Below are 55032 nucleotides of genomic sequence, written 5' to 3' on the forward strand. Positions count from 1 at the left end.
ACCAGTCGCACTATCTCGTAACACGACTCCTTTAAGTTACAAATACTCATCAAAAACACACATTTTGAATTATAAATCAACATTAAGCTTTGTCATTGCATCGTAAGTACACTGAGCCACATCAGTTTTTGTCAAAATAAAGCCAATGGAAGCTTTAGCTTACTTTACTTTTTTTTTTTTTTTTTTTTAAGTAAGCTGGTACATGCAGCTTACTTTACTTAAGCTGCATGTACCAGCCCTACAAGCCTGGGATAGAATTAATGTAAAGTTATTTGAAACTTTATTTTCAAAGTAGATTTTAACATTCTGAAAGATGCACTTACTTTCTATTTAGTATAGAAGATCAAGGGCATTCGCATATATGCATTAAATATAATTAAGCTACAGGTTATATGAGCATTAACAGTATAAACAAGGGGAATTAGGAATCCTGGGTCTGTCTGCTAACATCTCTAAAGGTTACTAATTAACATGTTTTATTTAATATGTGCAAAAATTAGAGCACAAAAATTGCATGTTGTGTATTCTTGGTTATTCTCTTGAGATTGAGAGGCATACACTGAGAACTAGAATTCACCGCAACAAACAATTTCAGCATGTATTCTCTCCATAGCAATGCAACTTGACATTTTCAAATGTCAGTTATTAAGCAGATTACTCAGACGTGACAGATCCAGGTAGCTGCTGTTCCCTTACAGTCTTTAAACTACACAAAACAAACCGGCGGCCTGCACAAAGTTTTCTATCAACACACTTGAGAGCAGAACTGATCTCATTCCTCATAAAAGAAAATGTTCTTTTAAAGAAATAGCTTGGAGGGAAAGAAGACTAGGATTTGTAATCCAGCATTTTCCTGAAGCTATTCACAACACCCATTAAACGTTTAGATGCGTGGGTGAAAAAGTGCAAAGCCACAAAACAGCAGTTCTTACACCATGTAACATATTGTTTCGTTTCTTGTCAAACTGCATGGAAAAACTTGGGCTAATATTCCTGGAGTTGCGTTTTGCCTGTTTTCTCAACAACAGAGGGAACCCCCGCTCTCCAGTGCTCCTACACACCCTCACCACACTACACACACCACAGCTTTCCTCCCTCCCCTCTTCTTGGAGCTTGCCCTTTTTTGGCTGTTCCTCTTTCTTTCTTTTTTTCATCTGAAAGAGGGATAGTGTGACAGCTTTTCCTGCTTGTAGATTGGAACCGGGAGAGAGAGAACTCTGTTACTCGCTCCGTCTCCAACTTTCAGAGGAAGTTACCACCTCTTCCCCAGACCCTGTACACATACTCAGGCAAACACACGCTCCCTTCAGGACTTGACCACAGCAGCAACAGAGCAACAGTCAAGGCTGCTTTTAATGCCGTGCTCTTTTTTTCCTTTTCTCTAATTCAAAATTTGGAGGGAAGGAAGATTAAGATTTGCAGTTTGCTTTCTGCGAGGACTGAACAGCTTCTCTCAAGAGTGACGGGTGAGTTTAACATTCATATCATAGAAACTCCTGTGAATCACGAACACTATTTTTTTTTAAAATGAACTCTTTCCTGTATTAGAGAGAGTCTGAGATTTAATTTGTTTTAGTTTAGAGAGATGCTTGGTCTTGGGAAAACCTTCCTGTGCTACAAAGTCTGATATCTGGTCTTCATCACAGCGAGTCTGGTAAGTTTTTACAAGAAAAAGCAGCTTATCTGCAGTTGTTTCTGTTTTGATTAACTGTGTTCAAAGGTTTAGAGAAGCTTGAGTGAAGTGACTGAGTTTTAGTAACAGCAGTGTGAATACATTCTTCAAACCTTTTAAGCACCTGGCATCTTTTTTACATAAAAACACGTTGTTCTACTACAATCTACTGTCTCGAACTAAGCTGGATCCTCATCTGCCGTGTCAGTGCATCAGAGCTGAGTTAAAGTGTTTTTAGCTTGTAACAGATCTAAGAAGAGCTGATGCAGCACCAGTTCAGACAGGACAGAAGAGCTGGATTTCCTGTGCCTCTGCACATCATTTCTAAACTTAAAGCCACTAGATAGTTGTCTAATAAAAGGTTCAATATAAGCAAACATCCTGTTGCTGTTTTGTTGTGTTTTTAAGGCCACAAAAGAGCAGATTCTTACAGTAAAATAAGAGAGGTGAGAGAATTTTAAAAGCAGGGCACACATGGTGCGTATGGCTCTATTCATCTGTCAGTTTTTCTTTTCCTTTTTTTTTTTTTTGCATAAGCACTAAGAGAAGATCATGGTCAACAGCAGCTGACCATATGCCTCATTTCCATTAGTTCTAGCTTTCTGCTGGATGATTGTGGTTAGCACCTCTTATCAGAGAGAAGAGCGCTGATGGGTGGAGGCTGGAGCTGCTCTCCAGTGTCTTTTTATTCACACTATCTGAGTGGACTGCTTGCACTGTAGCCTCCCACATTCAATCAGATAATCTCCCATAGGAAGAGCATGTAACAGGGTTAAATGACCCCTTGGAGCCTGATTATCAAGACTTGACTTCTGCATGACCTCTCCAAGCTATTCATACTAGCAGACTTTTCTTTTTCCAAAACCCAGTTGACTCACTTGTCAGTTGGCCTGTCTTATCTGTCCTGAGGATGGTTGGTAACTCTCTCCATTTACTCAGAGGTGAAAGGTCAGATTCTGACTTGATTTGCTTGTCTAAAGTCCCATGGTACCAATCTGTTTGCAGAAAGTTTCAATCCACACAAAGCCAGGATAAGTCAAAAGAACTTAGCCCAATGGATAGCATTCATAAACAAACCCAGTGCAAGAGAAGGGCTAATATAGGCAGCTAGATATATTATCGTTACTCTTTGTAATTTATGTTTACACATGAACAAATAGCCTGTAATGATGTAATGCTATTGAAGCCCTGCAGAGGTATAGTGTGTACATACATTTGGCTGATTTAGCAGGACTCAAAATTGGGCAACAGTGCTGTTTTATCAAATGTGAACAATGCATTGTTATCACAAAAGCATCCCAGTAAACATTCTCAAAGTCCCATGTGTAGACCACCGCATCAAACTTCATGTTTCCAGTTCTTGGCTTTGGGAGAGAACAATTATACTAAAAATTGAAGTAAGAGCAATGAGGTAATTTTCCATCAGTGCATGAATTAAGCGAATTAGATCTTAATGCATATGCATTTAGTGTGCCTCTTATGTCCCTTGGACATAACTTGGACAGATGGAAAAATGCTGAATCAGGAGTTCACTGTTGGTTGCTCAGTATTGCAAATTGTCCCAAACAAAAGTTACAAAAGATGGGAATGTCAAAGAAAGTAAATGAAAAAATGTCAGCCAACACCAATGAACCACTTTACCTACATTTATTCCTTGGAGTATTTTCAGCTTGTTCCAACTTTAACATTCCATGCAATGGAAATACGGTAGTTGTCTTGTGCATCACTTTTTAATTTCACATTGATTGTCGCTGACATCTTTTTAGGTGAGTTGGGTTTAAAGTTAAACTTGCAGTGGTTTGTTTCATATCTGGATGTACAGCATATGTTTGTCCTAAGGTCAGAGTGCCTTTGATAACCACTGCATGGGGAAAAAAATGCTTTGCCAAAAAATGGTTTATTTACAGTGAAGATGCTGTGATAATGGTTTCATGGGGCATATTTAAGCTAGGATATGAAGTCATGCAGGATCAGATGATCATCAGCAGATCTCTCTGAACAACACCCAGCCCCAAAACAAAGTGCTCCATTTAAACAGCAGGCCTTCTCCTTTTAACTGTTAGTGCTGGTGGTTTTATTATAGCCGCTAACTGTTGTTACCAGGGTTGAAAATGTGGGAAAAATGGTGAGTGTTTATCACTTGTCTAGTTTTTCATCAGGTAAAAACACAGCTCCAAAATCATGTCATTCATCAAGCAGCAGCTGGTTTCACCTTAACGCCCTTTTAACACACTCATATATGTATACAGATTTAATTACTGCACTTTTAACAGCGGTTTTGTTTAACAGTTATATGGCCTTGGTCAAAAGGTGATAGCTAACACATAAAAAATATATATATTTTAGGTCACTGACAAATATGAGTTTGATAAATGAGGTGTCTCCAAAACTATGTTTAGCAAAGCTTCAACTAGCCGGTGATGCCTTCCAGGACTCAGGGCTTATTGTCTTCTAGCGGGAGCCCCACTGGCCTAGACAGTCTGGTCTTTAGATTTCAGTGGATGGTTGACATGTTAAGTCCAGTGGGTTTACCTAAGCTTACACTCCTATCTTGGATACATGTATGCTGAGACATATTTGCAGCTGGACACACACATACTGGAAGAAGAGGGGCATGCAGGAAAAGACACACGTTGAAAAAATGTGCTTGAGCATGCATAAATGTGTGGTGGGCATATTTTTGCTTAGGCTGCAATATTTAGTACATTTGCTGTTTGAAACAATGACAAGAGCTGAATGAATGTTATTTAGGCCCAAACTCAAGGCATTATTCCGCAGATATAACAATCAACAATAACTTGGCTATTATGTTAAGTAATATTTGCACCCTACAAGAACACATAAAATTAGCTCAAGTGACAACAAAAGCACTGTCAGCAAAAGCCATGTCACATTTTTATTTTTGTCTTGCTGTAAATAAACCCAGAAAATTGAAAGGATTAGTTTTAGAGCACCATGCCATCTTATAAACTATCATTTTTAAGCTATGCTATGATCTGTGCTCTAAGCACCTCCTCACATCTCTATTGTAAAAATATGACACTATCATGATCTAAGAGTTAACCATAACAGATGACAGCGCTGTTTTTCTAATTGCTACTGGTTACTAAAAGAAGTCAGTAGGAGCCACTACCTCAACAGCCCCTAAAATAGTCATACAAGCAGCCTTCACTTTCACTACACAAACTCAGTCCTGCCAGAGCAACACTTCGAAACTCCCCAAATCTACTGGAACTGCAACATATTTGTGGATAGCCTACAGCGAGCTGTATGGGCCCAATCATGGAAAGGGCAAACACGTGTTTTGTGTCACAGAGTAATCCGTAGGGTCCATGTAATTGATACAGTATGTGGTGCTGGCTTGCTTGCTGGATGATGGCCAAGATCAATGAAAACAATGAGATCATGTCTCTATTTTTGGAGATTTCAATTTGTGCTGATCTAAAGCCCAAAGTAATTTAGGGAATTGTAGAGGAACGCTCAAATGAATCGATCTAAACATCCAGGAATTACTCAAACAACCTATAAGAAAAAACTGTACACACACGAATATATAAATAAACCTTTTCAGCACAACACACAATGGTTGTCATAAATTGGATTCCCTACTGCCATCAGCTATTTGACTTATACCTTGATGACGTCAGTATTAAGAAGGAGCATGGGAAATCTCTCCCTGATTTACATAGCAAAGCATTCTCTCTCTCCCTCATATCAGGAACACATCTGGGTGCTATTAACCACTTGCTCTAACCCCAAGCTCAGTCCTGCATCTCTATTACCCTCCCATTACCTGCCATAACCCACAAAACATATTCTCCACAGGGCGAGCAGTACACTGAGGTTCACTTCTTCATGACATGAAGATGGAAAGGAATTAATCAGGGCAAGAGATGCTTTGCCCTGAGTCTACCACTGCCATCACGTTGGACAGTGAATTCCTAACCTAACTGTTGTTGAAAGCTAAATATCTGTTGTAAAATAATTGGCTGACAATACTGCCGGGAGTTTGTGTTCACTCCTGGAAAAGGGTTTGTCCTTGAAAGAAAAGCTGTTGTTCATTAGGCTTATGTAAAATACAGTACCCAGTGCCCAGAGCCATCAACGCATAAAAACCAAAGGTCTTTTTCAGCATCATATCCAACACTAAAAGATATTCAAGACATTCAAGACTCTCTAAGAGTCTCAAGAGGAAACTTGATAAAAGCTGGGCATGTCCTGACTTTTAAATTTGCTATGCTGTTTGTCTTTGCAGCTGGCTGTAGCTAGGGTGAGTAGTTCAGAATGGGGTCAAATATGATTGAAATTCTGTTTGTTTTTACCAACCGTGAATGTTACATGGGTAATTTTTTTTTCTCGATGATTTAATCATGTTCTGTCAAACTACTGGGAGTGGTTGGGTTCTTGTAGTAGTTCTTGAAAACTGAAAGTCTTCATGTTCATATTGGCAAAACAATCTTCAGTCATCAGCAGACAAAGCTTTCACTGTGCTCATCAACCTTTTCTTGAGCTGAGGCTGGAAATAAATGCTGACCTTGGAAACTTGAGGTAATGAGACAACCTGCACTCGAGGACCTCTCATTCGCTTTGGACGATGCTCATACTCTTCACCTGCAAATGTGGTTTGAAGCCCCACAGGCACTTAAATTCATGGGAAGTTTGAAATCCTGCTGGTCTGTGATAACAGCGAAAACTTCATCTGCTTTTGTAATCAGTGTGATTCTAAATGGGCAAAAGAGCCAGGACAAGACAGCAGGTATACTTTATATTTTCAACTCTCATTTCCACTGTCAGCCCCAAAAAGCTTTTTTTTTTAATCTTATTTGCATGTTAAAGCTCTTCCTAAAACACATCTTTTTCTGAGAAGTTACGTTAACCACTCTCTGTTTAAATAAATGGTGGAAAGAAACATATCATTAATTTAAAAAAATACTTGATTTAGTTATTAACTGTTTGATCATTTTTCTAACCGTTTGGCTTTTAAGAAGCATTTTAAGAGCAGTGGTTCAGATCTGCTGGCCAGCTACACCCCTCTGTGTGGAGTGCACCTTCCCTCAGTATTCCAGCTTCCTTCTACAGTTCAAAGACAAGCTTGTTAAGTTAACTGGTTATACTAAATTGGTGTGACTGTGAGCATTACTGATTGTCCGTCTTTGGATGTTAGCCCCGTGATAGTTTGGCAGTTTGTACCTTGTCGCTTGCCCCATGACAGCTAGGCTAGGTTCCAGCCCTCCCACAACCCTCAGGTGGATTAATGGTTAAAGAATACCATATCTCTGTCCTTTCAATATTTTTCTAAAAGTTATCTAGCATAAAAATTTGGCTTTATTTGATTGTTTTTTGCTGATAAATACTACGCCTGATCAAACACTCTCAAACTCTCCAAGCTGTGTCTGCTCATGTTCAGCCTGGGTTTCTGCATCTTTCCTGATGTTACCCTTGTGAATTTTTTGTTTCCAAATGGAACAACCTTCCTGTCAAGCTTTCACAACGGGGTAGCAGAACTGACAGAAATCATAGCTTGAAATCCAAGATGTTGGTGTCAAGAGTAACTTGGAAGAAATGTACTTTTACTTTCTCCAGAAATGCAGCTCTGTGCAACCCTCCGCCGTCTGAAGAAAACTTACAGGCACTTCCAGAAGAAATTACCCTTCACCCTGTGGACATCCATGAATGCTTTCACAGACACAGTTGACAGAGATCTTGGTTTGGACAATGTTTCTATTTACCAAGTGGAAAGTAATCTACTGCACTTCTGCTGTTTTGCGGAGAACTTGAAATTCCATTATGTTTGAGTGCTTGGAGACGGTTCGCTGGCTTGATTACAGGTGTCTGATAAATGGTGTGCACATACATTCAGCAGATATTTTTGTGATACAGTTTCACATTCTTTGGCATGTGAGCCAAAACGAAGCTATGATTCAGTAAATCTTTTTTTTTCTTTTTACAGGAACTTGCACGGTTTCAGAATGAGATCTGAAAGCTGGAAATAATGCGTTTGTTTGATGTTGTGAATCATTTAGAGGTTTTTTTTTTCTATCGGCAGCTACAGAATAAGAGCATAATTAAGACCAAAAAAAGATGCTATAAATCCTACACAGCAAAATCTCCAGTGTTAAATTAACACTGGAGAGTGTCTATATGGGTCCACACCTCTGAGTGTTAAATACAACACTGTTGAGTGTTAAATTAACACTTTTGACAGTGTTATATGTTTAAACGTAACCTGGTCAGTTTTGAAGATTAACAAAGACTAACACTGAGCAGTGCTGATTTTCTAACACTGGAATATTTCTAACATTTTGAGTTATTTTCCAGTGTTAGAAAATCAGCACTGCTCAGTGCTAGTCTTTGTTAATCTTCAAAACTGACTAGGTTACTTTTAAACATATAACACTGTCAAAAGTGTTAATTTAACACTGGAGACTTTGCTGTGTAACAGCACCTTTTGTGATCTTGGCTACTAGAGAGAGTCTGTGTGTGCATGTAGATCTGGGCATTTTCATTTTGTGAAGTTTCATCCCAGGCAAACCACAGACACACTGTCTGTTGTGCTAGGAATCATTGCAGCTGCAAAGAAATTGGAGGTATTAAAAATATTTATTTTCTTCTGTGGTTCAGTGTGTGTGTCATTACAATGCGGAAATAACACAGACAGGCTTCCTTGTGTAATCTGACCTTTTCATGTTCTGTGTATAAATCAAATGTGGCTTGACTCCTCGCGTAAATTCCACTGAAGAGTTACAACTTTGACTTTTTCATTGTGGAAAAGGAGCAATATGGTTGGATGGTTTATGAAACTACTGTAACTGGTGAACTATCCAAGGGGAAAAGTGCGTCTATTCTGTGACAGACCTTTGCCTTGGAAAGCTGCCCATCTAAGGAGCCACCTGATAAACTGCTCAGCTGACATCTGTGTACAGTAAACAGCCCAGTCTATTCTGTCTCAACCTACTTATCTAAGACAATGAAGCAGAGGAAAGGCTTTGCCCTGGATGTTGCCTCTGTGGAAAGGGATAAACCTTGTGGGAAGGAAGAGCAGTTGTGGTTATCACCACAACAGCAAAAATATCACACTGCATAACATTTTGTAGCTGGTCCTCCACTCAGCTATTTCTTCTAAACCAAAGCAAACAATGCCGGGTCAAAAATAGCGCCTGACCTCTTCTCAGGCCACAACGTCATGATGTGTTTATCTTGGCTTCTGCAGTGATCTGACACAAACAGCTCATTGCTGAGTGACACACACACACATGCACAGAAATGAATGGTAATTTAGTTGATGCCCTTTCCATTTGTTACTGGAATAATAGCTGTTTTGATATAACAGGACATAAAATATAGACTGTGTGTTTCGCACAGAAAAAAAAGAAAATAATGTCAGGATGATGATGATTTGAGTGATTATTTAATATTCAGAGACATGAAGAAGACCTCAGACGGGGTGAGCCTAAGTCTCTGACCTGAGGGTATGAGACCCTCAGAAATTCTGCCTTTTTTGGACCTTAACAGGGCCAAAAAAGGTAGAATTTCAAAAGAAATGCCTCTTTCTGCACCTCGAACCAGATGAGTAGGGTCACAATATTTTCCAGGCTGTTAAAAATTTAACAACTGTTTAAGTAAAACATGATGGAAATAAATGATACATCAAGTCCCCAAAGCATGACTGTTTTCTTATAATGAAGGTCTCCTTTTTAAAGCTTTCGGGTTGTGCAAAACCTGCAAAAGAAAAACAGATTGGGTCACTTTGAGAACATGACTGAGAACTGAGTCATGATACAGTGCATGCTGCTGCAGAGGAACAGGTCTGTTAATAATTTCCTTGTTTGACTAAAACAAACACACAACAAAACAACAAGCCAGGATAATTAGTGTTTAAATAGGTTTTAAACAGCTCTCCAGTTATCATTAGCCACCAGTAACAGATGCCAAGATCCTAAAGCTCAGTTTTGCTGCATAGCGGTGTGAGTAGAGGTCAGTTAATGTTCTGTAGGTACCCAATCATTAGCTTTGACCTTGGCTTAAAAAGACTGTAGTCATCCGAGCCGTTTACTTTATTACCCCTGGGACAAAAACAAAATATTTCATTTAAAGTCTGTGCTTTTCTGCTCAGCTTGGATAATGATGATAGATTCCATTATGTGGATTCTATCATCGAGTGGGATTCGCCTCAGCAGGAGATCGGAAATGAATCTGTTCATTATTTGTTTATCTACTTTTTATAAAGACAGGAAGCTTGTTTGGAAGACAGTGCACGGGTCTATCACTGCATCGTGGAGCAGCTGCCTCCTGTACGGCTCAAGGTGGTCAGCCTGGAAAGCATGCTCCCACAGCGGCCGCTCTGTCACTTGCCCCCCCCCCCCCCCCCCCCCGAGTGCTGTTTCAGTTAGGCACTGTGTAAAGTGCATAGGATCTGCCAAGAGTCAGCAAGATCAAAATCTGCCCTGGAAAGCTCAGAGGCTCTGCTAAACCAACTGCTGCTGGCAGAGGATCTTTTTTCCTAAACAGGGGTGCAAGTCAAAAAACTCCACAGCTCAGCATTTTCACAGCGCTCAGCTCTGCACCTGGCATGTAAACCGCAAAACCCCCAGGATGTTATAGGGCTTTTAGTAAGTATAGAAAATTGATTGTTATTGTTCAAGGTGCTAGAAACAAAAAGAAAAATCTCAAGTTCGTGTCACTTGTTCAAAGTTCAAAATGTTCTGTTTTGTCATCCTTGCACAATGCTGCAATGAGAGAGCAGCATTACAGGTCCCTGAGGCTGGAGAGTGGAAACACCTCACTTGTATTTTACTATTGATGACAGCTTTACATCTAATAGGTGTTTTTTCCCTACAGAGCCAGAAGGGGACCCTATGTTTTTGGGGATTTTTTAGCTGTCAGTACTCATTTTGCTAGTATCTTTGTAATTGGATCTGATGTTGTTCCCAGCTTTCTATGCATAAAAGTCTAAATGTGGAGTATCTTCAAGTCATAGAACAAAGTCCCACTAAGTTCATATCACAAAATAATTTAGTTCCCAAGATCTAATCAAATGTATTTAAAGACATCAAAAAAAAATTTACTTTTTCTTTTAGCAAAAAAATAAAAATAAAGTTACTTTTCATGTTGCTTTTATGACACTAATATGCACAACTTGGCCATACCTGTGTTTTTTTTTCTGTGTTGGAACAACTTAAGCACTAAAAAATGCAAAAAGTCTGCCTCTGGTCTCCTGCTGGACCACGTAACCTGCAATAGGTCTGTCTTTGTTTGCATTGCAGACGCCTCACTGAGTTTGGCTCTAACATAGCTTGACGTGTCTGTGTGTGTATTTGCTCTTTTTTTCAGGGTGGCCAAATCAACTATTTAGCCTGAAGACCAAAGATCACAAGCCGTGATCCAACAGCAGAGAGAAAAGAGGAGCGTGATAATTTTGCATCTGTTCTCCAACTTCTCAGAACAATATGAACTGGAACTGAAGCTCCATAGTTTCATTTTTGTGGTAAGTTTTATACTTTATCTGCACTCCCCTTTCTGTTTACTTCTACTTTTACAAGAGAATGTTTGCTGTGTTTTAAAGTTCATTAGTGGGCCATATTACATATGGTTTACACATGTGTGGTTTCATGCTTGAATTTTACTAAAAGTTCCATCAACAAGTAAGCACACATGCTAAATAAATTATTGAGGTAGTCACATCATGATAGAGATCAGACATTGAGATTATCACTGGGTGCAATTTAGAGGTAAATGGAAACATAAACATGTGGTTTGTGCAATATGAACGAGTCCATATGATCTCTATAGGCACAGTGACATGTGGTTTAACTTAGAGAAGAGCGCACACAGGTTAGAGTGAGATGGTTGCAGCGCTCGTCATCATATCTCGTGAACAGAATGGTTTTTTTTTCCACAGTCAGCCACAACACAAAGCACATGCTAAAGAGGGATGGTGCTAACGTGTGTATGTGTGTTATTCTGAACTGGTCTTTTTTCTGTTGTCACCAGCACTCTTTTATGTAACTTGGTGCAGCTCTATGATGCCATCCTTGGGTAGTGACAGAAGTTATGGCTGCACATAGCAGCGGAAGAAGCACAACAAAGTTCATTTGACTGACAGGATATGGGAGGATAAGGCAGCTTAAATGTCAAGGAAACAATGGCTAAACATTAGAAAAATGTCAACCGTGCACTGGCTGCTTCCTCTGAGCTTTACAAATCGATCTGACAGTCCCATCTGACACGAAGGAGCCCGTTGCGGCTACTTGGGAAATTGACTCTTGACCTCATTTATATAGGGTTGTCATGGTTCAGAGAGAATGGCTGAGGCAAAGTGCCATGTGCCAAATGCATTATGATGATCCCACATCAAGCTAGTAGTTAATAGTGACACAAAGGAGCTTTTGTTGGGGACTCGAAGGCCTCATCCCACCCACCAGGCATATGAAGAATGTTGTGGTCAGTGGGTTTGACATCCCGGCGCTGCACAGAATATAAACCTGGAGGAAAAGAAGTCTGGCAGATATTTCAAAAGCGACTTTAAGCACCTGGAAGAGAACTGATTGATTAAGTGTCTTGTATCTTATAGCAGTCAGATTAAATATTGTGTGTCAAATGTCTGCTACAGGTGTAAAAGAAGAAAACCGAGTCACCATGGATGTGAAGAAAAAGGAAATGGACCTCCTAAGTAACAGCATTGCTGCCTATGCACACATCAAAGGTAAGCCACAGTGTGAATTTGCCTCTCATTTTTTAACAACATTTAACTGTATCTAATGCAGTTTGTTTTTGTCCCTTCTTTAGCAAATCCAGAGAGTTTTGGCCTTTACTTTGTGCTTGGAGTGTGTTTTGGCTTGATACTCACACTCTGCCTACTGGTGATTCGGATCTCCTGCAAGCCACGCACTACCATTACCCCCTCCACTCCTGAGAAAAAAAACTTAAAGGACATCAACGAGGAGGATGAGGACAGTGATGACGATGATGAAGATGAAGAAGTGGACGATGTAGAGGCGACTGTTCCGTTGCCCACCACAGAAATCTCTGTTGGCAATCACACCAGCCAGTCGGATGGGACACTGAGCGTGAATGTGTTTACTTCAGCCGAAGAGCTGGAGCGTGCACAGCGACTGGAGGAGAGGGAACGCATCATCCGAGAGATCTGGAGGAACGGCCAGCCAGATATCCTGGGGACAGGAACGGGAACTATTGGAAGAGTGCATTACTACTAAGAAACATGAGGCTAAGGAAAGTGAGCCCTGAGGAAATGAGACATAGACTTTTGGGTGGGCCTGGTGTCCCTCAAGCCCGAAAGCCTGCGTTAGATACAAAGTGACTGGATATTAGTCATATTTGACATACTTAGCTCTGACAGAGCAGACTGAGATATTGCACTTCTTATGTAGCATTGATAAATCTGACTGATTAACCAAACCAATGGAGGTCTCAAGGACTGAATAATTCATATGGAAGAGATGTGGAGTGAATGTGGGGAATGATGGGACACTTGAAGTAATCAGTCTATTAAACTTGGTGCTTAATTACAGAAATGAAAAGTAGATTTGTGTATGTAATAAATGAAAAATGAAAGTGTCAATAAGTAAAAAAGAACTGTTTGTTTAAACAAAGACTATTTCCACTAACAATTCTCACATTATAGGATAATGAATTTGCAGGATAAATCAAAGCACTTCATGAGCATATATACGTGTATTCAACAACATCAGATACTGAAGTCCAAAGGTATATACTGATCAGCTTCAAAATGAAACTCTATCTAATTGTTGATGTTCTTCCTGCACTGCTAAAACAGCTCTGAAATGTGGAAGAATAAATACCACGTTTGTAAGGCTTACTGGGATGGGAGGAACAGGTACTGAATTTTAAAATAAAATCCAGACCTCAAAGTTTTTCAGGAAGAACATTAGTATTGCAACATGATATCCAGTGCTATTGATATATTAATGCTGTGGCTGATCAGTGTGTACAAATCTAATAGATCTAATCATGTAAAAAATAAATAAATAAATAAAATAAGCAAACATGTCAAAATGTCAGAAAAACACAACAAGAATCACTACACCTTTGGGCCATAAATATATTTTCAATAATAATAATAATAAAGATGGAGAAAGATCACTTTTGCCACTTTTATTTCTCAATATCACCGTAGTGCTTGATGCACATTTGTTCTTGATACAACTATTCAGTTTGGCTCTTGGCCACTTTAACACAGTTTTCTTTCATCCGCTGACATCTGGAAACTACAAAAGCTAATGTTTCCCTCCATAAAGCTAAGTAGCCTGCTAGCTTTTTAGTCTAATACATGCTAACTCTGCTACCTGTTACCACTGCCTTTGCAGTCGAAGCTGAAGCAGGGTTGGAGTAAGGCTCTTGGCCAGGTTCCATGAACTCTGTGGTCTACACCACAGACCTCTAGTGCTAAGATTTGTCTGACATGTTCAGCGTCTCTGGAACATGAATCTTTTCGACTTATGTGACCTGTTGGTTTTACACGTTTAACTTCAAATTATTCCATATATGTAAGATGGGCATTAGGATGTTGCGTGAACATGCTAGCTTGTTAGTGCAGCACTGAGCTGTTAGGCTGTTCACCTGCATTTTTTTTGTTTTGTTTTTGATTGCTTATCTGTTTTTTCAGAGCTGCCTGATAATATCTGCTAAAACTGCTCATTTTTTGGTTGATAACCTTTTATATGCTCGTGGCTAATTTCTTCTCCTGCAACCCAATCCTAATTTACTTTCTACTACAATGCTAACCTGCTAACCTCTTCTCTTATTCTGTTGACCTCATGGTTGAATTGTCTTTCTTGGTGCTTTTACTGTTTCATATGCCCATTATGATTTTTTTTTCGTGCTTTTGATTCAGATTTAGAGAAAAATAATGGCAGTGTTAATGGATGAATTAGTTTTGGATGCCTCCTGTGGTGGAGAGGGTCTCCCATAGCTCCCTCCAAGTCTGGGTCACTGCTGTAAACTTGGATGTAGTTATTAGCCAGTTATTAGTGAAAATGAAATTGAATTTAATCCAACGATGACACTTGCAACCTTCTGCTGCACTCATTGCCCAGTTTCTCTGGACTAGGTTGTATGTTGAAGGTGTTTTGTTTAGAGCTGACCACAGAGGCCATTAGCATGGCTCATGCACACAAGGTGCTTACTTGGCAGCCTAATTCCATCTGTGGTCTCGTGCAGGGTAATGGCCCCAAACGCTTCACATAATGACTAAAGTCAGACTCTGTTTCTAATGTGGTCTTCAGAGACGTGCTATCATCACTCCCACAGCTCAGCTGCTCTGAATTTCAGAGCTTAGATGTCCAATATCAACTCTGTGTATTAGTGTAATAAATCTGTTCCATGTGAGTTTATAGCTTGGAACAATGTTTGGTTGCCAGTAAAGACTTACAGAACATTGATGAATTGTCCACACTGGTGGTGTGTTTGTGTTGAATATTATCACAAGTCACCCTTCAGCGGTTTGGTGATTTACAATAAATGTTAGCATGAATTCTTGACACATCTGTAAATCCATAGAGAGGGTTAGTATGCACTAAAATACACATCATTGTAAGGCAATAATATTCCTTTTTTTGGGCACCCTGAAGCCGGTCTGGTCCTTGTGCTGCAGGACCAGATAGGGCTCAGGTTTGCCTTCGGGTCTCCGATTTCTGATAGCATCTTCTGTGTTGAGGTCTTGGAAAAGGTTCTCCTGTGGTCAGTGGCTTAGAGAAATTAGTAGCTTTGATTGTGTGCAGTCCTTTTAAGAGTCCAAAAAATATATTTTACTAGAGTCACGACTAAATATTGTGAACAGTGTCATTTTCATTTTGCTTAGGGCAATTAGTTCCAACATATATATGTGTATTTTTTACATAGGTAAAGTTAAGTCAACATCAACATGATTGAAATCTAGTAACCAAAGCCATAACTGAACTTATTTGACTTCAAAGTTTAAACAATAAGAAAATATATCTGTATGGATACCTCATTAAAGGTGACGTCTTTAATTTACGATTAAACAATGAGGAAAAATATGATAATAGGTTTACAGTTTGGTCTTCGAGAGGGGGAGGTGGTGCTCATAAGCACTGACCTGCCCTTTACTTGGCTTCTGGAAGCTGGACACTCAGTAGGAAGTGGGCTTCTAGGGAGGACGGGATGTTTAAAGACACTTACTGGAGCTAATGTTACTGCTGTTTCAGGCGATGGCTCAACTAAGGGGCTATAGAGCAGGCATTATGAAATGACGTGCTTTTTAATTGTGCAAAGCTTCACGGTTCCAAAGTAAAAAATAGCTGAGCCGAGAATCAGAATACAATGTTCCTTTTAAGCTTAGATCACAAATCTGTACAAGCTGTACAAATCCAGATTTGTTTCAGCATCTGTCTCGCTTTCTTTGTCAACATCTTTCATTATTTCTAAATTTAACTTGGGAATTTTTTTTTGTGTGTGTGTGTGACCTTTGGGCTCTGATAACTTTTTCACTACTCCATTTTCAGTGCTCTCTACAGAGTTTAAATTCCACCAGTGTTACTGTACACTGTACAGAGTTCACCATCTAAGACGAAGGAATAAAGTATCTGTGCAGATATTCCACTTTATTTGTGTATCTCTGGTGTAAGAAGAACTTACCTTCTATAAACATTTAAATCACATGCAGTTCTTCACAGAGAGGACATTATTGTTTTTAGATATCCTATGAAAGGTTTCTGCACTGTCAGCAGACTCTTTGTTTTACTGTTTGTCCATAAAGGAACACATCAATAATGGGCATGATTAACAATATTTTTTTGTTTCCACGAGAGTTTCAGAGCTTGATTCCTAAATAGCTCCAGGTATTGTTCATATATGCTCTTCACAGAGACACTACCATTAGCATGTTGTGAAGACTGCATTGTCCAAAGCTGTTCCTGCGATGGGTGTAATAATTTCTCAGTAATTTTCCTCCCATGTGTTCTGCATCCACTGATGAGTCACCTTTTGGTGTTTTATGAGTGAGTCAGTGTTTCTCCGACACAAACTGACCACAAACTCCTGGTGCATTAAATCACAGTTTTATTTCTTTTCTTTTCCTTTTTTCCCCCTCTTAAGGCACTACCCATTAACATGAGCCACTCGCTTAAATCTTAAATGTTAACACAGTTACTGTTTGGATGAAGAATGTATTTCTTTCTTCTATTTTTCCTTCTCCAATGTGAGGTTATTTTGCCAGGGCATTTCCATAAATCCCAGCAATCACAGAAAAACTTAACACCTTATGTAAAAAAAAAAAAAAAGTCAAAGAGGGCCCCCTAGTGGATCTTTGCAACATTACATTACATTGCATAAATTCACTAACATGGCATAGTTTGGACAGTAGTATCTCACTTGACATTCAGGTAACAAAGCCCATTATGATGATGTAAATTATCCTTTAGCTCTTTGTAAAAGACTTAACAATATTTCCTCCTATGTACAGCTGCATATATTACAAATTCTGATATTAAAAATAGCCTAACCTGTAATCCACAATAAAAGTAATAAAAAAGAAAACATGTAAAACAGTAATTTGCTTCCAGGCGTACCCAACTGAGGACCTGTATGAGATTTCTGGCATTCCAATATCAAACAGCATGTTACTTAAAAGTCTTCTGGAGGATCTGGTTCTTTTGCTCCATTATAGGAGTAGCTTGATATTAACTCCAGCTATACTGTTTAGGGAGGGGTTTTTTTGTTGTTTTTTTTACTTTCTCAATGTCAGAAAAAAATGTTCATTTTCTGAAATTTGCAGTCCAAGAGCTCGCATGGCACAGTGTCAGACAAGCAGCTTAGTCACAGTCTGTGTTGGGATTATTGCTTCATTCTCAAACTCTGCACTTCCTCCTGTAAGAAACAACAACAAAAAGAACCCTTTTAAACAACTGATTATACTGCGCTCGTGATCTTGGAACCACAACTGCTGCTTATTTTTTCACCCATTATGCAGCAGGCAGTAAGTAATAACACTCACAGAAGTCAAGACACTGACCTGCAATGCTAGTCTTTTGTTTCTTTCATCCCTCAGTTCTTCTTTCACTTCCTGCATGTCTCGCCTTATAAAAAGAGACAAAGAGAACAAAATGAGGAGGTTGGAGATGCTGGTAAGTCTAAATAGGTCAACAACACTGTGCAGTGCCAGTCAAGATAATAATACATTTAGAAAGTTACTTCTGTAGCTCTAACAGGAAAGACATTTATTTTAATAGTTTAATTTTATTGAACTATTATGGTAATATAGGTTTTTGCAGATATGCTAGGGTATTGGTGTGGGTGCAATTTATTTTAAAAAAAACAACAACACACAAACCTCAAAATCTGGTACTCAGATATGCAAATGTTTTAAAATGTTTGTTTTTGTAGATGCAGCTGTCTAAGTGAAAGTCTCTTTTTTGTCTCCCTTGGGAGAAATTGGGGTTACACTACACAAACCCATTGCAATCTTCCATACGCCACAAAAATAATGAATACATACAGGGATTGTTTAAAATGGGTAAATAAATAAATAAATAAAAACATTTATTCGCTAAAAAAACCCGCCTGTTTGATGATCCAAACTGCACAGGTTAATGACTAACTCGAGTTTTTACACACATACGTCTCAGCAATAAAGGACTTCTGTTATATTTTTACAAACTATCACTCGCTATACTTTCTGAAAACACACGGAGGTGTTAAACCTAAATCAGTTTAAGATTTCATTATAGTCAAGCTTGCAACTGCAGCCACAGCCATTCAGCAGTTTCATACTTGAAATCACCAGGTGTTATAGTCGGTGGTATGTTTGAGCTTGTGAGTCTGAGCTCAGAGCAGACAACACCTCAGATTTACAGACAGATCGCCACATGCCTTTGTAGGTCTACCATAGCAGCCAAGCAGGAAGCTGCTGGATCAAAATGTTTAGCTGCATCTATTAATAACTGTGTAGGCATTTACAGACCTATGCATGCATTATGCACACACTGATCTTGAATACACATTCACAAATATCAGTTGCATTTAGAAAATCTTTTTATACGTTTAGAAAACTGATTACACAAACACGGCTTGAGATACAGTTACAGAAGTCTTCACACACATCCCATTAGGATTTGTGTATTTGCCTGTAATTAACATATACTGTCAAAGGTTTTACTGGTATAATGCAAAACGTTCAGCTACTGAGTGACTAGGGAACAACAGTAATTTGAGTTTCAAACTGATGGTTGGTGAGTTCAAAAGGCTTAAGAAGATCACTGATCAGGAAATGAAATGTCTACAGCTCTGCAGAGTGTGGCACATGTTTATCACTCAGGCTGCTATAACGTTTCAGATCAAGAGATACGAAAGAGCTGTTGAGTCAGGCTTTTTTTGTTTGGAAGGGAGGGGGGGTTTCCTATGATGGAACATGCACAGTTACATTCATTTGTATTTCTCTGCTAGGTTTGAATTACTCACTTCCTGTGTATGTTTGTGCTACAAGGCATCTTTCTTTTTTTATTTTAGAAGAGGGTTAGCTGAAATGTAATGAAGATCTTTTTTTACAAAATTGTCTTAATTTTGTAAAGTAACTTTAGGCCTGTCATAAACCTGTCATGTCTCAGGTTTCAAACATGGCTACAAAACAAGTGAGTTGTACTCACTCCTGTCGTTTCTCAAGCAGCTCCAAAGTCATCCTGAGCTCTTTGATCTCAGCCTGCAGACTTTCCACAGTTGGCTCGTCTTTAAAGGTCACAGTTTTGTTATCTACGAGAACTTTGGGTGGTGCTGGTCGAACTGGAGGTGGTGTCTTGGGTCGAAGATCGGGCTTTGGAGGGGTGGGCAGAAGATTTTCTGTTGTCTGAAATGATTTTAATTGTCAAAAATATTACTGCACATTTTCCTACATAGAACAACTTTTTGAACTCAAACTTATGTGATTTCATTCATATTTCACCCAGAACACAGAGTGTTACAAACCTTTTGCAAGCCAGCCAGTATCTCCGTTTCAAACTTTTTTGGTTCTGCATCTGTCTGGTCCGTGGCGCTCTAGCAGTACAAAGGAAGAACAGTCAAGTTTAAATGTCAATCATTGCTAATAGTCATTCTTCACAGCATGCCTTAGGATTTCTGGTTTTTCAGCTTTGCAGGATTAACAGCTAGGTGGGTTTTTTGGGCGGTCAAGTACAAGCTCGCTTTCTCTTTCTTCTAATTCTTTCATTTTTTCCAGATGAATTGTTATGACCAAGAAGTCATTACAAGTGTTCTTGGTCAGTGAGCAAGAGGGCTGTCCATAAAAACTGGTCACTTTTCTGTAAAATTGTCTTCTGACAGCGTCGGGAGAATCTGATTGGGACCATGTGTAGCATACATTAGGAGATGGTCCCTTTCAGAAACTCTCAATATGCAGAGCATGAACCAAAATACATGAATGGAATAACAGTTAGCTGCCCTAAAGTCACAACTGCACAAATCAGTGCAACCGGACACAGCATGGACTTTAAACCAGGGAGGTGGCAGAGTAAAGACTGTTTATTGTACTCTCAAATGATATCAGATATCGTTAGCATTCCCATGTACACCTCCATGGGGTACTGTCTATAAAGGTTCAGGGCTTCATGAGTGAAGATGGTCTCAAAACATAACAACAACACAAGTGTGAACTGCAGAGGCACAAAGTTAATAACATTATTATTATTATTAGTAGTAGTAGTAGTATTATGGGCTTATGGTATATTATTGCTAAAAATGGTTCTAATCCCAACATGGACACAATATTTATAAGAATCACTAAAACTATTAAGGACTGTTTCAAACAACTGTGCTTTAACTGACTGCACAAAATTAAACAGAAAACTGATAAACCTTTGATTCATCTGCAGAAATATTGGTTAACACTGTATCAATACCCAGAAAAATACTTGATACTCAATACTATTTTTGATGCCACAGGAGCAAAAAAAACCCTAAAACCCCCAAAACAAGAATGAAGATTAGAACAAGAGCAACAATAATATCCATGTTCGGGTTGTTAAAATGGAAGCTTTTTTGACTTCTCAAAATTCCTCCAGGTGTTTATTCTTGTAGTCTTGTAAATGTCAACTGCTTCAGCTGCTGGTAAGGGGAGGGCCTGTGTGGACGCCTGCATGCAGGTACTGTGTAAAAGTTGTGTGTCGGCAGAAGGAAGCAAAGACGACGCTGTCCGCATCAATACTGTTGCAAATGAGTATCTTATCTGACAGTCGTTTTTAGTATTGAGAATGACTTGTTTTGACAACCCTATTCATGTGGGTATGCAGGTTATAATTTGAGTGTTTCTTGTGAAGCTCTTCACATCTGTGTTATACACACTGCCACACAGATCGATCGGTATTGGTCGCTAATGCGGACATACTTGTGCTGCTATGGGGAGTCCTGACGGTGGTCTCCTCTGTGGAGGTTTGGCTCTGTTTGCTGTGGGATGGCTCAGCTTTTCAGTCGGCAGTTCCAATCCATCAAACTCGTCAGTCTCCTTCTCCTCCGGTTGTTTCGGTGGAACAGTAGCCGCATCACCATTGGTTCTACAGAAAACAACAATATACCTTCGAATGAACACTTTTTTTAAAATTACAGACAAATAAAAAAAGAAATCTATTGATGTGAAGAAATACTGACGCAGAGGGTTGGAGAGTTTGTATGTGGTTTCTGGTTTCCTGAATAGAGTGGGCGCTGGTGCTAGTGCAGGTGCAGGTGCAGAGCATGGCAAATGAAGTCTTGAAAAATCACTATAATATTCTCTGTATTCAGAGTTACTACTTAAGTTTTATAACATTTTAAATGCTGGTTATAACTGATGTGTTTGTTGAAAAATCAGCCTGGCTGTAAAAGCCTTGTGGGATAAGCTTAGATAAACATGAAGGAGGAGTCTTAAAAAAGCTGAAAAAGGCAAATTTGCACGGAAACGCTTTTCAAAAGCGTGTTCTTCTTCTCAAGACGGGCCTGTTTTTGTTTTCTCAATTTTGTGTGTGTAAGGCTGTTTGTGAGCGATTGCTCAGGAAACAGGAAATGGGCTGCTCTCGTCTGTTTCGGCCTGATCTGACTCATCCCACAATTTCCACTGAGCCACTAAATGTCAGGCATCCTGGCATTCTTCTTTAAGGAAACCATAGCAACTGGTGGTTGCAACCAAAAACCTTTAACATCTAAATGCTCCACTGTTGGTGCCAGACCAGAGAGGAGAAAGTGTTCCTGACATTTTCTGAGGGCCTATTTGCTTTAGAAAGGCTGCATATGAATAACTATTCTGGTCAGGTCTCCAGAAAGTGGTTTCACATGGAGTTACAAGTAGTGAGAAAGAACATCACAGACGCTTCTGTAAAACTCACTTTGGTAAAACCTTGTTCGGCTTGTCTTTGACTGGAGGTGGGCTCGGTTTGATGATGGGTGGAAGTTTAACTTTGGTTGGAGGATTGCTTCTTAGGTCTTTAGGCTCTGGTTTATCATCTGCAAAACAAAATCATCACATTAGTCCACAGCAGGATTTTTTTAAGATGAATTAGTACAAAAATAAAAGCATCTACCATCTCTACCTACTCGTCTTTGTTGTTGTTGGACCGACTTTCTCCATTGCTGATTCCTCTGTCTTTACTGCAAAAAAAAAACCCCATTAAATTAAATTTTACCGCTGATCACTAGTTGCATTTGTCACACAAATATAACAAGTCCTCATTTAAAATGCTCAAGGCACTTTATTTAGTATGGCCATAACAATGGCAGCACAGACAAAAGCAGTGATGTCCTACATTGTGCTTTTGTCAGGAAAAAAAGGTCTTATCAGACATTTGCAGTTTCGCTGAAAGTTCTCTTGATCAGCAGAGCATTTCCCAGATGTTTTTCTCTGTAGCAGAATGAGTGAATGAGCATGCTGTCGCTGTGCTGTGCAGGGCATGCATGCTGAGCAAACATGCCATTGTTTAAATAATACTGTATTTGCAAGTGTGGCTTCTCCTGATTTTGATTCTGATTATTCAGCCCTCAGTTCGTGATAAAAAGTGCATGACTGTTTTGCAAAGAACTATAAGACTGTCCAAAAAGCATTATGGTGTAGAAAAATGCTAATGGTGTTCAAACGTAAGGTTTACGAGTGGCGTGTTATGGAAAAGATATGCACGTAATTAGAGCAAATCAGGTAACAGCTAGATTTAGTAGCGATGCAGTTACAGTTCCCAGGTCTTAACTGGCACTCTGGGTCATCTCATATGAAACAAATACAGCCCGTAAGAGGACTTACCTTGGAGAGAGGTTAAATCATTAAAGTTATGTGACAGATCTCTGTTTGTCATGCAAGTGAAGTGATTACTCTCAAACAGATAAGATGAGCTGTGTGGTTACAGGCCTGCTGAATGAATGCAATCTAAGAAGTAAAACTGCTCCAATGCAAAGACCTCAAGAAATAGGACAAAAAAAATGTTGCTTTAGTCTTAACATCAAACTCAGACATCTATAACGGATCGGATGAAAACACAGGAAGCCTACCTTGAGTGTTATGCAACGCATTGTGCAACATTCCCCTCGTAAATAAACCATCCACAGAGCAGAAGAAGCTCAAGTGCTGCTTGTTGCTGGTAGTGGAAATCTGTGACAGAGCTCTCATCTGTCCCCCACCCCCTTGTTTCCTCCAAGACTCCTAAACTATGTCACATGACCAGTTTAACCATCCCCCATCTTACTACGGTCTGAGACTTCCTGTGAAAATCTTTCAAGTGATACTGTGTGGAAATGATGAGTACAATTTGGTACGAGGCTGCACTGTAATTCTCATAGTACTGGTGCCACTTCCTTTGGCCTTATTTTCACCTGCCTATTTAAGTTTCAGTGAGGGTGCATATTTTGAATCCTTTTAAAAAGCTGTCTGGGCAGACACTTTTGATGCTACAAAACAATTTCCACGAACCACATCCTGCTGTGTGATTCATAGATTAAATTTCTACCTCTTCGAAATTCAAAGGGTGCATTACTGGGCAGTCTCTTCAGAAAATATTAGATTTCAGACTAAACTAAAAAAGTTAAAAAGTCAATAACTGCTGTGATTGATCGCTAACGTTATCTTCTAAGGAAAAATCACCCCCCCCCCCCCCCCCCCCCCCCAAAAAAAAAAAAAAAAAAAAAATCAGGATCCAGGTTGCCAGAATTTGCCGCTCTTTTGCATTTCTTTGTGATGAGTTTTCCCTGCGTGGCCCCATTTGTGGGTTAGAGAGTTTATGCTGTGTGCTACAGGGCAGAGTGTTTAAATCTGTTTAACCTCCTTTACATGGTCACAAGATGAAAACGTTTCATATCTACTGTAAATGTTACTAGGGCGTCTGATAAATCGCTATGTGGAATGCATGTAATCTCAAGAAATGTTCAAATAGTTCCTCTGACTTCAGGGTATTTTTTTCCCGCTACGTCTTTATTTTCTCATAGATAATAATTAAAAAAAAACAAAAACTTTTATATTTTATTGAATTATTATGTAACTGTGTAAATGTTGACCTGCCAAACCCATCACAGGCCAAACAGTCAGCACACTGCCAAGCAAAACACTGCTGCAGTCAGAAATTCCGACTTGGTCGTGAACCTCTAAATGTCAAGCTCCACATCATACTTTCAAAGAGCTTCAACCACTGTGCTTCTTTATTTGATCAGGGAAACATTCATGCTGTTCTCTTACCTGAGAGTTTCTTGGAGTTGTTACGTGCAGGTGGTTGGCTTATGGTCCCCGTCTACAGGAGGAAAAAGAAATGAAAAAGTAAGTTTTCTGGTACTCCATGTGCCTTGTACTCTGCCCCATATTCTACACACTGTTTCCACAAATGGGAAATTTCAGTGAGTAACTCCAAAGCAGACGGTATTTAAAGACAGTACTGAGTCACTGAATACTGGTTGCAGACATGCTAAAATAGACATAATGTATTTTATTTTTAAAGGACATTTTAAAATGACAAAAAAGTATGCATAGCATCAATTACTCCGAAGCATGCCCATGGTTTCATTGCAGTGCAGTTAAACTCCAGTCCAACAGGGTTATGTTTGAGATTGTGTTTTTGTCCACTCACTTGCAAGCTGTTTATCGGTGAAATCACCATGACAAAGTTATCAGGAAAGAAGCCGCACCGGCCGTTTAGCTCTCCCTCCCACCAGCCTTCATCTGCTGTTTCCTTTAGATGGTGATTAAAGAGTCATTTGAGAGAGGTTAAAACAAGCTTCTGTCCTTAGGGATCTGAAATCTCTGAACCTAAGGTCATCAAAAAGTCAAGCAGATCACGACGTGTCAACACGAAGTAGCTATCTCGAATATTTTTTCCTTAGCATGTCTGGAGTGCCACATTTCTGTCCTTAAGCCTAGTCAGTCTTGAAAGTGACACAACTGGTTTCTCTGGAAGAACCATATGGTACATTTTAAGAAAGCAAATTATCCAGGAATTTATTAGTCTGTCATAAGTGTGACAGCATAGAACAGCTGATAAAAAAATAAAGAAGTGTGCTCAAACCTTGTTCAGTATCTTAACAACATCTCCTTTTTTCAGCTCCAGCTCATCCTCTGTTTTGGCCTTGTAGTCAAACATGACTTTGCAACACTCTATAGCTGAGGAGATACGGTGTTAAGAGATAACATGATTATTAACTTTGCAGAAACCGTCGTACGTGTGAGGAGGTTTCACTAGTGATGACTAATTCTATCCACCCTGAAACAACACTAAATCAAAGAACAGCAAAGATTACAAAAGACTGTAATACTTGAGGTAAGTTATAAACCTTTAACCCTGGAAGATCGCTCACTTTGATGTCTTTGTGAAGTAGTAAATCAAGGAATATTGCTGTTAAGTATTTTGGTTTGACCCCACCCATAAAGGTAAAAGTACAAGAATTTACCACTTGTCCTACTGACGTTGTATACTAGTCTAGCAGCTTTTAAAATGCTGTTCAGAAATAGAACCAGTGTCTCATGTGAGAAAGCTAGCATGTGATGTAAATGTATAAAACTCTGAACTTACATTTTTTTGCTTTGTTCCTAACACTTGCCCTCTGAGTTATCTGAATGGGAACAAAGACAGCATTAAGTAAAAGGAACACAGCTCATACATATTTAAGAAAAGTTTTTCCACTGTTACAAACCTCCTTATTGAACACAGCGTCAGTGAGTTTTGGTCTTGCCTTGCCCTCATTGTATTTTACATCTGTTCAGATGAAAAATGTTAAACGTTATATATGAAAAATGAAACTATAAAAAACTCTGTTAATTGACTTTGCCACCAACCTTTGGGAGAAATGAAAATTTCTTTGACAAAGTTTGATGGAAATGCTCCTAGTTTGCCATTTTTCACCCCCATCCACCATCCATCTTCAATCTGTCATGCAAAGTAGGTCATGAGCCATCAAAATTCACAGGTTATTATATATTGTACAGAAAAACAAGTTCTACAATCTCTATTGTCATTGGTTGGTGCTATTAAACAAATTAATGAGAAAATTAAAATCTACTGAGAAGTCAAGGAGACTTGCTAACAGCCATAACCCAGAAAAATTAATATTATTTTACTGAAATCGGTACAATACTCTTAGATTTCTTGTAAATTGTGGATACAGTCAGCCATCAGACCCACAACCATCTTATCTGTTTTAATTCATTTTTATTTGATTATATTATCTGTCTGTTCAGCACTTTGGCTGACACTTGATGTCTTTTAAATGTGCTATTTAAATAAAGATGACTTGACTACTACTCAACATCGCTTAAGCTAAAAATATGTAAAATTACAAGTAAATAGCTGCACTACCACCTTAGGTTTACATGAAATATCATCTTGTAGTGCATTCCAGACACTTGATCGGCCTGTTTAAGGTGTCTGACGAATGATCCTCAGAACTGCCAGGACTAGTCTGATCAGTTCACATGGGATTTCAGAAAACGTATGCTTGCTGTGAACTATGAGTTTAATTATAAATAAAAAGAAATCAATCAAATAAAGCCATATTCAAATCTTTGTTTATTTACCCAAAGAAGTTCAGGCTGAGCAAACACATCGACAACACCCTGATTTACATATCATCGCTATAGTGCAGGGTTCTGACTACAGGGCAGCTTCAGGAAGTGACAGGAAAATGCCTCACTTCTCAGCAGCTGCTATCAGGTATTCACTATCATGTCATCGCAGAGATTTCTTTTCACCAGCCACAACCTAGTTATTTTAAGCCCATAATCTACTGCTAACATTTGACTCACAGTTTGGTATTTAGAGGCCAGATATAAGTGTGAAAACCATAAGGGTGATAAGAACTGTACCTCCCTGACGATCTCTATAGTCTCGCCAGCAACCAGCTCCATTTCGTCTTCATTCACGGGACTGTAGGGAAACAGTACCTCACATTTTCTTGTCGGTTTCTTCTTTGCTAAAAAAAGAAAGAATTGTCAGACAAAGTAAAGTTCATAACGTTCTTCTAATAAAAAAAAAATGGAGCTCTTTAACAGTGTCTTTGGGCTAGAAAGCATTGTTATCAAGTTTCAACAGGAAAGTGCTAAGATTGCATAGCTTGGAGCAATTATTCACGTTCTGAGCATGTCTGTTCCCACAAAGTCCAATTTTTTTTCTCTGAATTAGATATACTTTGCATTGCAAGGATGTGGTAAATGTCAAGAGCAACCTGTTTTGAATATTATTGTAATAAGTATTTTTACTGTATTGCTGTGATGGCTCGTTTTGTACCAAGAGTCTTTTTTTTTAGCAGGAACTTTACTTAGAGTAGTTTTAAATGACGCTGCATTACCAGCGTGGTTAATTTGGATCTTTTGCACACAATTGGACTATTCTAAGTTAGTGATCGCAGTGTTTTAGAAATTCCTTTTATTTTACAACAAAGCAGTTGCTCATATTTTAATTGTAATGTGCATCCTTCTCTAACCCAACTCTCAGGGAGGGGCGGCCATCTGCCGCCATCTGCCTGGTTCTGCCGGAAGTTTCTTCCTGTTAAAGGGGAGTTTTTCCTTCCCACTGTTGACAAAGTGCTTGCTCATAGAGGGTCATATGGTTGTTGGGTTTTTTGTCTGTATGTATTATTGTACGATCTGCCTTGCAATATAAAGCACCTTGAGGCAACTGTTGATGCTGTACAGCTGAATTAATATTGAAGTGAATATTGCATTTATTCATTAGTTTTCTATCATTTTTTTTTCCTTTTTTGGAAAGCAAAGTCATTTCATAATTGCGTTGGGTTTCAATTTTAAATCATCTTTAAAAACTGCTTTAAATGCTTTCTGATTAAAGCGTCTGCCACTCCTGTCCTGCTTTTTAAGGTTATGACGCTAAAGAACAGAAAGTGCTGATAATTCAAACTCTGCATTTTACTTGTTCTAATGCTTCGTGGTTCCATCTTGCTCTCTCCTCTCAAATAGACTGGGACCTCCTGTTAAAACCAAGTAAGTCATATTTTAAACATGTTGCACGCAATGTAGATGAACACAAATATATCCATAGCAAATAGTACAGTACTGTGGACAGTAAAGCCTTGGCAGACCTGGACAAAGTTGGCAGGAAAGATGCCTTTCTTCCCTCTCAGCTCCCCATGCAGCCATCCTTCCTCACTGGCCTTGGTGACATTTTTGACCACATCCCCCTCCTTCACTGTGAGCTCGTCGTCGGAGTTGCTCTCAAAGTCGATTAGCACCAGCACCTCTACAGCGCATCCGTAAATGGGGCAGATAATTAGATTCTTTGCACAAAGGCTGGTGTAACTTGTCTCACAAGTGATGTGTCCTGACATCTTAAAAAACCAAGACAAACCCCTAAGCAGTGGAGGCTAGAAACAAATATGAGCTTGAATGTGGATTATTACAGTTAAAATGCTTAGTTTTCATTTATCACAGAGAAGTGAAACAACTATTCGTGTTGTCACTATTTTCCTGAATATAAAGAGAACTTTAGAGATTCTTAAAAGAACTGAAAGTGTGGCATTGTTATCTTGGATGTATGTAAAAACAGGTTTTCTCTAATTGTTTAGCAAACACAAATCTCGTAGATACAGTCTGTGCAAGAGCTAGAACGTACACCCTCTAGTATCTGTAGAGTAAGGTTTCGTATTTTTGCATGCCTGTACATGTCAGGTACAATACATAAATTCTTGGAGGAGCATTTCAAGCAGATACAAATCCATTAACTTTTGTCAGCACTTTGCAGCTTTTCTTTACCACTGCCACGAATTCCCAGCAAAAAGGCAACTGTTAGTCAAAATACTCAGACATGACGTTGGTTTATTAAGAAAAAACTGATAATGCTGACTCACCCATAGTTGTCCTTCATTCGATCTCCCTTTGATTTGAATATGTAATCCCTCTACGAAGCAGCAAACAAACTCTTTGAGTAGAAGGAGAACTGAAAGAGTGTGGCTGTGTGTGTAACGCTGCTCGATATGGCAACGAAGGACCTTCTTCCTACTTGTCAAACATTAACATTGAGCAACTTTTCCTGCGGCTAGTCATGCTAAATCAACAGCAAAAAGTAGGAGTGGGTCAGTCAAGAGAGAGAGAAGGAGGAGAGAGAAAATAAGGCAGAAGAACAGGTAAGACAGGTTTCTAGTGAAAGAGTAACTCTGATAAGTGAGACTTATGAGAATGACAGCATAATAATGTGCAGCAAGCAAAACATTTGCCTATGTAAGTTAGACTTTATGAGCCACACAAGTGCATTTTACTTCCAGTCAGCTGTACTGTCATTTGTACTGCCCCACCCAATAATCTCAGGCTTTCCCAGAAGTTGAACCAACTCAACTAAACCATAACCGTAAATGTGTTTGTAGTAATAATTTTGTAGTAATAATAACGTTTTTACCCCATAATGTTAAGTGGCAGGAGATTTACAGCAAACAAGGGTTACAGCCAAAATATACTGTGATTGCTTTTTATATAATGTAAGTTAGTTGCATTAACAATGACCCTTATCTTTTCCTTTAACTCAGTTAATAGGTCACTGGCTTTAGTCAACAGACAAGATGAGCTCCATTACTTCCTTAGTTTCCATTTTGAATGTTGCCAAACAAGTCAAGTTATCATTATTTCCAACTTTTAAGATTTCACTTAGACCAGTTACAATAGGGAGTATGAGATGCACACTATCCAAATGTTTAGGGAACGTTTTGGACGAATATCCCACTCTAGCCAAGCCTGGGAGGTATCTGATCGGTCACTATTTAGCAGTGTGACAAAGAGCTCCAATATGCAACCAAATAATACAAAAACACCATGAGCAATAGAAAGAAACTGGGCAGATGGAGTTAGGCTTTGTTTGTAAAGAATGTTGTATTAACCTAATCATTGAATGACAAATATCCAGAGTATTTAAAACATCCTTACTTTATATTTAGTGCCTTAATATTTTTTATTTCACTGTAGTGGTGAAAAATGAATCAATTAGTACAAACTGACAATTTTTACTTGGTGAATCCAGTCACTTTTGACTTCAACCTGCTCTGATACAGTGATTGGTTGATAGGTGTTTGGTTGAATGGGATGTGCACAGGCACACTGTAGCTTTAGGCTGGGTTGTTTATTCAACTCCCAGTGACTTACAGGGATTTGATTGCTTTGATTGAAGCAGGTGATTTTGGCCTTTAGTCAAAAAAAAAAACAAAACCATGGGTTGTAACCAAATCGGCTCCACCCTGATACACTCTTACCAATATTATGAAAGTAAAGTGCAAAGTGTGGTTCACTCATAGCACACAAACATAATATTTTTAGGCCACACCGACATAGGTACTTCTTATTGAATCATGAGCCAGCCTAAGTATGTTTAAGAGCCCCATGGTGTGTGGACCCTGGGAGCACCATCATTTCCATACACAGAGGTAAATAAAGATAACCTAAAAGACTGTAAAGATTCTTTTTAATTAAAGACACATACAGACAAATGTCAAAGTAATCAGTGTTTCTTTAATTTACAGTCTCTAAGAAAACAAAAACAAAAACAGTGACCACAACTATTTAAAATATGCAATATTCCCTAAGAAGTCAACCTTAAAATTTTAATCTGTAGGCCTATAACATACGCAAGTAAGACCAGTGCACCCACAGCAAGGTATACTTGTACTTGCATAAATGAGCCTAGAAACAAATAACATTGATATGCACAGAATAAACATTCCTGTTCTGTTTTACAAACTTGGATAGACTCTATACTAAAATTTTTAACTACTTCTCTCATTGCGTTAACAGTTGCACACAGTTAGCATCACTGCTAAAATCTGTTTGGTTAAATAAAAGCTTGCAAACATAAAAATGACAATACAATCTATAGCAGTGAAAACAAATTCTCTGTTACAATCGAAGTCAGAATCCTGCGTGGCCAAGTACAAATACCAAAATTAAAGTCTTTGCAGAAAGAAAATCACTATCAATATTATACACTAAAGTGGTATCCAAAAACAAGCTAAAGCTACTATTCGGATAGTAAAATGTTTCACAAGCTTGTTAAAAGGCTTTTAGCTAGTGCTGTAAAATGGTTGTATGCTTTATAATGACAGACTGCAGGGCACAATCTATGACCCTGTGCAGTTTGGTCCCATTGTCAGATCAGTGTTATTTCTGCCAAATTGGCTGGACTGTGGTGTTTTATGTCATCACCAACAACATACTTATTGCTGAGACATAGCTCAGAAAAACATAACATATAGTCACTGTTTGCAAATTAAATTAGATTTTAATATATTTGCAGTACAATAATTAATCTTGTTGCCTAACTGATTTGATCAAAAATGTGCAGTTCTTTTTTGTGTTAATTCAAAATTGCAAGTTATTTTCTAACCATCCTAACCAAAAAAGTGTAAATATTAATATAATGCTGCGTGAAAGAGATTTTAATTTACCAAAATAAAGCAAAAGCATAAAACTTTAAACTTGACAAGAAACTGCATTTCACTCTTAAACAGCGCTTTTACTAGTCTTGATGTAGGAAATGGTTGTGTCAAGTCTGAAGAAATGAAAACAAAGTAATATGTTTCATAGGAATATCTTAAAACATTTAATCTGCATTTATTGATCCATTGGATAAAATCACTCAGTCAGATCTTGTGAGAACACAGAAGATACGATTTTCTGCAGATTCCTTTGCTACTCAGATGTTCTCTCCATCAACTTCTGCCCTTTTATGGTCCTGTTCTGTCTCTTCTCTCTGCATGCCACCTTGCTCGTCATTGACCTGGAATTTATCGAGGCCCCATTTTGGATAGATGATATTGGGACCTCCAGTGGCTTTGCGGATAAGGAACCTCGCTCTTCCGCGAGTTAAACTTCCCCTCCCTCGACCTCGATTGTCTGTCCACTTGGATTCTGACTCTTCATCTCTGTCATCGTGCTAAAAATGTGGGAGAATGTGAGAGACATATGTCAAGGCTCAAATTCAACACATTAAATGCTGAAGCTGAAAAACAATTTTTTGAAAAATCTATGTTAGCCCTATGATCAGCTAAATACCATTCAAAGGAGAGAGTAGTCAGTTTATTCACTAACCAGGCTGCTAGCTGTCGCTAGGTAAAATCAGCCACAAAGAGGGTGCTACACCAGAAATCTCCCTGTGACCCTTATGGTTACTAGCAGACTATAGCAATTTCTCATAGTTGCATTGAAGACTGAACATTCGTTACTACTTGCTGAGTGTTAGTGAAAAAGAGCAATGCAAACCTGAAGAACAAGAACAACTTTCCTTTTAAGGGTCAGATGTTTCTGGATTTTTGTTGCACTTTTAACAATTTCACTACTTCTCAGCTAGCAGTCGCTTTGTGGTTTGGCAAGCAAATTACAGGTCACCGTGGCAACTTCATAATATCAAATCAAATCACTTTTTATTCTCACATCACATGTGCAGGTACACTGGTACAGCACATGCGAGTGAAATTCTTGTGTGCAAGCTTCACAAGCAACAGAGGTGTGCAAAATGCAATACAATAACATAAGAACAATGCTAAAGCTGTTTGGTAGGGCACCATGCCTTCTTTGAAAGCACCTTTACTTTCATTGAGTGACTGCATGCAACCACTCACCAACTAGCTAGAGAAGATACATTTTCTTCCCTGGTGAGTTAAGGGGTTGACGACTCTGCTCTAGGCCTGCATGATTGGGTCGTTAGCAACTGATTTCACAATGACACCAGCAACCACTTGTTAACTTGTTGGGGAATGCACATTTTTCCACAGTGACCAGTGGTTGCCAGGAAGTTACTGGCAGGTCTATAACCCAGTGTAACTGAGGTATAAGTGGTTAAGCTGATGGATGGCTGAATGGACAGATTTTCACATTTTGAATTTGATGCCAACAATGTAGTAAAATCATGACAGGGACATGTTTACCACCATTTGCATCACCTCTTCTTTTAACAACCCTTCTAAGCATTTGGCAGCTGCTTGATATATAATTCCAGCTGGTCAACAGTTTAGTCCTCCTTAGTCATATTCATGGCTTCATAATGCTCCACATGTCGGACGAATAGATGTGGAATGCAGCCAGGCCGCTTTAGCACCGGGACTCATTTACTGTGGAGCCATGCTGCTATTAATAAACAGAATGGTGCCTGGGTGGTACCATACATTGCTTCAAAACCTGTATGTATTGTTCAGCATTTTTTCAGACCCTCAGTTTTCACTAGATGTGCAGTTTAAATGTTTGGCAAATAATTATATGCTTCTATTGTTTACATTTAACACAGCCTCTAAATATTTTCAGAAATCAAGGTTGACAAAATAAGGAAAGAGATAAGGAATGAGAAAACCTTACCAAGTAATATTTTTTGCTCTTGGGAGTATATTCTGGGTTCCAGTCTTCACTTTTTTGGTGTACAACCATGCTTACAGGATTACTGTGTGAAATGTTACCCTGATAGTTCCCTTTGCTCCAGTTCCTTCCACGTATTCTTACTTGCTATAATTGGAGAAAAAGAAAAAAAATGCTCAAAATATGCAATACATAGCGATACATAGCAAACTGTCTATGATGGGAATTTTACATTATATTGTAGATATTACAACAAATCAAGCTTTTTATTGGCCTTACAAATCCTCCATGTGGATGTCCACTTTCAGCTGAACCTGATGATTCCCTTTGGCCCAGTCGGTTTTTATTAAAGTCTCCATTTTTTGAATCAGGTTTCTCTTGGGGTAAACCTTCATCTTTGTTAGATTTGGAGGATGAGGAAGATGAGGATGAAGTGGAGCGAGAACGTTTCTTCTTCTTCTTGCTTTTCCTGCACAAGGATTATCATGCAAGCAAATTCTTTACATGCAGCTGTTTATAGTGCAAGATGATTATGTCATCATAATGGTAGATACAAGTACAGAACAATTGTGCATACTTTGATTTCTTGTGGTATTTATGGAAGTTTTCCACAGATCTCTCTCTGCTAGAATCTGGGGAATCTCCCGCATCTCTTCCCTGATCCTCGTTATAATATCTTTCATGGGTCGAATATTTTTTACGGCGTTCAATATCCAAGCGAAGGTCCATTGGGTCACCCTTGATTTTTTCCCCTCCATCCTGAGCAAAATTAAAACAGAACACAATGTCGTGGATAGACTTTGGATTAGCATGTGGAGGGCTGTCAGTCTTCTCTGAGCTAAGCGGATTTGTAAACTAAATAGTGAAGTGCAGGGAAAAAGGGCAAAAACCCAGGTGACAACCAGCTGGCATGAATAAAACCAAGCTATTTTTGAGGGAATTTTGAGTGCATTTAATAGGCCAAGCCAGTAGTTTTGCATGTTTTTAGTGTTTCCTAAACATCTACTTTTCCAAATCTTATGTTTTGATGATCAAATTTTACATGACTTCCTGGTCACAAAAGTCTTCATAATTTCTTTAGATAGGTGGTTCAGCACAGTTAACATGTAGCTAGCCTTATCCATCCAATCTATTCAACAGCAATAAAATATCCAGCAACAGATTCACATATTTAAATTCCTAAACTTCAGCAACATCACATACTCGTGTTTTTCAAAACACAAAGGTTTGTTAAACTTTCAGGCCATAACAAGTTGAAATCATGTCATATCTTATCATATAGTATCATGAACCAACACCAATGGATGGCAGGAAGAAATCAGAAATCGGGTTTGGAAAACATGTGGGAAAAATGCCGAAGTGTAAACATGGATAAAACATGCAAAACCACCAGTTTGGCTCTTTCACAACAGTGACAGACAAGGCATGTGATTGTTCATGCTAATTTCAGTTTACTCAGTACTTAGTATTTCCTCTGCATGTTTGAGAGCTGACCAGATGTATCCATGCGCATCAATAAAGAAATACTATGATGGTTTACTCAGAATGTTAAGCAAGTAAACGTAAGCACAGGCACATGAAGTGCCTGCTGTTGGTTATTTCCGTTCCTTATTTTTTTAAAAGAATACTTACGAAGACGATTGCTTAGAGTCCCTTGAACAGCTTTGGCACTGAGGCTTCCATTTTTGACCTTATTTGATTCATTAGCCTTGGTCAGGCTTGTGCCCACAATACAACCCATTCACCATGTGAGGCGATATAACAAACAGCAAAGTCAAAGTGCCTTATTTTGCATTTGCTTTTCTTAGACTTGAGCATCTCCCTTCAAGGAAAGCCATGGGCTTTCAGAGAGTGCAGTCTAAAGGCATGTGGCTTTCTCACTTGTTTGAAGTTGTCTTATTCCAATATACTTCATACGTCAAAATGTTCAGTCACCTTGTAAGTGCCATCCTCTGAGCTTTTCATCGCCTCAAAAAGTTGAGGGTGTTTCTTAAAAGCACTTGGTGAAACATCGATTCGCCTGCAAGAAAGAAATCAAGATGGGATAAAAGAAATGCAAGACACGTGCCATAACAAACAAACGGTCAGCAACACTGAACTGGAAAGACAACACGAAACAGAAAAAAAGAAAACTGCTGGGAAAGTAAAACTGACCTCCACCAAGCATGAGAACAAATAAGCCAAGATAGTCTGTAGATTATCAGGGAGGAAAGGTGAGAAAAAATACCTGAAAGCTGTTAAAAGAGGAGGTGAAGCCACAGCACACTGAAGGTGAGAGGGGTCACTCAATAGGCGACTCTACCTGTGTATCTCTGGACTTTTTCTTGGCTTCATCATTTCCTTCTCTGCAGCTTGTCTTTGGTACAAGGTGAATCGCTCATTTAGAGTCATGCCAGAAGATGGAAAGTGCTGAGCTGATTTGGTAACAAAGTAAGAAGCAAAAGCTATGGTTACGTCACATTTTATTCAAGAGGCCATTGTGAATAATAATGCTGAAAATCAGTCAAGACAAAATATTTGATTGTTCTATGAATTTTGCATCATAGAGGGTATCGAGGGTAATGATTTGCAATCGCTCGATATGGTTTAGACACAGAAGACTCACCTTTGATGTGGTGAACAATGGTGACAATGTGCTGAGCAAACAGCTCAGAGGGACTTCTTTGTAACTGTGCAGCCTTTACATGCTGGAAGATTGAGCGAAATTCCTGATCCTTTTTAGAGGACTGCACAAGGTCCTGAGACAACTGTCGCTCTTCAGCTAAAAGATCTGACGAACTGAAATGATAAGTTCTTTAGTCTCTTGAATTTCTTTTGAATGAATAATGACATAACATTAAAAAAAAGAATTATTAAACCTATTGAACAAGGCTTACCTTATCAGGCTATCTCCAAGGAAATCCATTCTAACATTAAATTTTGCTTCCTGTTTTCTTGAGGACATGACAGGCGGGTCCTCTACTCTGACCTCAAACGTGTCTCTGTCAGAGTTCCTCCGCAATGGTGGTGTAGGAGATGGGATAGATAGAGATTCTGCCGTCTTCCTGGCTTTACAAATCAAGTCTGGGGACAGTTCTTTGAATTTTCCCGTTAACTCCCTTTTGGCAGCGGCAGTGGCTGCTGTTTTATCCTGCTTTCCACTGAGATAAAGCTCCTCTGCCGTGGCATCTTTGTCACTATTAGCAAACTTCTGCCATTTCGCAAAGCACTCTTCAAACTGTTCTCGGGCTGATGGAGCGACCTTGGTCTTTGGCTTATAGGACACTTCTCCATTATTCCAATTTTTTGGAAGTGATTTAAATTGAGGCTTAATGATCATCTCATCCTCTTCTTCCCCATCAGCAGACAGAAATGGTGAGGCTTTGAAAAAGCTGTTCAGAGACACTCCAGCATCATTATCCTCTTTGTATTTTCTTGATACAGAATCAGAGACAACTACAGAAGCTTTGCCATTTACTTTCTCTTGTTCCATTTCCATACAGTTTGCTTCTGCGTTCCTGGCATTTTCTGAAGCAGATTTAGCTTTAGCTTTAGCTTCCTCCCAAAACCTAAAGAAGGAAAAAGAGATAAAAAGCTCTGTCTAACTCGAAAACCTGATTGTGAGACAGCTGCAAAAATGAAAATAACAGTGAAATATAAGCATTTTTTATCAGGGAAGCACTTTAGTAATGAAAATAAAGAAGAAGAAGGATGTTGTTTTCACTTGGAAAACCTTTAGAATTCCTGTAAATGGATACAGTAGCTGAAGCTTGCAAATTTTATAAAATGCAAATATGAAATGGTTGTGTAGTTTACCCAAAGTAAAGCTCAAATGAACCTGCTGTCCATTATTGGACTACCAAAAGTATATTTGTAATGGCTTCTGGTACATTTGCCTGATGTTGACTTTTTTTCATTGTTTATTGTCGCACCACTGTCTGCTCAGCTCTGATGCATACTCTGTTACATGTCCTGCACACACAGCCGAGCCAGGCTACTTATTTGTAATAGATTTCTAACTAATTTGTAACTATATTGCTGGAAAACCTAATCTATCCATTAATATGGAATCAAACCCAAAAATCCACAATCTGCATTATGTGAGGCTCCAAACAGAAGAACCAAACAACAATTTGTGTTTCAAGTTACTAAAAATTGTCATGAGTGTAAACATAAAACTGGTCTTACTTCCTGAATGCAATGGAGATTGCTGTTTTATCTCTATCCAGGTAGTCTTCTTTGGAGATGTCAAAGCTGGAAAGGATTTGATTTAGACCTTCATTTGAAGGTTTTTTAGCCGAGGATGAACCACACACCATCTGCCAGGTGGGGGTGCCATTGGGTGTGATGCCTGTGTTTTTAGTGGGGCTAGACTGGTTAGCCGTTTGGCTGCTCTGACCAACAGTAGCAGCAGAGCCTGCCAGCGGACTGTTTTTCTTTGGACTGCTGCTGTAGTTTGTCAGGCCTTTCCAGTTCCCCTCAGTTCTCCCACCGCCAGCACCTTCTATATCATCTCCTGCCAATAACTCAACACGCTCCCCTGACTCATCCTCTCCCTCTCCTCCCTTTTGAACGTCCTTGGAAGCCAGCTGCTCATCTTTCACATCTTTTGAGGTTTGGTTAGCGAGCAGGGAGGCCGGCCTGCATTTAGGAGAGGAGGAGTGTGATGAGGCAGAAGAATGCTGCGAGTGTCTGGATAAAGGAGAACAGGATTTGTCTGACTGGTGAGATTGACCATGAGGGGAGGTCCCACAGTGTTTCTGAGAGCGTCCTTGTGAATGGTTTTGATGTTGTTTCTGTTGCCAATGCTGTTGCTGTTGTTGTTTCTGATGATTTTGTTGCTGTTTTTGAGGATGCTGCCTGAAATTCTTCCAGTTCTGATGATAGTTGTTGTTATTGTAGCCACGTCCACCTCGTTGGTAGCGTCCACGTGGGAAGTAGCCCCGTCCTCGACCCCTGAAGTTATATGGCCTACGGAAGCCGCGGTGATAGCCCCGGAAGTCCCGGTTGTTCTGGTAACCTCGCGGATATTTCTTCTCCCGGTTATAGGATGGAGAATAAGATCTTGATCTTGACCGAGACCGAGATCTAGAGCTGTGAATGAATAAAGAAGACAACGAAAACATTACGTTTATTTCTACAGAGTTTGATATAGATACATTTTCTCAATAATGTATTGCCTCCAAAATAGAAACAGTAGATCTTATGTGAAACAACACTACCAGAAACTATAAACCACCTACAATTAACAGTTTAGAGCTGAGACAGACAGATGCTTGGTTAATATAAAAGGGAAAAAGGCGGAGCATATTTGCTTTGGCTCAATGACATACAAAACTAGGAGTACTTGGATGATTGCTTACAACTGTTTAAAAAAAAACAACGTTTATTGCTGGTCTGAAAAATTGAAATGACATATCTATTCATAACTATTCAAATTCTAGGGAAGTTTACAGAAGAAAAACACACAGCTCCTATTATTCAGGATCATTTTGAAAATAATAACAATCCTTAATATTTTGAAACAAATGTTTTGAAAATAATCCTTAAATTCTGTGACGATGTATAACACTTGAATATATGTTATTATGATAACACATGGAGAACACAACATGTTGCGGAGCATACTGCAAGGTCAGATTAGACCACAGGGTGGCGCTGCTGCACTTCCAATAAAAAGCCTTCCACAGCGTGCTAGCCTTGACTTTTTACCAGGGCTTCAGATTATAACAGTCTGTTCTTCAGTTTTCTCAAATCAGCAATTTAATCAGAACACCATGCTTTTAAAAGTACATTTCAACACTGTGTCCACAGCTGTCCACTGTCATATTTGAGAGTATAACTGTTTCAGACTTCAAAGTAGTAGTGCAAAGTATCTACTGCTACTTGTATTTAACTGCATCTTCAGCAGCTTTTATAAAGGATGCATTTCTCACCACCACCCTCCTAAAATGTTAAGAGTATGAAGTGATTTACAAATAATTTAAAATCTAAAAAATGCTGCAGAGCAAAAGTCTAGATTAATGAATTAAAGCTGTGCCAAAGTACATGCAAACATAATACTAAACTAGATAAATGAACTTAAATTTAAAAAAAAAAGAAATAAGAGAAGCATGTAACTCACCTAGTGTGCTTTCTCATTGGAATACAGAGGCAGTGCAATGAGCAGCACTGCACAGTGCGAGCTACAAATACTGCATCTCCTCTGCCCAGCTCTGGTGGAACAGGGAGTCACATGGACCGTATAAGGGTGGGAAATCTACTACTGCCTGAATTCTTTGACTCTATGCCTGCCAGTTAAAAGGGCTTCTCAGCACGTTTGGAGAGGATTAATGACAGAATATTGTGTCACACATGGCAAATCTGTTCCACCAAATTGTTGTGGATATTATTTTCTTTCAGCTTCCTGCTATGACTTGTCAGTGAGTAAAAAATCGGCCAAGCGAGAGCTCAGACCATGTACTTCTGTAAACTGTGGCTCTAATTACTAAGTGTGTTATAGCAAGATCAGGTAATGTTGGAAAGAAAGAGTTTAAGCTTCGCACTGGCAACATTTGACAACATGTTTCCACCCAGCACACTGTCAAACCTGCACCTTTAAATGCTCTTTAACCTGACAACTGTTTCTTGTTCTAACATGCTGCCCATGTAAAACATGCAGGAAATTAACTATTTATTTGTGCGTGCGTGCGTGCGTGCGTGCGTGCGTGCGTGCGTGCGTGCGTGCGTGCGTGCGTGCGTGTGTGTGTGCGCAGAGGGTGGGCGGGGATATGCTTTTTTCTGTTTTTGTATTTACATTTTTGTTGTTTTCAAACTTGTACAAAGGTGTGCATTCACACTTTTCCAGTCCTGTTTTGCCTTCCCACAAAGCCATTTGCACACGTGCAAGGTAGCTTCAGGAAGAGTAGACCATTAAATTCCTTCCATAACTCTTATTTATGCTAATTTTAATACAAGCTGTAACACTGCCAGGAAATGAGCTAGCCTGTCATTTTATTGCCATCCGGGCGTCACTCTACCAGTAGCGGCAAAGGCATCAGACTGAAGCCTTACTGTTTCTTACGAAAGCACATCAAAGTCAGCAGAAAACCCTTCAGTCAAAGCTTCACGAAATAAAAGCACATCAACAAAATGCCTTTCAAAATACTGTGAAATGTGGTACAAAACATTCCCATATGCCACTGTGCAATATTATATTAGACTACCTTAACTAAATTCACTAACCGGGAGCTGAACTCTCAAATATTAATTTCCTGTGGATACAGAGCCTGACTCAAGAGTTTGGGTAGGACTCAAAGGCTCTAATATGCTCCACCAGCTCTGTCTATTCATGTGAAAACCAAACTCTTTAAATCCTACAGATGGCAATCAAAGATACACAAAAATACACAGTGTGTTTCCAGTCAGCCACAATAAGATTTGCTACACAAAACAGATGAAAATGGATCTCAAGAATGAGTTTTTAAATTTTACTTTAACAACACAGATCTGGCAACTAGGGTGGAACTTTAGCAATCAAGGCAAATGCATGTTATCCGCTAACAAGCTGTTGCAAACGGAAGATCGCTCGTACCTATAGCGGTGCTTCCTGGACCGAGACCTGGAGCGACTCCTGGAGCGGGAGGTGGAACGGGATCTTGACCTGGACCTCGAGCGGCTCCGAGATCTCGAGGCTGATTTTGTGGATCTGGACATCACTGCACTCAGCCTACCTCTAGCTGTGACACAAAAATGTTTTACAGTCAAGTTAGGATTGCTGAATATGTATACGGTGCGCCTGTTTAAAAAAGAATTATGACATCACCTGTTCATTTGCAGGAACAATTGGATGAACAATAAAAGAAAGGATAAACAAATTTCAGGAAAGCTGGGTCAAAAATCCCTTAAATGAAAATGTCCAACAGAGATAAACCTTCCAAAATGAGCTTCAAAAACAGTCTTAAAGAAAAAGCTGCATGAAGAAAAACAACAGCTGTGAAAAAGGAAGAGGCCAATCTGTAATAGTGTAAGGTTTAAACAGAAGGAGTTTTATTTATCTCACTCATCATTTGCATAGAGGGCTGTCTTCTATCAGTCACCTGACTAGTTATTTTTTCAGCTAACCAAAAATATTATAAAACAATTATTCAGAAATAATAATATAATGATAATATAATATTATTATGATAAATAATAATATAATATACAGTTATTAGTATGATAGATTGTTTTTCAATTTCCTTATCACAGAAGACCTGCAGAGCAACATAAAATAACTTAAAACTGGTGACAGAAATGTTGTGTCTCAGTTGACTGTGCAGAAGAAAAAGTTGCCAGTTTTTTAATAAGGCAAAATAATCGAGAAGACAAACCACCAAATTCAGTACTATTTGTATTCCTTTGGGTGTTTGACACTAACATACCTCTAAATATACCTACATACAACATATATATATATATATATATATATATATATATATATATATATATATATATGGAGAGAGAGATATGTTGTATATGTTGACCAGACTCACTGAGTGTATGACATATGAGAATCTGAATCAGAGAGACTTTATTAATCCCAGAGGGAAATTGAGTTGTCATAGCAGCAAATATACAACAAACATCAAGCACTCATATAAAATGAGTGTAGAAACAGAGATATTCATAAATATTAAGATAAATAGATAAATATAAATATAGGTATAAATATACATATACATATAAAATATAGAAATATAGAGACATTTATATATTAAGATGTGCTAGAGATGCTGCGTACAAGGGCTTATTTTGAGGAAGTCATAAAAGCCGTGCTAACCATGTTAAATGCAAAAGCTGCTACTTGCATTTTTACACCACAGCATCGTATGTAATCAAGTGTAAATCTATTCACATAAAATGCATGGTAACACAAGCCTCGTTTAGTGGTTTTTTTTGTTTTTCCCCTTTTCATAACTTATTAAGAGCTTTCATTACTGTTACACTTGCCCCTTGCCCGATCCTTTGTTAAATATTTAACCTACACCATGCCCAGCTAAAACCAGTTGATTTCCTCTGCAGCTACATAGAAATTTGCTTGTGGTTAATGCTCTGCTGTGAATCCGACACCACAGAGATGTTCTCATTGGATGTTCTCACTACATGGTCTGCACACACCGACCTCAATGTACATTAAACTTCAAAGGATGACTCTTCTGAAATCAGGGCTATGCTTGCAAACTTCCCGAATTGCACTTTCATAGTGAGAGGAGGAGTTTAGTAAGAGTCTAGTTTATTCCCTTCCAAGGCCCACAGGGCAATATCTGTGCCATATGATCCACAGAGTACAGTAAAAGCTAGGGATCAAATAATTGATCTTTCATTATGAGAATCATCTTCAGAGATTTAGGAAGGAGGAAATTGCAAGCTACACATGGCATGGATTACAAAAGCACCGAATGCTATCACATGGTAGTCCCAGCGTGCATCCCCACTACTATTTTGGAGAGTATCGAAATAGATCCAATCCCTCCCACCCCCACCCAACTCTTTCACGTGCTCTATGAACTTCCCACTTCCCTCATTTCTGGCAGCTTGTTTTTTGGCTTTCAGACAATAATTTCCTGAACGTCCAACCTAAATAAAGAGTTAACGCTGAGTTTAGCCTAATGTACACATTTCAGCAAAGGCAGACAGATGTGGTTCTTTGCAGCATCTGGTGGCTAAACAGTAAAATCAATTACTTTTTCATATTAGCTTTTGAATGAGTTTCAGCAGAAACTATGCACAAAAGATCTCTACAAAGCTGTGGTTACTCATTGCATTAAGACTGCATTATTAACACACCACAACCTCATTTCAGCATCACGTATGCATAAAATTAGATGTGTGACCATAACATTGTTTTTCCCTGTAGCTGGTAGAATAAGACAACGAGATCTGTTTTGATAGCGTCACCCTGAAAGTTCAATTGATAACCAGCTGCAGCTGTCTGTGCTCCACAATGTGTGGTCGACAGTCTAATCACTGAGATTGCACCCTCTTGGAAAGGCAGGAGGCAGTAGGCCTTTAATCACTAACTACTAGATTTCTGAACACCATTACTCTTACTGACACACATGCATGCAAATCCACACAAATGTTATTACCAGTATGTTTTTGTCTGCTTCCTCATCCATATCCTAATAATGAATCTATCTATTTGACATAGCCACTACATTTGTGTCAACAACTTAGATTATTTTCATTATTTGTTTGCTCATAAGCAAATTCAAGGTTAAGGTCTAACCTGAGTCTTACTGGTTTCAATCCAGAGTTTTGAAGGGGGTTTTCATAGCAAGGTTTCTGTAACAAACACAACAGGAACAGCATGCAAAACTAGAAAAGCAGGTCTGCAGTCCAACTGCTAGAGAAGCAATGATGATGAAGCGCGTGTAGAACGATGTGCTAAATAGACGTGCTCGAAAAACATTAAAATGTCTGTTTAACACTGTCTGGTATTCATGTGGATACACACACACACAAACACACATGCTATTAAGGCTCCCCTTGGAGCAGTGAATGACAGCTGTGTAATCCTCATCAGCTGTTTATTTCATATAACAGCAAAAGTAGCTCTGATAAACAATGGTACAGCAACATGATACATAGCTCAAAGCATATGAGAAGAAACGCTCACTCATCTGCCCTATCATTAAGACTACCATGCCACAGTGGCAGCTGGAATCACATTTGCTATCTATATATGCCCCCAAGACACTCTTCTCTCTATTTCTGAAAAAGCCACAGCAACTGTCACTGGTACAGTGTTTGGTTATTGACATGTGGCAGTCCCTCTTAGTATTCCCTCCAGGCGCTTCACAGAGCAGTTGATGGATAACAAAGTCACTGGCAGCACAATTTAAGTTTGGGATTAATAGTTGCGCTTTCTTAGGAGGTTAATATCTTTAAAAAAAAGAGAAAGACTGTTTCTCTAACAGTTGTCTGACATTTGTTTGTCATTAAGGAGCTACTGTTGCTGCTCGAAAGACAAATGAGATTTCCTGCAGCATTATTCTCTAGTAATGATCAACAACGATAGATCAGGACGCTGTTCGACTTGGCACTGAGCTTTACCACAAGCAGCTTCAGCTAGCTTTCTGCAAAGCACTAAACACATGTCACACGAGGGGGAAATTTTGTTTTAAAGTATTTTTTTCGTGCAGTTATACTGTCATGACAACAATCGGTAGTTTAGAGACTAACAAATGCCACTGAATAGCGTTTTTGGCACATATACTCCTGCCTGTAAAAAATGGCAGACGGCAGAGTGTCACAGTGGCATCCTTACAATCACATGCTTGCAGTTGTCTGTCATCACCACAGTAATGGACCTCTCCCGCATACAAGGGGGAGCTCATCAGCAAAAGGTCCTCTCTATTTTGGTAAGTTGGGACCAGCCTGGAAAATCATGAGTTATACATTTACCTTATATTTCCAAAATACACTCAGCTGTTGTTTATGTTCTTGTGGGCTGGAATCTCCATACAAACCCAGCGGCACTGCGTTTGTTTTTGTTGTTAATTAAGTGGTAGAATGTTTTCATTTCTAATTTATTTGAGCAAAGGTTATTACAGCAATCTGTAAAAAGTAGTAGTTTCTATGCTCATTAAATACAACATAAAAGAAGCCACCACAGTGATGGCAATCACAGAGATAGAGTTCACACAATATCGAAAAGGAAACTAAATTATTTGTTATGTCATGTTATTCCCGGACAGCATATTTGGACACGGCACACCTTTGTGTTGTCAGTGTCTGTGTGTGTATGTGTGCTTTGTTTGCTAAGAAGGCTCAACCTCATAGAGGATGCCACAGTACAGCAGGATACAGGCTTGGTAGTATTTTCAAACCTTTTTTTTTTTTGCCTCTGTGGTCCATAGAAATAGATTCAAGCTGGATCTCAAACCCCAAACAGACAACTACAGACGCAGTTCTTTCTGCTATATATGACTTGGCAGGCTTGATTCCAGTTTGGAGCTGTTTACTGTAGGTGGAGGGACAGCTTAGAGAAACGTGTAATCACAAAAGTCATTCTTTCATTGGGCTAACCACCAAAGACAACAGTCAGTCATCTGGTGAAATTAAATGGCTCACTTTACTTTAAGTCCCCATTAAATCTATGGTGGTCTGAGGACGCACGTTGGGAACCTAAAAAAGGCTTCAGGGCTCTAACAGTGACAACCACTATCTTCAGATCATTTAGTGACAGGGGTGAGAGGCATATCCTCAACGAGACAGTCAATGCATTTCTGTGGCCTAGAAAACATTCATATACGCAGAAAAATTGGTCATTTAAACCAAGAGAAAGACAATACATCGTGATAAGGAATAGACTTCTGATGTTTTATTTGCTTAATTAATATTTACAGCCTTGTTTGAAATGGCGGTTTATTCGCCGAGAAGGAACTTCACTTCGCGGCAAAGAAATTCATAGTTTTTTTCTTTTTTTGTTGCGACAGATGATTCATGTGCTGCTCAACTTCCCCTTCACTTACTGTATTGTATCGTATTACACTTCACTGCCTCTGAAAATTATAATATTTCTATTACCTCTATTCGCTCTTCAAAAAACTGTTGCTAAAAAATAGGAAAGACTAAGACTTACCGGGTCGGCGTTATATTTCAGTGTTGTCGCGTCACATTCAGGAACCCTGGTAAAATATAGTAGAAATGAGTGCAGGCTTTTACTCCTTGGCGAACTCGTCTCTTCTATTGTACCCGACGGTGTGTATGTGTGTATGAGTGTGTGTGTGTGTGTGTGTGTGTCTGCGGTGTTTAGAGGGAGGGTGTGTGACAGCTCCGTGCTGCTCAGAGGTTCATATTTCCTTCCGCCTTCTCGCCACGATTTGTCAAAACACCTTCGCTACCTTGCAGTGAATGAGATTGGAGTTCTGTAGTCAGTGGGTTAGGATTAGGCTAATATGTCTGCTGTTTTTGTCACTAAAGCCTAATCCACGACTACAATTCACTGCGCTAAGCTTGTGTTCCTACACGGAGTTGTCCCTGCTGCAGCTTCTGTCTTACACAGTGGTGCTTTGTGCAGTTTATTATAACTCCACTGTGCAGGTCTTATATTTGACCGGGGGGGCTTCATTTAGGGACTTATCACTCGTTTTGAACGCTAACCAGCTAGTTAACAGCATGAGTACTGAAATCTGTTTTCTACTGCTTGTATTTTCAAGCGAGCCTGAACAGGTAATACTATGAAGTGATGTGTGCTGCCTGTGTCTTTATCATTCCGGTACCGTATAATTCTCCGCTAATATCAGTCTGGTTTTAAAAAACTCCTTTAAAAAAAGTTGCCCTTTTCGCAGCAATAACTGATGATTTAAAAGATGGATGTGGTGGATCATAAAGTCGACCACTTGGATACATATTCCAACTTTAGCTGTCTTTTGTAGAGCGCCTCAAGTGGACACTGTAGGAATAGCAGGCTTTGGCCTTATCTTTCAGCTCTCGTGGTTGGCGCATAGTTTAAGCACTGAATGTTAGGTGCATGGCCAGTTTGACTGACAAGTGGATGCGGAAGCAGGCACCTGTAGCTAATTTTGGTCATGAAACTAGCCCTTGATTGTGGTTGTGGTGCTCTTCAGAGCATTTTGAATGCAATTCCAGGGCAAATAAAATGGGATTCTTCGCGGTTAATCGCACTAACTACACACACAAGGGTCAGTGCTCGAGCTTTTGTAAGAAAAACTTTGAATTATATTTTTATGCTACTTAGCACTAAACCGCAAACATTTGCACCTGTGTTGCACTCTTAGAATCTATTGATGCACTTTGCTATACACGTTTGCTACCATCAGCTGATATGATGCTCAATTAAGTGTCCACTTATGTTTAAAAATAAAGTCTCCTGTCCTTTCCAGATAATTCAAAAGCAATTGAGCGACTGAAGATTAAAATTTTGTATGTGAAACACACATAAGGTCCATTTCACTCCATATTTGATGAACTTGTTCAGTAAATTGAACCAGTAATTCCTGCAAATGCATTTGTAGTTGGCATAAAGCAACCACTGAAGAAACTAAGGGTGAGCCAACAATAAAAATAAAAGTGTGACGTATTATTTTCAGGGGACAAATTCAGTATTACTAAATAACCTGGCTTGTAATCGATTATTGTGAAATCAGCCCGGCTGTGAGAAATGCTGTTTTGAGTCAGCCCAACATAGTGAGTTTCATAACAACGGAGGAAAAAAAGGAGGACTGGCATTGGAAACAAAGTCTAATGGATTGCAGTTGTATGTATGACTAAGTCACTGGGAACAGAGGATCCATTCAGCTCCCTGAATGTTAATGAGATTCAGGTCATCTGTGCAATATTAAATAGAAGAAGTGTTTCTGACTTTATTGATATTAATTTAAAATAAAGACAATCTATGGTTTAAATATAAAATTAATGGTATGACTGATATGATATGTAGGACTGGATCTCTCAGGTTTTCCTTTTTAACCACTGATGATTTCCGACATCCACAAGCATTTATGTTTCATTTTTCCCATTAGCATTATAAAATATATACTAATATTAACACTTTTAAAATCTTACATTAACCTCTTTATCTATAACATTTTGCTTTTGATGTTATTTCTTGAATCTTTAGCACATAATGTAATATGCTGTATAGTACTAACTGTCAGCTGTTTTAAAGGAGTATCTTGGATGCATTTATTTATTTTTTATTACAGACTAATTATTCACACAACCCATCAATTCTGAGCTGAGGAGCATCCAAAAAGTCAAATAAAATAAAAGTCTAATTTCAACAGGTCATCGATAGCACACACTGCCTGTTTGAAGACCTGCTTCCGTACCAGTAATTGTGTGAATGCCTCATAGCATTCACACAATTGAGATCCTGTTTCTCTTTATTCTTTATCTTTTATTATTCTATTTGCTCCGTTTCTTTGCCGCTTAACTACTCCCTCAGTTTTCAGTCAATTTTCCAGCACAATTTAGCTTCTACTGCACAGTGCACGTTTTTTTTCTCTCATCATATCTTTGTTTGAGATTCTAATTGGTTTGGCGCAGTGGCGTGAGATCTGGTAGCAAGGGTTTGAGTACTACATGTGACAGATGCTGCACATCTTCCCTGCTTAGATGTAATCTGCTTTCTTGACACTCTTCAGTGTAGTCTTTCAAATAAAGCAGTTTTCAGCAGAGTTCAGCTTCTACACAGTGTTTTCAACAGATAGCTCTCCTTCTGCTGTTTTCAGATTCCGCTACACAGCATTCACACTGCATTTTCGCAGGAAATGCAGCATTTTCTAGTTTTATTTTATTTTATTTTATATTATTATTAGTCCTTTATTTATCCAGGTAAAAAATCTCATTGAGTTTAAAAATCTAATTTCCAAGAGAGGCTTGGCATCATGGCAACAAAATCAAAATACATGTACTACATAAGCATACAACACTTAAAACAAATACAATATCCTGTGCAGATGTCGAAGAAGTATATCTTTCATACTCATCTGATCTATCCAGGTTAGCTATTTAATAGGAATTCATGAGAAGGTGTATTTGCAATGGAAATTCTTTCAACCATTAATGCGCCACTGTGTGCACATATTGCCTTGCACATCCTGCTCATTTGACTGATTCAAAATACGACTACCAGGAAAATAACACAGCAGAATAGTTGTGGTAGGTCGAGTAAAGTTGGGATCATTAAACATCAGATAAGACTATCTGTATTTATCTAAAAATTTATCTAAAGGAGGGGGGAACAACTAAGCTGTAGTGCCTCTTCACCTCACTGTGCAATACCTTTTGTGCAATACTTTTGTAAATAGTCAACGGTGCAATAGACTCAATACTTGAAATGTGCAATTCACTTGTATTTTTATTTTTATTCCTATTTATTCTATTTATCCCCTTCGTATATTTTATTTATATTGTCTCTGTATTTATATATATATATGTGTGTGTGTGTGTATATATATATATATATATATATATATATATATATATATATATATATATATATATATATATATGTATATATAATATTCTGTAACTCTGTAACTTCTGTCGGTGCTGTGCTTTTTTGGAAATCGAATTTCCCAGAGGAACCCACCCGAGGGATTAATAAAGTTCTATCTAATCTAATCTAATCTAAAAAAGCTAAGCAAATGACTCAGAGGAGCTAACATTTGTTCAGCAGTGTGTACTCAAAAAAGATGTGCACGTATTTGTTAGAAAGTATTTTCCTGTTTTCCAAACATAATATCGGGACTTATTTACACCCAAACTTAGGACAGTTATCCTGCCGTTTAGAATAGAATATAATTCAACTTTATTGTCATTGCACATGTCACAAGTACAAGGCAACGAAATGCAGTTTGCATCCATCCAGAAGGGCTTTAGCCATGATATAGATATATTACAGAAATGGGTCTGTTATACGTATGAGGGTGCAAAAATGGGTTTACTATGGGTATGTTATAATGTACATGGTATGAAGGTATGTTATGAATATGCTATAAGTATGTACAGGCTGTAGTGGGTATACAAGCTATGTACAGGCTATGAACAGAACAGGATATAAATATGAAACTATACAGGAATATGGAAGTTATAAACAGTTGTAAACAGTTGTAGAATTATAATTATTGTATTGTACAGGATGATTGTTTATACAGAAGTGCAGTTAAGATAAGTGAAATATGTGGCTACTTTCTACAGAGGCTATATAAAGTGCTAGTGGTTGTGGGTGTGTGTATGTTCAGTCCATTATTTTAACGTGGGTCAGATGTCGGCAGAGTTCAGGAGTCTGACAGCTGTGGGGAAGAAGCTGTTCCGGTACCTGGTGGTCTTAGTCCGGAGGCTCCTGTAGCGCCTCCCAGAGGGCAGGAGGGTGAAGAGTCCATGTGATGGGTGACTAGGGTCTTTGATGATTTTCCCAGCACTTTTCAGACAACGCTTCCTGTAGATGTCAATTATGGCTGGAAGTGGTGCTCCAGCGATGCGCTAGGTAGTTTTCACGACCCTCTGCAACGCCTTCCAGTCCGAGACAGAGCAGTTCCCGTACCAGACTGTTATACAGTTGGTCAGGATGCTCTCGATGGTGCAGCAATACAAGTTCACCAGGATGTCTGAGGACAGGTGGTTCTTCTTCAGAGTCCTCTGGAAGAAGAGGTGCTGGTGAGCCTTCTTGACCAGCTTGGAGCAGTTGGTCGTCCAGATGAGATCCTCGGAGATGTGGACTCCCAGGAACTTGAAGCTGCTCACACGCTCCACAGCCGTCCCTTTAATGTAGATGGGTGGATGTGGGTCAGCATTCCTCCTGTAGTCCACGATGAGCTCCTTGGTCTTCTCTGTGTTGAGCAGCAAGTTGTTTACGTCGCACCACTCAGCCAGACGATCCACCTCCTCCCTGTAGGCGGCCTCATCGTTGTCATTGATGAGGCCAATCACCGTGGTGTCATCTGCAAACTTAATGATGGTGTTGGAACCATCGGTAGGTCTGCAGTCGTGGGTGAAGAGGGAGGAGAAGAAAGGGCTCATCACACAGCCTTGTGGTACACCGGTGTTCATTGTGATTGTAGATGAGCAGTGGTTATCGACATGTTGGGGCCGGTTGGTTATCAGTCTCTGGGGAAAACTACACATTTTCCTAATTGCAACAGCGAGATCGAAATTAACATATCACTTAACAGCAAATTACACTTTTTATTATACAATAATTTTTGGAAGTTAACTGCTGCACAATTAAAATATTCAGTATGAAATGGTGTCATGGGTATTTCTGCAGTTGGAAAAAGCAACGCACCAACATTCATGATTTAGTATGAACAAGAGATTTGTTTGACTTTGTAGCCAGCAGTATTCATCAGAAACTTTACACAGATGTTTCCCCAAGGATGAAATCATATTTACTTTGGTGGTCTTCTTACTTTTCCTCTAGCACCATAATCAAGATTGCATTTGTGGCTTTAAGTGACAGGATTTCGAGGAACCATTTCGACAACCACTGGAAGGCCTGCCATGAACTATGGACCAAATATTTCCACTTCCACATGCATTTCCGTGAATATAACCAACTGAAAAAACCTCCCAGCTAACCTAAAGCAGGAAACAATATGTTAAAATATGTAAATAAGTACATAGATAATAACCATGAAAATGTATTCCCTGACAGCGTATAACATCGACAACCCGCTGAGATGGCCTTCCTTTAGCACCTACTCAGTGTGCCCTGTGGCCCCTTCTCATCCATCTCTCTCAGCAGCTCTGCATCATATCACCACTGTCCAGACACCAGGCAGGTTATTTTGGGCAATCCCTCTGACACCACCTTCTCGCTCTGCGCCTGGATAAAAGCATTCATACTCCTCCCACTTTAAATCCTTCCCACCTGTTGGAGCTGTCCGTCTCCTTGCTGACATGCCTGAACACATAGAGCTTTAACATTACTCCTAATAACTGCACTTAAAATCCCCCGGAGGTGTACTGTGAACGCTTGCGAAGTCATATGTTACACACAGATGGCACATGTAAAATGACCTGATCTCTCTGTCTATTTGAGCTGCGCTGGAGTGTGTTTGTTTTTTAAAAATACACCAGCTGTTCCACAGTTCAAATATTAATGGGATATAGCATAGATATTTCTTTTTCAAGGTAAATCATGGCGATCGTGGCTCAAGAGTTGGGAGTTTGCCTTGTAATCGGAAGGTTGCTGGTTCGAGCCCCAGCTTGGACAGTCTCGGTCGTTGTGTCCTTGGGCAAGACACTTCCCCCGTTGCCTACTGGTGGTGGTCAGAGGGCCCGGTGGCGCCAGTGTCCGGCAGCCTCGCCTCTGTCAGTGCGCCCCAGGGTGGCTGTGGCTACAATGTAGCTTGCCATCACCAGTGTGTGAATGGGTGGATGACTGGATATGTAAAGCGCTTTGGGGTCCTTAGGGACTAGTAAAGCGCTATATAAATACAGGCCATTTACCATTTTACCATTTAAGGTCTTTAAATCTAACAAAGTAGTTCCAGGTAAACAAATATATTGCCAAGGGACAAAAAAACTGTTAGATGATTCCTTGCTGGCCTTTTTGCATAACGGTATTTTGATATGACCCATCTGGTTGTGGTTACTTCTTGTAAAGAGCCAAACTCCTCTAATAATTCTCTTTCTGGCTGAATCACCACCTAATTCATCTTTAGGGCACCGTGGTAGCAATTTCGTTAAAATAAAGCCTCAATTGTTCGAAAGAGAAAAAAAAACTATTTTGGTCTTTCGCAATACCCATATTCAAATAACCAAATCGTTTACTCCCTGTGCTGATTAAAAAAAATTGCAGCTTGTGAAAAGTCAGAAAAAGTGTCAGTATGACACAGTCTGTGCCAGTTCACATATTACTTCCAGGCTCTGAGTCAGCTCAGTTTCTCACAATCCACAACCTGAGCAATTCTGAGATGCAACTGTCAGCTTTTAAAAACAGGGAGAAATGCTTGCTAAGCTTGATGATTTGAGGAAGATTTTTTTTAGCATATAAAAGGAAATTGCATAACATTTAGTCTGTTTTTATGGTTATGAAAGTGTTCAGTTGTAAGAAAAAATACTTAAAATGTTCTACATTTAAGATCCAACATAACTAAAATACAAGTACTCATTTATACCATTAGACTGTTAGTGTAGCTGTATCATTGTTTAAGGCAATAGCTGGTTAAGGTAGGCTGAATTATAACAAGTGAATGTGCTGTTGTTTGGTAGCATGATCTACATATGCTCATCATATGAAATCTAAACCTGAAATGTATCTGCAGCTAAAAAATTAATACGCTTGAGTAAAGATATTATAATTGCATCTGTTATACAGTAAAATCACAACACGCTGAAAATTGTGTTGTACATACTGTAAAGCTACTAATATAGTAATTACATTACAATACTTTTTCATAAAAAATATCTTGTGTTAAAAGATTTTATGGACTATAAGGCTGGTTTTCAATAGCTGCAAATCCTTCAACACAAATATGTGTGTTTACAATCTTGTTATTTTTGTGTTTAATGCCCGCTTCGGTCCATCGTTTCACGTCCAGCTTTCCCACCTTATAAATGATTACATTTGTTTTTTAGTTGAATGTATGTTGTTTTATATATTTTTCTTAATATATGGCTGTTTTAATATTTATTTTATTTTTGATTTTATTTTTGCCATTTTGTTTTATCTATTGTTCTTAACTTATTTATTGTACAGCACTTTTGGTCTCGTGTTGGCTGTTGGACTTACTAAAATTGGAGAACAGAATAATTTTTAAAAAATGGTCTGGTTTGCTCAGTCTCAATTTCTGCTGTGATATCGTGATGGCATGAACAGAATTTAATGTAAACAATATATAAATAGCAAAGATATGTTGATTATTTGGAAACATCACATACTAATCAAATCCTGGAAAATGCACTTTAACTGTAGTAGAATCTAAATATTAGGAGTCAGGGGTTAGCTACTAGCTTGAAATGAAAACCAGAACAAAAAAAAGTATGAGTCAGAACAAACTGTGTTTTATAACTTGACATGTCAGGCACAGTATGCAATTTCAAGCTACAAGCACAAGGATTTATTCTTAATATTTTTTAGGTACTGAATATCAATTAAGTATCGTCATTAGCGCCAAATGATGCAATTACAATATCAGCTACAGATGAGATTTATAGGTTTTTCCCAGCTAAGCATCAAATAATATTGAAATCCTCTTTGCAAGATGATCATCTTTTGCATGTTGAAATTCTAATTCTTTTAAGTGAAAACAGCTTACTAACTATTATTGTCTTTGTTCCAAGAGATAGTTCATTTGGTTTCTGGAACCAAAAACCCTTCTGGTCTCAGATCAGAAGAAGAAACCAAAACATTCTTTCCTTCCTTCTCTGTCTCTGCCCTGCATTCCCAATGTGCAAGAATAATAAAAAGAAGAAGAAGAAAAATAACAGTATAAACATGAGTCTAATGTATATATTCTTAGTGTTCAGTTTCCCCAGCGGGGTGGCTTCTTCTACTAAGTTTGGTTCTTAAGCCCCTCTTTACAGGGGCCCTGCCAGTAGCCCAGACCTAAATAGACTACCCATATGATGCAGCAGGGCCTCATAAAAGATGAACTCTCTCCATGCATGTTGCCCGCACCCACAACCCAGCAGCTGGGTCATTTGGAGTTACAACTATGAATGGTCTGCGTCAAGTGGGGGGTTGTTGGTGGGCTCTGGGTTTCCATGTATGAAGTTTTGATGACTCAGCACCTGGGAGATTTGGAAAATCCAGTTCTAAAAATGTAGGCCATCGTGTGAAGTGCCAAAAGTGTTACAGCAAGCGACCAGGCTGGCAAAGCAATTTTACTCCCTAATACAATTCAATCTATCATGGACAACAAGTGGTAAGACCACGAAACAGCCAGTGATGACTAATAAATGATAAGAAAGTGAACTGCATTGGGATCTAATGCCACATGACATCAAATACTTCAGACTTAGTTTCCTCTTTGATGATTCATCTCTTTTTGTTTTGCATCCTAAGAAGTAATATCCTATTCGAGCACAAAAGGTACAGCACAGAGCACAGCTGTCTGAGACTGAGGCGCTTACTATGCTCTTGTGAACTATGGTAACACGTTGGCAAGTCTGAGAACATTTTGCCCCAGCG

General features: G+C 38.9%; 3 protein-coding genes across 4 annotated transcripts; 1 reads left to right on the forward strand and 2 right to left on the reverse strand.

Moving 5' to 3' along the window:
* The first annotated feature begins 1099 nt into the window (after positions 1-1099).
* On the forward strand, positions 1100-16634 carry eva1ba (eva-1 homolog Ba (C. elegans)). Of its 2 annotated transcripts, XM_085423483.1 has the most exons (5): positions 1100-1466; positions 1577-1654; positions 11003-11156; positions 12282-12374; positions 12458-16634. In XM_085423483.1, the coding sequence occupies exons 4-5, from the start codon at positions 12308-12310 to the stop codon at positions 12883-12885; spliced, it is 495 nt and encodes a 164-aa protein (XP_085279609.1). In that variant the 5' UTR covers positions 1100-1466; positions 1577-1654; positions 11003-11156; positions 12282-12307; the 3' UTR covers positions 12886-16634. The 2 variants fall into 2 exon arrangements, with proteins under 2 accessions (XP_085279609.1, XP_085279610.1); XM_085423484.1 differs by lacking the exon at positions 1577-1654.
* A 78-nt stretch (positions 16635-16712) lies between these two features.
* mnmip1 (manchette microtubule inner protein 1) lies at positions 16713-29163 on the reverse strand. Its single transcript, XM_085423476.1, has 17 exons — positions 28946-29163; positions 28181-28338; positions 28012-28069; positions 26952-27058; positions 25926-26016; positions 25784-25845; positions 25663-25702; positions 25159-25253; positions 24724-24825; positions 24339-24390; positions 22220-22273; positions 22012-22129; positions 21042-21207; positions 19628-19696; positions 19312-19508; positions 17682-17745; positions 16713-17536 (listed from the first exon to the last, which is right to left on the reverse strand). The coding sequence occupies exons 1-17, from the start codon at positions 28947-28949 to the stop codon at positions 17504-17506; spliced, it is 1470 nt and encodes a 489-aa protein (XP_085279602.1). The 5' UTR covers positions 28950-29163; the 3' UTR covers positions 16713-17503.
* A 1413-nt stretch (positions 29164-30576) lies between these two features.
* Positions 30577-46191, reverse strand: thrap3a (thyroid hormone receptor associated protein 3a). Its single transcript, XM_085423466.1, has 11 exons — positions 46009-46191; positions 40975-41119; positions 37590-38495; positions 36299-36970; positions 36028-36200; positions 35725-35836; positions 35358-35442; positions 34000-34181; positions 33702-33891; positions 33426-33569; positions 30577-32010 (listed from the first exon to the last, which is right to left on the reverse strand). The coding sequence occupies exons 2-11, from the start codon at positions 41094-41096 to the stop codon at positions 31771-31773; spliced, it is 2826 nt and encodes a 941-aa protein (XP_085279592.1). The 5' UTR covers positions 41097-41119; positions 46009-46191; the 3' UTR covers positions 30577-31770.
* Between the last annotated feature and the right edge of the window lie 8841 nt (positions 46192-55032).

Source organism: Rhamphochromis longiceps, linkage group LG11 (genome assembly GCF_057381845.1).
Source record: "Rhamphochromis longiceps isolate RC_006_pf linkage group LG11, R_longiceps_female_GT1.1, whole genome shotgun sequence".
NCBI classification, from domain to species: Eukaryota; Metazoa; Chordata; class Actinopteri; order Cichliformes; family Cichlidae; genus Rhamphochromis; species Rhamphochromis longiceps.

Bases quoted from the DNA above. Each gene is read 5' to 3' on its own strand.
- mnmip1 (XM_085423476.1), bottom strand. The intron at 25,254-25,662 runs GTAAGTTCAGAG...GTATCTCCTCAG, and splicing joins TAGGAACAAAGCAAAAAAAT to CTATAGAGTGTTGCAAAGTC. The intron at 24,391-24,723 runs GTGAGTGGACAA...TTCCTCCTGTAG, and splicing joins CACCGATAAACAGCTTGCAA to ACGGGGACCATAAGCCAACC.
- thrap3a (XM_085423466.1), bottom strand. From the start codon at position 41,096: ATGTCCAGATCCACAAAATCAGCCTCGAGATCTCGGAGCCGCTCGAGG. The intron at 38,496-40,974 runs GTACGAGCGATC...ATTCATTCACAG, and splicing joins TCCAGGAAGCACCGCTATAG to CTCTAGATCTCGGTCTCGGT. The intron at 33,570-33,701 runs GTAAGGCCAATA...CTCCAATTATAG, and splicing joins GACATCCACATGGAGGATTT to CAAGTAAGAATACGTGGAAG.
- eva1ba (XM_085423483.1), top strand. From the start codon at position 12,308: ATGGATGTGAAGAAAAAGGAAATGGACCTCCTAAGTAACAGCATTGCT. The intron at 12,375-12,457 runs GTAAGCCACAGT...TCCCTTCTTTAG, and splicing joins TGCCTATGCACACATCAAAG to CAAATCCAGAGAGTTTTGGC.